Source organism: Spinacia oleracea, chromosome 3 (genome assembly GCF_020520425.1).
Source record: "Spinacia oleracea cultivar Varoflay chromosome 3, BTI_SOV_V1, whole genome shotgun sequence".
NCBI classification, from domain to species: Eukaryota; Viridiplantae; Streptophyta; class Magnoliopsida; order Caryophyllales; family Amaranthaceae; genus Spinacia; species Spinacia oleracea.
Window position 1 is genome coordinate 72,903,522 of NC_079489.1, and position 72,089 is coordinate 72,975,610.

At 40.0% G+C, this 72,089-nt stretch overlaps 2 long non-coding RNA genes across 3 annotated transcripts; both read left to right on the forward strand.

Moving 5' to 3' along the window:
• The first annotated feature begins 4,616 nt into the window (after positions 1-4,616).
• LOC130469111 (uncharacterized) lies at positions 4,617-6,142 on the forward strand. 2 transcript variants are annotated; one of them, XR_008929484.1, is made up of 3 exons: positions 4,617-4,796; positions 5,131-5,516; positions 5,722-6,142. It is a non-coding gene; the product is annotated as an uncharacterized lncRNA (long non-coding RNA). The 2 variants fall into 2 exon arrangements; XR_008929483.1 differs by lacking the exon at positions 4,617-4,796 and having other exon boundaries at positions 4,809-5,516.
• Positions 6,143-35,337: 29,195 nt separating this feature from the next.
• LOC110803162 (uncharacterized) lies at positions 35,338-42,484 on the forward strand. The gene is made up of 6 exons (XR_002537397.2): positions 35,338-35,632; positions 36,187-36,263; positions 36,819-36,905; positions 37,402-37,478; positions 37,679-37,851; positions 42,253-42,484. It is a non-coding gene; the product is annotated as an uncharacterized lncRNA (long non-coding RNA).
• Positions 42,485-72,089: the final 29,605 nt, after the last annotated feature.

The window sequence follows — 72,089 nt, forward strand, 5'->3', positions numbered from 1 at the left end:
TTGTCCTTTTTCAACTTGAAAATCCATTCGCTTCCTATGGCTTGGTAGCCATCCGACAAATCGGCCAAATCCCAAACTTGGTTTTCAGACATGGAGTCTAATTCATATTGTATGGCTTCTAGCCATTGCTTGGAGCTAGGGCTCTTCTTAGCTTGTTTGTAAGTCGTAGGTTTATCGCTTTCTAGCAATAGAATTTCATGGCTCTCAGACATTAAAATACCAACATATCTTTCCAGCTGAGACCTATACCTTTGCGATCTACGTGGGGCAACATTTCTAGTTGGTTCTTGAACCTCACCAGATACTTCTAAAGATCTCTAAGTTTCAACCTGAATATCAACTTGATTATTCTCTAGAGTTTGTTGTTCGACTCGAAATTCTTCGAGGTCTACTTTTCTCCCACTTGTCATTTTGGAAATGTGTTGTCTTTCCAAACAGATACCATCTCGATAAACAAACACCTTGTTCTCATATACCCCTTTGTTTCCTTTGGGTAGCCCACAAGGATACATTTGCCAGATTTCGGTTGAAGTTTGTCTGAAATTAATCGTTTGGCGTATACTTCATAACCCCAAATCTTAAGAAAAGACACTTTTGTAGGCTTTCCATACCATAGTTCATATGGAGTCTTTTCGATAGCTTTTGACAAAGCTCTATTCAGTGTGAGTGCAGCTGTGTTTAGTGCATGTCATCAAAATTCTATTGGAAGTTCGGCCTAACCCGTCATTGATCTAACCATGTCTAGCAAGGTTCTATTCCTCCGTTCCGACACACCATTCCATTAAGGTGTTCTAGGAGGAGTCAATTCTGAAAAGATTCCACAATCTTTCAGATGGTCATCAAATTCGTAGCTCATATATTTACCGCCTCTGTCAGACCGGAATGCTTTAATCTTCTTCCCTAGTTGATTCTCTACTTCACTTTTAAATTCCTTGAATTTGGCAAAGTATTCAGACTTGTGCTTCATTAGGTAGATATAGCCATACCTACTGAAGTCGTTAGTAAAAGTGATAAAGTAGCTGAAACCACCTCTAGTATTTGAACTCATTGGTACACAAAAATCTGTATGGATTAACCCCAATAGTTCACTTGCTCTTTCTCCAACTTTAGAGAAAGGTTGCTTTGTCATTTTGCCAAGTAAGAATGACTCGCATTCACCATAATCCTCTAAGTCAAATGGTTCTAGAATTCCTTCTATGTGAAGCTTTTCCATGCGTTTCATCTTAATATGGCCTAATCGACAATGCCACAGATAGGTGAGATCTAAATCATTTGTACGTTTTGGCCCTTTTAGTATTTATATTATAAACTTCGTTGTCGTGATCTAGCACATAAAGTCCATTGACTAACTTTGCAGATCCATAAACATTTCTTTAAAATGAAACGAGCAACTATTGTCTTTTATTTCGAAATTAAATCCCTTAGCATCCAAGAAAGAAACAGAAATAATGTTTTAGTAGTGCTTGGAACATGCAAACATTCTTCCAGTTCCAAGACTAGCCCAGAGGGCAACGACAATTGTTAAGTGCCTACATCTAATGCAGCAATCCTTGCTCTGTTTCCCACTCGTAGGTCCACTTCTCCCTTTCTAAGCCTTCTACTTCTTCTTATTCCCTGTGGATTGGAACATAAGTGTGAGCCACAACCTGTATCAAATACCCAACAAGTTGAATTAGCAAGATTACAGTCTATAACGAAAATACCTGAAGATGTAACAACGGTTCCGTTCTTCTGATCTTCCTTTAGCTTCAAACAATCTCTCTTCCAATTCCCCTTCTTCTACAGTAGAAGCATTCAGACTCAGAAGTGGGTTGGCTCACTTTCTTCTTTTCAGAATTGGCGCCATTTTTCTTAGGTGGGTTAGCTTTCTTGCTACCCTTCTTAGCATTCTTCTTCTTACCATATTTCTTGAATTTACCCCCTCGCACCATAAGGACATCTTGCTTATCATTCTTGAGCGTCTTTTCAGCGGTTTTAAGCATACCGTGAAGCTCAGTTAGCGATTTGTCCAAACTATTCATGTTGTAGTTCAGTTTGAACTGATCATACCCGCTATGAAGAGAGTGGAGGGTGGTGTCTACAACCATTTCTTGGGAGAACTGTTGATCCAGCTTACTCATATTCTCAATGAGTCCAATCATCTTGATAACATGTGGACTTACGGGCTCGCCTTTCTTGAGCTTGGTCTCAAGAATTTCGCTATGGGTATCGAATCTTTCGACTTTAGCAAGATCATGGAACATGTTCTTCAACTCACTAATGATCGTGAAAGCATCTGAGTTGATGAATGTTTTCTATAGATCCGCTCCCATAGTGGAAAGCATTAGGCACTTCACATCCTTGTTGGCTTTAATCCAACGATTGAGGGAAGCCTGGGTGACCCCTTCGCCAGCGGCTTCAGGCATCTCCTCATCCAGGACATACTCCTTCCTTTCTTGCATAAGAACTATTTGCAAGTTCCTTTGCCAGTCAAGGAAGTTTTTCCCGATCAACTTCTCCTTTTCGAGAATTGATCGAATGTTGAATTAATTGTTATTTGACATAGTAAAAACTACAATTGAAAAGAATAAAAAAGTAAATAACCATTTATACATGTTCTTAATAAAATTAAATTCAAGCAATCATGCATAATTCAAAGTTATTAAGCATTTTATTCAAGATATTTAGTTCCGGCACGTGTGAATAAAATGAATCCAAGATCCTCAAAATCATTAAAGAATCAAGCACGATACTTAATTCTAAAATATGTTTAGGTAAGCAAATCCCTTGCTAATAGTCTAGAAACTATTCTTGGTGGATAGGCACGTCTAAGAACTTATAAGGAAAACCTATCCCATTTGCCACGACATAAAAGGACTCCTTAATTATATTGTTGAGTTCAACCAAAATCAAGATGTACGCACAACTAATGTATACCTTACCCCAATAAGATCAAGAAGTGACACCTCTCTATGACGGAAAACTATCACTAACTTGATATAAAGGTGAAAAAGTAAGTGTTATCTTGGAATGACACCGTTTAACTCAATTTTAAACTTTGAAAATTAAGGCTTTTACTATGTTGGTTTGATTTTAAGTGAACTAAAATTCTTAATCATGCAACATAAGCAAACCATAATCTCATGCATAATATCAAGACATATTTAAAGCAATAAATATCTTAAAACATGCATAAGATAAAATTTGTGATCTAGTATGGGCCGACTTCATCTTGAAGTTTCAATCTTCAAACTCCGTCTTGAAAATGGATTGGAAACCCCGTTCTTGAATTTCACCATGGGAGGCTCCATTTTCACCAAATAGGATTTAAACTAATTACAACAAATTGATGGAACGCAGACCATATTTAAATAAAAACCATGGTACATTAGACCATACTCCCTCTATTTCGAAATAATGGGGACAATACACCTTTTCACGCTTGCCAATGTAAATGTTTGGTCATTAATATCTCTAATTTTGTATTCATAAAAATTATAAAAAGTTGATATTCCGAAATTACATATCGAGACGAATCAAACAAGAAACCACACGAGTCTATTTTTCCTTACCCATAAATCACAAATGATGGTCAAATTGAAATTTGTGAATAGTGTCAAAAGTAAAAATGTCTCTATTATTACGAAACGGAGGTAGTATTTTACATACAAATTTAATAGTACGCAGATCATATTTTCTATCATATTTGGGCCATACTAGTCAATTTCCGCAACCTACAAAACAATATATTTACAATATACCATTTACCCTTTCATTTATCAATGAATGGCCCACTTAGCAAGTCAGCAGAAAAATGCATCACATAATAATTGCAACAACTAATTAAGGCTCAAGAATCTACCAATTATTTGACCTTATTAGTTCTAATCGAGTTTATTAATCCTAAGGTAACAAGGACCTAATCAAGAGTTTAACCATTCATGAATACAAACTCCCACTCAAACCAAGAATTATATGCTTTACTAATTTTTTAAACATAAAAATGTCTTTTCAAGTCTAATCGGAAAACCATATACACTACTACAAAAAAGGCATAAGGAAGCATTGATAAGGAACCGATTAAGTTATTACAACGGTTTCTTAGATAAAGGAATCATATTTAAATGATATCTGGTTTCTTAGGTAAATAAATAAGTAACCAAACATGAATTTTGTCAGGTTTCTTAGCTCTAAGATACTACTTATGCCTAACACACGGTTTCCTATCTTTTATTAGTAAAAAAAAGGTAAAATTTATTAATTTTCAATATATTGTTCTTATCTTTTTACTGTATTACTTTTCATATATTGTTCCTACTCGATCGTATCTTTTATAAACCTATCGTCAGTTGTTCATTACATTTCAGTTTATAAACCTTCGCTCAAGGTTATCAAAATCGCGATTTAAATCGTTAAATCGCACGATTTTACGATTCTACTTGACCCAAAAGATCTATATCGCACCTAGAATCGAAATGAAAATAATCGCAATTAAAATCACACTAAATCGGTAAAATCGGGTAAAATCGTCAAAATCGTACGATTTTGAGCGATTTTACCGATTTAGTTTTTTTACTTAGTTTTTGCTTATAATTGGGCCAGGCCCTTAACCTAACATCCATTGTTACCCTAGCAACCCATTTTTCACTCTCCACACACTCAAGAGACTTTCTCTCATTCCTCAAAGATAACGCTTTCCTATATGTTTCTCATTAGATTTGATTTTAATCTGCATAACATTTTTTGTTCAAAAAAAAAAAACTCGATCATTTGCTGAATCCTTGATGTTTGCTACTCTGTGCAAGCCTATAATATCGGTAAGTTTTTTTTTTCTTCATATTTTATCGGAGTAATTGATTAACTTACTTTCAATTTGATGATTTCAACTTTATTTTGGAAGAATTGATATCACCGACAATTAATCGCAACTTGAATTTAACTTGTTGACATACATCTTGATCAAATTAACTTGCTGCCATTTGCAATTGCCTTTAGTTTTTTTAATTAGTTTGTTTAATTGGCTATTACAGCAGGTATACTTAATTACGGAATAGTTTGTTTGGGGAGGATTGTGACTTACTTCTTTAATTGGAAGCTCTCTTATGTAGTTAATTACTTAATTTGTCTAATTCCTTGACTTTTGATTTTTAGAAATATGTCAAGCTCTACTTCAAGCTCTAAGAAAAAGAGGACGACAAATACTGCAAGTGCTTGATCAGATAAACAACTGATCATCGCTTCATTTCTCGTGAAATGAACAACTGATCGCTTCATTTCTCATTGTTCATATTGTTAGTTTATCAGATTATTCACACACCATTGACCGAAAGTCCCAAAACTGATTTATCTTCCCCATCAAAATTTTCAAGCAACAACATTATTCTAGTTATTTTTTGATTTATATGCATACATTACTTCTGATTTTCTCCTTTCTCCCTCTTATGTGTTCTAGTTTAGATCTGGAATTTTGAAATTTGCGGAATTTCTATCTATCACCATAAGATCTCTCCTTTATCTCTTACCTCAATTGTTGTTTGGTAAGTCTCTCTCCTACTCTATTCATCAATACTAGCAAAATTAGGTTTTTTGAATGATCAAAATGTTAGTTTCAATTTAATTAATGAAATTTGCTGGGAAATTTTTGAGGAATTTGTAAATTTTCGATTTCTTCGATGTTAATTCGAACAACATGAGATAGTTCTGTAAAAAGTTTGATTTTGTTGAAAAACTTGTTTTTTGCAGTTATTTACGGGTAGTGTATAACCAACAAGTTCCAGATCTAGCCACCGGCGGAAGTGCCGGTAGCAGTACCTCAAAAACCAGACGTAACACGAGCACCGCTGCTTCCGCGTAGACGAGGTCGTACAAGAAGTCGTTGATACAAAGGTGCAACTGCTTTCCTGATGGCCCGTTGGGATTAAGATCTGCAATTTGAAATCGCGTGCTATGCTCATTAAGATCTGCAATTCGACAATTTTAGCATTGCAATTGATGATTGCAGGTCACAACTCAAAGGAAATAATATGTTTTGTTTGTGATTATGTTGAAATATCATCTTATTGTTGCTTCTTTGTTTTTCCATCCTTCAAATTAATTTCATTTTGAACTACTGGAATACTTGTATTGATTATTGTCAGATGAATGAATTTACTTTTCCATTTTATTGATTGTCTTTTAATTTCATTTGCTTTAGCCGTTATTATTGAGCTCTGTCGTGGATACAACTGTAAAACATTATTGTGCTATTTTTTTTTTAATAATAAAACAAGCAAGGAAACCTGTTATTTATAAAATTAGGTTCCATAGATAGATGCCAAAGAAATTGGACTTGGAAAATATGCGGTTTCCTAGCCTCCTTATATTATTGGTTTAGAACACATCAAAGAAACCGAATATTTTGCAAAAATGGTCTCTTCATAATATCTAAGAGACTGGACCAAAAATATGGTCTCTTAGGCTAAGAGACCTACTACCCGTACAATCTCCGGTCTCCTTGGCTTATTTCGCTCGGTCTCCTAGGCTATTTTTGTAGTAGTGATATTTAATTAAAAAATTAAAGCTCATATGTTTAATATTTTAAATCCCTTTTGATTAATTTTAGTTGATTAAATAAATTAATCGTAATTTATTAAAGGTTTTAATTTTATTAAATAATTAGTAGCCCATGTGCATGCTTGTGCCTTACTCATTGCTATGGTACCGCATGGGCGACGAGCTCCCTTGCTCGTCGTCGCATGCTCGCATCATTGCAACACCCCTTAAGGGGAACACTAGGCTTCCATTGCTTCGTGCGTGCAATTTTGTGAACATACATAAAATCAATATTTTAATATATTTCAAAATTATGACAAATCAATAAATCATATTAATTTCATCATATTTTGGGCGATTAATCGAAAATCATTAATTAAAATAATTTACGACATACTTTAGGGAATAAAATTAGGTTTCAAATATTTTAAAGATTCAAAATTTAACAAATATTAGGTGGTGTTTCGTCATAAGATCCTAATTAAATTACTAATTAATTATGAAAATCAAATCAAATTCCGAATTATTTGAATTTCAACAAATTTATTAATAATTACAAATTAGGTAGCATAATTAACGAATTTAAAAACTTAAAATTATTAATCCTATGCAGTAGGTCTTTTATTAACTCAAGATTATTAATTTTTAATATCATTAAAATTATAATTCTGCATTCGAAAAACTAAAACCTCCGAAAAGTCATAGTTAGGCTTCGAATTTGGGAATTCTGGGTTCGGCCGAAAAATGGTTCTTTTGTCAAAATTTTAAAACGCCGTTTACATGCGGATTTCACTATAAAATCATAAGATTCCGATCATTATTGACAAAAGTGCCGAAAATCCTGCGAACTTATTAATTAATAATTGCATGAATTTGCAATTAATTATACCAAATTAATTCTCCCATTTAATTCTTTGCAAATTTATAAGATAAATCCATATTAATTTAAATGATTATGCAATTAATTAGAGGCTCGTGATACTACTGTTAGGTTATGAACAATCTAATGTCATGCAGAAAAACAATAAATGCCAGAATCCAAATTAAATGCCAGAATCCAAATTAAATGCAAATAATCATGCCAGACACACTTTGTGATGCGTGTCTTCCCTAGCTGCTCCCTAACCTTACAATAACAAGTTAGAACGCCAAACGTCGTCCCACCGTAGAAAGTCCACAGTACATTCGGATCCGCCTTAGATCGTACCAACTAGGATATAATATAAGGTTTATGATTTCGGGATCTCACTTTTAGGTGATAGACAAAGTGTATTGAATTTTGATTCAATTGATGTGTTTATTCATGACCATAGGCCATGTAGTTATAGGAAATAGGAAAATACCTAGGAGCCAAAACCTAGAACGTTTTACGAAAGTTTTAGGAATATACCAAAAACCAAAACCCCTACAACCCCTAGGGCTGGCTGGCTACCTTGCTTGATTGCATAGCAAGCAAGCCGACCAGCGATGCTTGCTTTGCACGAAGCCCATGCGCGCTGGCCAAGCAACATGCAAAGCAGCGCTGGCCCGTATGCAAAGCACAACTACGCTGGCCCATGCGCACTGGCCAACAACGCTGGCCTTTGTGGCTTTCCGTGTGCGAGGGCCTTGGCCCATAAGCGATGGGCCCGTGCTTCGTGCAATGGTCTGTCGCTCATATCGTGCTTCCTATTCGTTTTTCCGGTTCCGGAATTTATTTCTGATTCGAACAAAATTTACGTTTTCGATAATATTGCCGATTCCGACAACATTTCCGATTTTGACAGTATTTCCGATTCCGATAATATTTCCGTTTCCGGTAATATTTTAGATTCCGGAAATATTTCTATTTCCGTTACGAACCATATTTTTATTTTCGGCAATATCTTCGACTTCGATAATATTTATATATTTCTGTAATGAACCATATTTCCGTTTCCGGTAATATCTTCGTTTCCGGCAAATATTCTTTCTTTGCCTTCTGACAGTTTGTTTAGCTCCCACTGAAACCAACATCCGTCATTTCCGAATATCCATAATAAGAGTATTTATTTAATACAATATTCAACTAAATACATGATCCGTTCACGTACTATTTGTGTGACCCTACGGGTTCAGCCAAGAGTAAGTTGTGGCATTAATTATATTAATTCCACTAGATCTGAAGCAGCCTCTAGCTAGGCATTCAGTTCACTTGATCTCACTGAATAATTAACTTGCTTAATTAATACTGAACCACATTTATTATACTTAGCATTAAATGCATTAAACGCAAACTTGGACCAAGGGCATTATTTCCTTTATTCAGTGATCAAACAAAACATCCACTTTTCAAATGTATTCCTAATCAAGCAACGAACGTTCTAAGACTGACTAACTTATTCCCCAAACCCATATTTCCATTTATAGTTACTTTTATTTATAGTAGCTTATGCTAAAAATACTAAACCATCCAAGATAGATTTACGGGCAGAATTGCACTCCAACTCAACCCCCAAAAAAGATTGAAAAAGGAGAATATTAGTTGTATTCCAATTAAACTCCTAAAAAGGATAGAAAAGCAATAAACAGAATTTGAGTTGCATTCCCATTAAACTCCTGAATAAGATTGAAAAGCAGAGTTTTAGTTGGGAATAACTCGAAATAAGGATGAAAAGCGTAAAAAAGAGTTCTAATCCGGAAATTAAACCGGATTAAGCAGAATAAAACGCGTGGAAAATAAAAGTGCACAAGAAAATTCTTGCGCACAGGGCCCAACGCAACAAAAAATTCGCGCCAAAATCCACGGGCAAGAAATATCTCGCGTCCTTATTTCAGTCTGACTCAAATATAGATTCTGAAGAAAATCTGACGCATAGGACTGTGCGTGAGAAATTTCTCACGCCCAAGTTTCGTGCGCGAGAATTTTCTCGCGCGTAGAAAGGTTTTAGCAGTTCTAAAACTACGAACATCTCTATCTTTCACGACACTCTTTTCCTATAAATAGAAACTCCAACCAGCCAAGTAAGGGGCAAAAAATCAGATTCTCATACTATACATAAGTTAAGCATAAGTCTAAGCTTTCCGTAAGTCCCTATAATCGTTTCGTATATTCCATAGTTCCGCCGTATTAACTCTTGTTAAGAGAACTCTGCCCGTATAAGCACTTAAACTAAGCACGGATCCTTCCTAAAGCACTTAGGAAAGTACGTTTCATAAAAAGAAAACGAGTAAAGGCAAGTGGTTATGTAGACGCCTACATTTGTCCCTAGGACCGAAGCGGTATGTTCGATGAAGAAACTATCGACTAAGCTTTCCTAAGCATGCGACGAACAAACTGTGACTGACTGACAATCCCAAAAACCATACTTCCATTTATAGTAACTGCTATTTATAGTAACTGCAATTCTTAACCGCTGCCCAGAATAGTAACCATATAAGATAAGTTTTCAAGTGATTGCATTGCATTATAATTAATCCTTGAAGAAAAGATAAAAGTTGCATTCCACCCAATATCCTTAGAAGAGATAAAACCGTGAGTGAGATATAAGATTCAGATAAAATCGGATAAAACTAGAAAAGTGGAAGTAAAACACCAGCGCTAGATAATTATATCGCAAGGCACACATGCGCCACAAATATTCTAACGCACCAAAGCCAGCACCAGAATATTATGGCGCTACAGTTTGGTTCTCACCCTATCACGAAAAAGATAAATTTTTAAACAACTGTCAATGACTCAGTGCAAATCAGATCTGGCGCTTCTTTTGCCAGCGCTAGAATATAATAGCGCTCCTGATCAGAGCGCTAGAATATTCCGGCGCTGCTAGTTGCGTTTAAGTGAACTTCTATCTCTTCCAACATCTATCTTATATCGGCCTGTTACACTATAAGTAGACCCTCTGAAATTCGGAAAACGACATAATACCCACATAATACCCTAAGCTTGATTATTGACTGAAGCTTCTCTCTGTCCCATATTTGTGAACGGCTGCCGTATTAACACACTGTTAAGCAGACTCTGCCCGTACGACCACTTAATCCAGTCCAATTACTGCCAATGTTCTGACCAAATCCCTAGCCTAAACACACGAAACTCTGCAAGAATCTCACCCCGTATTCAGTTAGTTACCAGGAAGTTCGAAAGCTAAAAGGAAAACTAGAAAAGTCAAGTGGTTAGTGTACTCCACGTATTAGTAAACGTCCCCTGAACTCTCAATCACTACTCCACTGGATGTACGTCGAGAAATCTCCATAACAGGGATCACAAGGGAACCTATGGCCGTTGTGAATCAAATATGTTTGCACTCCATGCATATCACGATAACCGGGTTTTGTCAGTTTTCTTCAATGTAGTTGTAAAACTGAATGACGACTCCTAAAGACTAGTAAAAAGAGGCTAACACCCACAGTTAGTTCCTATTTACCTAATATCATTGCCACATCCAGAGGGGAAAGTCGTTCGGGCCATTTTCTTAATGCTCGTCTTGTATTTTTCGACCCCCTCACTATGGCGACTCCACTGGGGACAATACTGAAATAATATATGCAAGTAGTGCATCGATGAAGAAGCCGTATAACAGAAATCGAACGCTACACCACAATTATTTCCTTATTAAGTTGGGATGACCTGAATATTCAATGTGACGAATGATCGCGACAAAACCGCATACATAATCTTGGCTTTGGCATGTTTCATCTCGGAAGTTGGGAATAAGGACACCTATTAGGCCGGGGGGTCCACGCACTTCGGATGTTTTCCACTCGGCACATTCGCAATGTAGCACATCCACCCAAATCAAACCGTTTATCTCCTAGGTCCATTCACGATATATGCCATTCATTCACGTACCGGATAGGCCTTGATGAAATTCGTCATGAACCTGACTACTCTAACAAGGCCCGGCTGGGGAGTTGGCGATAGATTTGGTACACTTTTGGCACCCAACCTATCATACCTTAGAGACTAGTATAAAACTAAATACGCATCTGTAACTGAATCCATGCTTGTTGTTAGTTTCGTGTAGAAATCTTATGTGCTATGTGAAACCAATCAACCAGACATCTAGTTTAAGGTCAATAACGCTGTCAAAATCCAAAAAAGCTTCAAAACATCAAAATAAACAATTAAAGCTACGAATCAAAAATGGGAATTGCAAAATTTCGCAGCCAGGGTATCAGCGCTATAAAATAGCAATGCTACCCTAGGCGGCGTTACAATTTTCCAATGGGCGCTGTTAAAGCGCCAGAATATTGTAGCGCCTTCTGCGAGGAAACGAATAAGAAAATATGGCCAGCGCCAGAAAATAACCGACGCTGACCAAGAAAGCGCTGAAAATTTCAAGCGATGCGCTGCAGCGCACTATTATATTGCAACGCATACTCTTCTTATTCCTCGCATTTAAGTTAGTAATTTAGAATCCTGAAGTTAAAGTCGAACATTCGTGCAACTAATTCAAAAGACTAAAGTACGCATCTGCTTTAAGCACTATGTAAGTCTGGCTAAAAGTGCCCCTCCTGAAACGCATATTCAAAATTTTGTCAAATGTATCTTCTTAGAATTGAGCCTAATCTGGTCGAAAAATAACTTCAATCCGGATTAGTATTACCAATCAGACTAAAGGCCAGTACGCACGAATTACATTCTTTCGTGCCAGAATGCTGAATGTTTGAGTGCACGTACGCTCAAACAAAGGGCTTAGATTAGTAAGATTCAAGCTACGGAGAAATTCGACCACTAGAGGCCAAATGCACGAAAAAACCACAAAGGGACTTGCAAGCGCAAGATATAAACAACGCACCACAAGCCTACGCCAGAAATTTAAAATGCTGCTACAACTTCTACATGCTATCGACTTAAAGTAGAAAACGATTCGTAAAGTAAATTATTGGTTCACCAATAACACTTAAGACTAGCATAACACCACTCAACCTAAAATTTCTACGTTCACCCAAGCTAAATTTTTAAAAACCGCTTTTACAAAACAAAATCGAGTTATCCTGAGTCTATATTGAAATTCTGCCAAAAAATTAGAAAAATACGTCATCCTAAAATAGTTGTCTGGCGCCGAGCTAAAGGTCAAAGATTAACGCGTCTCGAGTCTCGAACCCAATTGCTAGTCCGATTAATATTAACTCTTGTCTCCCTCCGTCATTCTCCTTTTTTAGGGTCTCCAATCTTTCAACCTCAGTTCTCTTCTGCACCAACTGGGAACATGTCTTTCGAAGATCTAGCCGCACAGGTCAAACTAAAGGTTACTGCTATGGAATAGCTTCGCATGGAAAATCAACAGTTATTGGCTACTCAGTCCCAAAACGAGCAGGATAATGAAAGGAAAATTAAGTACATGGTCCTTCACTAGACCATGGAAGCAAAATTTTCTTGGTCGATCCTAAACCTCTTTCTGGAAAATTACCAGAAAATTTCAATTCATCCGATCTTCCCAAGTTTAAGGTGACTGGTAACCCGATCGAGGAACCACCTGTTAAGCTTAATGGGAGCGATGAACCTGAAAGGCGTGGACAAGTCTATGTATCTACCAACCTTCCCTCTATCCTTAGAATCAACTTCACTTCAGTGGTTCTTTGGGCTAGACCCCAAAACCTTCCCCACTTTGGAGGACTTTACTAATATTTTCGTCCGGGAATACTCGTCTAACATCAACTTTCAAGTGATCATGCGCGAGCTAGAAGTACTTTCGCAGAAAAAGAACGAGGGTTTCACAACTTACTTCACCAGATGGAGAGAGCAGGCTGCTCAGATAATACAGAGGCCTCCTGAACCTGAGCTAGTCCAAAAGTTTATTGATAACTTGGACCCTACTTACAAAAAGCACGTTCGGTACCTCGATCTAGACTCTTTAAAAAGGGTCTACAACGTGGGCATTAAAATTGAAGATGATCTCTTCAAGAATACCTAAAATAATGCGGCAAGACCACAATACACGCCTAGAAACAATGCCTACAAGAAAGGAGAACCTTGCCAAGCGCAAAAAGTCCACGCTCTTGAAGGGAACCACCCAAGGGCTAACCGCTGGGTTAGGGACCAAAAATTCATCCCACTGGGGTCTACATTAGAGGCGGCCTACGATCGGGTCTACACTCAAGGCAAGATGGCTCCATTAGGACCAACACCAGAGCCTGCAGTCAATGGAAAATACTGGGACGACTCTGCTTACTGCAAATACCATAGAGGCAAGGGCCATGATGTTGAAAATTGCTGGTACCTCAAGAATACAATACAAGACATGCTAGAGGATAACATTTTCCCTTTACCCAATATTCACAAGCCAAGCAACGACAAGAGACCTTTGGAAACTTGCTGCATAACACTTGATTACCTTGAGTGCACAACCTTTGATCCCTTGACCCACATAACACCTCAAGGAGAACCGTTGGCCCAATCACTAACAATCAACAATTGTGGCGACATCTGCGGCATTTGGGACACCGACGATGTCTATTTGTTTCTAGCTAAGGCCACAGGCAAGAGCTACTTCACTATAAATTGGTATGCAGTACCATTCACCTACCCTTCTCTGGCAGAAACCAAGGTTTATAACTTAACTCGATCCGGAAGAATATACTAGCCGGATATCAACCCGCCACCTGTAGGATATATCCTGGTTCAGAAAACCCCAAAACCATTCGGCCTAATACAATAGCCGAAGTCATCAAGATCCCTTTCTAAAACAACTGAAGAAAAATAAGGCAGAAATAACCATCTGGGATCTAATGTGCACCTCAAAAGTGCACTGTGACAAGGTGATCAGGTCCCTCGACCACGTTTCAGTCCCCATGGACATCACATCGGATTCCCTAGTAAATCAAGTTAATGGGGACTTAGAGGATCGGGAAATAGTCTTTAACGAAAAAGACTTAACCAAATAAGGAAGTTCCCACAACAAGACCCTTTACTTAATAATCGGATACAAAGGTCAGAACATCCCTCTCGGATTGGTAGACAATGGTTCGGGAAAACGTGTCCTAGGCTTGAAAGAAGCCGATTTTCAGCCATCTAACTAAGGAATAAGGTCCTACGATAATTCCAAACGAACAGTGCATTGCAAAGTCAAACTTACCATCCAAACCGGACCCGTAGCAAGAACTACGGAATTTCAAGTAGTGGACATCAAGCCCACGTTTAACCTCCTACTGGGGCGTCCATGGCTCCATGATTTAGGAGGTGTAGCATAAATTATGCACCAAATGGTTAAGTTAAACAATAACGTAGTGATAATAGCTATCCATTCCCCATTACTTGACGCCAGTTGTTCCATGACTAAAGTCACGGGCAAAGGAGAAGACTTATATGGTTTCCAAATGGAAGAAACCGTCCAAGCCATTGAGGCATACGATTCGACGTTCTTGGATCCTCGAGCATTGCAAATCATACCAAAAATGATGCTATCCCAGGGATACTTTCTAGGGATGCCACTAAGCATAAGGGAAAAATACATGACTTATCTCCCATTACCTACATTCTCCCCACTCTTTGGTTTGGGTTATCAACCAAAAGAGGGAGAAATCACCCTACGCAAAAGACAAATGCGCACCCTTGCCGTTTACCACAACCACACACCCTAGTAGTTAGCCTAATTGGGAACTTCACATGACCATCTAAAACCTCAAACTCACCCCCCAACATTACTTGCAGAACAAAACCTTCAGCACTCCTCTCTTCCAACATCTTAATAGCATATGGTGTCAATTGATCGGGTCCAATGTTAACATCTTTATCAAATCTGGTCCCTATTTTCTTCATGCACCAAGACCTATTTCTAACATAAAATAATAGAACAACCGAAATCAGACACTTATATCCAAAACAAACTCGACTCGGACACTTGAACACAAACCCGACTCGGACACTTAACAAAAACTCGACTCGAACACTTGCACAAAAACCTAAGTAAATAAGTTCCAATTACACAAAATTAGGATAAAAGTGATTACCTTTAAGAAGTGTCATAACAGGAAGATCCCTAAAGGGTTTGGTGCATGCGTTGAATGATTCCACAAAGTTGGTGGTGTTGTGATCACAAGTGACCTAAACATCAAACTTGTGTTTGGACCACTGTTCAGGGACTTTGTCAAGATATGCCACTGCTTCAAGCATGATTTTGAGGATCTTTTCCATGGCTTTGTTGTATACATAGGGATTGTATGCATCGGCAGCAACCTAGAACAAGTCATGGAAGGTTATGCCACTGTATCCAGCTTGTCTGCAGTTCACATACAGATGCTGAGCAGACTGCTCTTGGGAAAACTTCATAAAGAGCAGCTTCAACACCCTGCATAACACAATTTTATTTAAGTGATCAGGGAATTGAACCAAAAAACTGCAAAAAAAAACCCAGAAAAGGGAGGAGTAATTACCCTCATTATATCACTAATAAAGGTCCAGTCATCCCTTTGTGTCACGGTCCGAATATTTTGACACCGGAACCGTGCGGCTTACTCTTGCCTATTGGTGGCAAGGATGCGAGCCTTGTGCGGAAAGAGTGTCTTATGACTCGTAGGGGCACGAGTAAGGGTCAGATTATGAAAATGGCGCTCTTGTCTATTGGCCACAAGATCGAGGGACGAGGGTCAACCGGGGTGCTTGTGTGCACACAGCAGGCACAAGCGGGACCGAGGACGAGAATTTATCTGTTTGTGGGACTTTGGGATGCTTTAGAGAAAGTGATGGCTCAATATCTATAAAGGCCTACAACAAAACACAAGCAATAAAGCGATGGCAACAATTGGTGAAAAGTAGGAATTCATTCATTCATACCCCTCATAGAGGTTTATTTTGAATTAGCTACAAACTACCAGTGAACACTGGATTGACAGTAACATAATAATTCTATCTAGAGCCTAGAAAACTATTAGAAAGATCCTAGAAAGCACTAGATAAGCAAAATACAAGTAATGGAAGGTTGGATTCTAACATCCTCCCCCACTTAAGCTGTCGACGACCTCGTCGACTTACAAGAATTACAATGGATAAAAGAAAAAGCTCCTACTCTAGACTCTATAGTCTTTTCTACGCCGTTGGTTGATGGCGGTGGCTGGAGTCTTCCTTGATCTTCTTGTCTTGTTTCTGGTGGAGTCTTGTTGGATTGGGTTTGGTGCTTCTTGTGAATCCAAATCTTCCTCGATTCTTGTTTCTTTCTTGGAGCAGCTTGGTCCGAACTAGCATTTTGATTCTTGTATCTGTTGCGAGGGTGTGTCTGAGATGTCGCCTTTCTGTGTGGCTCCATCACTTGCTTTGGTGGGTATCTGGTGCGAGGTTGCTTCTAGGATGTCTCCTTCTTCTAGGGCTTCATCACTCGCATTGCCGACAGATGTCGGACTTCTTCTTCTTCTTCTTCCTCTTCTTCTTGAGGTCATTCTCATTGCGCCCATTCTGTAGATGGAACCCATTCTCTGAGGCTGCACATCTTCTTCTTCTTTGAACTCGCTTGTTTCATTGACGGTCACGGCCGACAGTCTCTTTTGGAGGTTGTCAATCTCCCCTTTGTGTTTGTACTCCCACCATTTGTGTTGGCCTCGACATAGCAAGCAATTCAGCCTACTAATGTTTCCCGAGGGTGTGCCGACTTTGGATTCTCTTGTTGATTGAGATGGCGACGACCATGATTTTTGAGAGTCGCCTTCCCCACCACTTCTTGGCTTGAATCCCCTGACTGAGATGGACGGCACCTTCGAGCCACTTGTTGCGCTCTTTGTTGAGTTTAGAGTCGGGCCCTCCAAACTTATAGGCGTCCCCCTTGGTTCTTCTTCTAAGCGATGGCCCCTCCCAGCAGAGTAGTCCATTAGTCGCTCTGCAGCAGTCATGGCGGCCGAAAGGGTGTCAACTTTCGCCCTCAATACCTCACGCTGCGCCCATTCTTACAGCCCATGAACAAAGTTGAACAACCGATCTTTTTCATTCATGTCTCGGATGTCCAACATGCAAGCCGAGTATTCTTTCACATAGTCGCGTATGGAACCCTTGTGGCGAATCTCCTACATCTTCATTCTGCAACAAACTCGGTGTTCTCGGGGTAGAACTGATCTTTAAGTTCCTTCTTGAACTCTTCCCAAGTATCTATCTTGACCTTCCCATCTTCTATATCGACGTGCTTTGTGCGCCACCAAAGCTTCGCATCATCAGATAAATGCATGGTCGTAGTATCAACCTTTAGACCGTCGCTGAGCTGACAAATTCCGAAGTCCTGCTCCATGTCGAAGAGGAATTTATCAACTTCCTTTGAGTCTCTAGCACCATTGTAGTCCCGAGGGTTTGGAGGTTTGATTTTCATTGCACCACCTCCGCCTGAGTCAGTCCTTGCAGCGCGCATCAGGGTCGTGCACTTATCTTGCGCATCTTCAGCTTGCTTCTGAACAAAATTGAGTTCTTCCTGAAGTGCTTCTTTCTCTTGCATGAGCTCATCGAGCGCACTCTCGAGTCTTTCTATCTCTTTGGCTTAGCCAATCACAACTTCCTCGAGTCGGGTCCAGCTCTCTGACTTTCCTTCTAGCCAGGCTAGTCTTTCTTCGATTGATTCCATCTCTTGCTTCCTGGGGTCTTTCGGGGCCTAGGTCGAGCCTTGGCTCTGATACCGACTTTCACGGTCCGAATGTTTTGACACCGGAACCGTGCGGCGCACCCTTGCCTATTGGAGGCAAGGATGCGAGCCTTGTGCGGAAGGAGTGTCTTGTGACTCGTAGGGACACGAGTAAGCGTTTGATTGTGAAAAGGGCGCTCTTGTCTATTGGTGACGAGAGCGAGGGACGAGGGTCAACCGGGGCGCTTGTGTGCACACAGCAGGCACAAGCGGGACCAGCGACGAGAATTTATCTGTTTGTGGGACTTTGGGATGCTTTAGAGCAAGTGATGGCTCAATATCTATAAAGGCCTACAACAAAACACAAGCAATAAAGCGATGGAAACAATTGGTGAGAAGTAGGAATTCATTCATTCATACCCCTCATAGAGGTTTATTTTGAATTAGCTACAAACTATCAGTGAACACTTGATTGACAGTAACATAATAACTCTATCTAGAGCCTAGAAAACTATTAGAAAGATCATACAAAGCACTAGATAAGCAAAATGCAAGTAAAGGAAGGTTGGATTCTAACACTTTGGCATCCATGTTGAACAAATAAAGCCCTCAAACTTCTTAAGAAATATGACCATGTGTCCATCCTCTCCGTACTCACAATGCTATACGCAAATGGGAGAATCTCATTATTTCCATTAATAGCTATTGCAGTGAGAAGAATCACCCTATAGTATCCACTCAAATGTGCACCATCTATGCCTATGATAGGCCTACAACCTCTTAAGAAACCCCTAACTTGTGTAGCGAAGGAGAAAAAACAAGCCTTGATACGAGGTGTCACATTACCAGAATCAGCAGTCCAAATGACCAAGGCATATCTCCCGGGATTGGTAAACTTGATCATTTTTGCATAGGATGGTAAAAGGGAATATGATTCATCAAACCCACCATAAATTTGCTGTCTCCCGAAGCTTCTGACCTTGTACATCAACTGTTTCTTCACCTGTATCCTATAAGCTCTTCAATGCCTTTATCTGAAGTGTCTTAATCGGGAACTCTAAATTCGCTTCAATATCAGGTAATGCTCGCTGACTAGGGTTTTAATAGCCCAACTGACCCCATCCAGCGTCTGTAGACACCTACTTTTGTCCCCATTCCCGAAAGGGAAGGTTCGATGAGGAGAACGTAAATCTCCGCTTGGCAACGCATCTCCTATAAAATAACGAATCTCAAATCACCCTTTCATTTTAGCCCAACTGCTATTTATAGAAACCTGCTAAAAATGGTAACTGCCGTAAGAAGTAGTTGTTAAAAGTGGCAAGACATAAAAGATAGAAATCTGTCAGAATTAGGTGTTGCACTCCAACATAAAGTCCTAAAAGATATAGAATTGGCAAAGGAATTCTATTCCTGTTATAATTCGAAAATAAGAGTTACGTATTAATTAAATTCCTAACGAACCCAGAGTTCGTAATGGGCCCAGACGCATTCCGTCATAAGTTGATACGCACTAAGAAACTCGGATAAGTCTCAAAAGCTCCGTGATTAAGAGTCCAAATATGACAGAAGGCTCGGCTCAGACCCTATTTTCAACGCCTGGGTCTGGGCGCTGAAAATACCTGGGACGTGTTGTCTCCGAATTCTCTTTGGGTTCGGATTCTAAAGTTCTATCCTTCCACCAACTCTTTCCCTATAAATACAGCCTCATAATCGACGAAAAAAGGACACAATTCATAATCTGAGTATTGACTCCAACCCTAAGCCTAAGCCTCACGCTGCGAAATTGATCCCTCGTTCTGTCGCAATCGACCCGAAAGTCGAACAGAACCTATCCTGTCCCTTGTAGCTGATGAGTTAAGCCTAAGTACTGGAACACTGCTCAGAAACCCGAGATTCGTTAGATAAAAGGAAAAATAGCAAAGCCAAGTGGTTAGTTTTCTGAGAACCGTGACGCACCTCTCAAGGGTGCGTCGTAATGTGTCCCTTCGCATGATTTAATCGCTTTCATCACCCTTTATAAAATTGTTAAACTATTAATCTGATTGATCTATCACGCCTAATAAAGATAATATCTTGGACAAACGAACTATCATGCTAGGTACCTTAAATCAATCTAAACAAGATAATCACGATCGGTTTAGTATTATGTGTTGCATATTGCTAAAATCAATTCAGAATAGTTTAATAGTTAACGCATGTCCCTTCAATTATTTATGCTGAGCTAGTAAGGATAACCTGCCTCTGGAGTTATCGATCAGCACTCCTCTCGGTAGTTACAGTCCCCCGAACTCTCAATCTCTGCCATGCGCGTGTACGTTGAGCGATCCCCACACCAGAGATCACAAGGGAACCTATGGCCGTCGTGGTCGAACATAATTGCACTCCCTTTATGTCACGATAACCGGGTTTTGTCAGTTTTTCTCATTGTCGTTAAAAACTGAATGGCGACTCCTATATTACTAGTCGATTGGGTGTAAACTCACAGGAAATCTAACTACACTTGATCTGACGACGTCATGCCCACGAGGGACGAGGTCATGCATTAGCCTCGTGCTTTTTCGACCCCCTCACAGTGGCGACTCCACTGGGGAAGTTAATGAAATACTCGTGCTCGTAGGTAATCAAAATAGCCGAAGGGTGAAACGATCCTGCTCCTCGTTTATTTCCTTATCAAGTTGGGACGCCTGAAAATCAGCATATTAATGTGAACGGACAGAACCGCCACTAGTGGAAAAAACCCTTGTTGAGGGGGGCATTTCGGGCTTGTTGAGGCGAACATGGCCCGCTTTAACAGAGGGGGCTTCAACAGGTCAGAGATCTGTAGCCCGCCTCAAAAAGATATTTGTTGAGGCGGGCATTTGAAAGCCCCCCTCAACAGACAAGTCTCTTGAGGCGAACAACTAATTGCCCCCCTCAACAGACAAGCCTGTTGAGGCGAACATTAAATTGCCCCCCTCAACAGGCAAGCCTGTTAAGGCGAACATTAAATTGCCCCCCTCAACAGACAAGCCTGTTGAGGCAAACATTGTGTTGCCCGCCCCAACTAGCAGTCTTAAATCTTAATCAACATCACATAAGCTGGGCTACCACCACTAATATTCTGCTTTAATTTTCTTTGTTAGGTAATAGAAGAACCATAATACTCATAAAATAGACAATTGTAAACAATAAATATTCACATTAATATTGAAATAATATTGTTTAATGTAATTTTACAATATAAATTCACACAAAAATAATCTTTGAATCTACAATTCTATTTTTACAAAAGGGAGGGACAACACTTAAGCGGCAACATTTTGTTCCTTGACGCTCTTCCTCTCTTACTACTCGTGAAAAAAAGGGTCATCCTCTCTTCCTGGATTGTCCACATCTTCTTTCGCCTGCAAGGAAAAATGAATGACTACAATACCCACAACTTTCCCAGGACATTGACAATTAATAAACATTTTAGATTGAGACTCCAACATGAAGAAAGTAAATCATGCACCGAATCAACATATGAAGATTTTAAACTTGTCACTTTATGATACACCTTAACGTGTATCGAAGGTCAAACCACGTCACGTGACAAGTTGGCCTCAATGGGACACAGCACATAAGACATACTTACAAGTCTTTTCTATGAAATCTATTAAAAACGGTTGGTTTACATTTACGTGGCCATATTACAGTAACAAGGTACAGTTCTCAGCCATCAAATAGAAGAAGATCGAAAAATTTCACAAAAACGAAAAGACAACTCACTTGCCGTAGTTGTGCATTGACTTCTGAAAGGAGACCTTCATCTAAAGAGTCTTCTTGCTCTCTTTGATTTAACTCCTGGTGAAACGTACAAAGCAAGTTAAGCAACTCAATATCTTCATACTAATCTCTTGAAAAATGCAAATAGTGGAATAAAAAACATAAAACCTCAAGAAACAAGAATAGCTAGATGAACCAGTCAAAAACATACTATAGATAATGCATAGAGTAAAATAAAGAATAAACCCCAAACTCCCAGAGAAGTTCTATGCATTATGTACATTTGATTGCAGATATTATGTAAATAAGTTCCTAAATTTGAACAATTGAAAAATAAATTTTAGTCTTTTACGCAGCTGTCAACCACACAATTCTATAAGAATACATCTGTTATATATAAGAATATTGTGATTTAACAGCCACACAATTCTATAAGAAATGAAGTAGCCTCAAGCAACTGGTTGGTCAAGTACTTGCAACGAAGAACATAGATAAGAAAAAGAGTACAGTGACAGTTGAGCCATTCCTGTGTATCAATTTAGTTACATATGCAGGACTATATATCAGCTGAATTAGTTTATTACGGGAAAAAGAGAGTTTTGAAATGAACTTTTAATTTCTGCTTAAGCTCACGGATAACCTATAGTGCCTACAATTTATACACATTAAGCTAAGAACACAATTACATAAGCAAAAAGAACAAGACCATTCAAGACTAAGATAAAGCTGCAGTTCAGACTTCGGTAATCAAAAGGAAAACCTAAGGTACAGAACTTAACTAAAAGTTTGACAACAGAACAAGTCAAATTCATAAAACAAGAAAATGAAGCTTGTTCAGAGAGCATAAAATTGGGGCGGGCAAAATCTGAGGACAAAATAACCAAAGTAAATTTACGTAATGAGTACATGAAATTCGACTAGATTTGGTCGTTACATGTTAAAAGGGTAAAAAAAAAACAAAAAAAAACGAAGACAAACACTGATCTATATCTGATATACAATCACTCGCTCTCTCATTTTTAGTGCACTGATAAAAACTATCTCGAATGAACGTTATGAGTATATCCTGCATTCTGATTTTACAGCTCAACCAAATACCAAGAACCTAACTTCGAAGGGAAGAAAATCAAGGGGGAAAAAGTTCAAGGCTCAAACCTTATCCGGAAAAAACCCATCTTAACTGAATTTGTATAAGGAGATGAAATCCCTGTTATTACGGTGTGCTGAATTTCCATATATGCCGAGATATATAAACGGGGCAATGTATAACTCACAATCTTATCACTTGTTTGGCTGGACCTTTCTGGATATTTCTAGCAATTATCATCTGTTGTTCAAATGACGTTTTCTATGCAGCAATACCAAAAAGAAGAACACCATAAGATTCATGTTTAATGTTGCATGTTTAAATTCAGCCAAAAAGGATCAACTTAGGAACATCAGAGCAACTGTCACAATATCAAAATATAACCATGTCAATCACAAACAAGTTCTAATACAAGTTCACAATATCAAACCAACATTTGTTCAAGTGTTTTTAAGGTCTAACATCCAACAATTCACGAAACACTAGTGGAAAAAACATATCTTGCCCATTCAAAATCCTACATCAGCAAGGCCACACTATTTCGTGGTTTGGTGTTGAGAACATTATATACTGTAAAATGTTGGAGGCTAGGAGCTCTAATTCCTAGCTGCGGGACTTTAAGAATGTAATCAAAATTGGAAAGACTGTAAATAAAAAAATTTGCATTATCCAAACCCAAAGTCTTTAAACATTAAGAAGTTTTTCCCATGATAAAGTAAGCGAATGTGTGATACATTAGACTTAGGCTCTAGCCTATTAACAAGAGCATAAACATGCATGATACAACACCAACACTTATATGGTGACCGGTCCCCAGAACAGTTTCACCATGACACAATCCAGAGTTAAGATTTCTAAGTTAGAAATGCTAGCAACTAAAGACCAAAACACAGACAAACAGGACCAAACCAGAAGTAGTTACAAATTTTGTTTCACCACATCAATATATCCAGTACACTCTGACTTGAAATGTTCTTGTTGAGATTGAGTGAAGATTCTTAAAATGATTAACTCTAAGTACATCAATCAACTTGGATTTTCTAATCCACCATAAAATGACTAGCATAGAACTCGTAATGTGTTGTTATATTGCCACTAGACATTGTCAAGATCTCCATCTATTGCTAGCTTTTTAACACACACCAGACAAAGCGTAAGGAGAGAACAATCAAAGTACTAATAAGTTTAAAACCAACCCTGACAGCCTCAGAAAACATAATACCAAGTTGGCATTTGAATGATAATTAACAACAAGATTACAATATATAAGCTACGCAACTATATAATTTCTCAATACAGCTGAATAGCAGGATTTATCTTATAGGGTACACTAGTTGCAGGAACATTTATATGATAACGGCAAAAATTTCAATGCAATAATTTAAACACACATCTGTTATACATGACTGACAACTTACAGCCACAAGCAATCATATACGTTTTTTCCAAATATATTGGGGCCCAGTCCCCCGCCCACCCCCCTTAATTAGTTATTTTACTATAGTATTGGTAATTAACTAATTATCACATTGGGGCCAAATTGTTGGGAAAAATGAGGTAAGCCCCACTCCCGTCAGGACAAAATTCCCGATTGGGCGATTACTGCTATTTCTCTATCACTGTTCCTATATGACTCACATCTATAGCGCTTCAACTTCTCATTTGGGATTTAACATCATTCTTCATTGTGGACACATAGAACACGTCTTGATAAGTATTGAACGCGGTAAGGGGCACAGAGGCTGTCATAGTCTACTCACGTGGGTATGTACGTGTGAGGTGTTTGCTGCAGTACATGAGCTAAGGATGGTTCATTTTACCTATGCAAGAAAACAGATGTCACCAAAGTAGTTTTAGCTTCCTTAAGAAGCCTCTTCCACCATATTATCCCTTGTCATGGCATGTTAGTTCACCTTATTTTAGGTCTTTATTACACAGATAGCTAACAGAGACAGCAGATGTTTACAGCTTCTGGGTGCTTGCTTCTGTTAAAGATAGTCAAGGAATGCAAAATAACACGCAAAGAACTGAAGATTACTCTAGAAGCTTAATAGCAAGCGTGAGTTACTGAGTCCCTACTTCTCCTTACAGTCCTAAGCCTGAAAGTAACCCAATTCAATTTCAGATACTAAGATGTCGACTTATTATATTAATATGAATAACGAAGAAATTCAGTATCCAAATTAGAAGCGTAAAAGAGGAAAATTATTGAAATAAACCTTAATTGCGATTATTGCAAATATCGAAACCCCTAACTTAATAAATTTCAAATACAGATCTTCACATTATGCATCGAGGCATCAAAAATTATATTTAACCTAAAAACAACATCACATCATATATCTACACTATATACCGAAATGCGGCATCAAAAGTTCAAATTGAACGAATTCAACACTCATAACATCAATTTTTCGCAATAACAACGTAAAATTAAGAAAAAAGAAAGCAGAAACGATAGATCTAGAGAGAAGAAAAGAGGTTATACCTGAATACCATGTCGAGACAGTAAAGCTACCAGCAAGAATGTTCGACCTGGATATCAGCTTGACCGGTGTGGATTTAAATTCCTTCATTTTCGCTTGAAATTTTTAGATCTAACACGAAGATAAAATGTTGAAAGAGGAGAGAAAAAAAGAACGAAATCGAGGGCGTTTATGAAGACACCTTCTTTGAAATTGTAGAGAATGAGGGAGAGGGAGAGGGAGAGGGAGAGAAGATATACCTCCCATGGAAAGGGGCGGATGGTTTGAGGAGTTTTGAACCGGGAGAGAGGAGAGGAGAGGAGAGGAGAGAGAGAAATGACTCTTTCACGCTAACAGAAGAAATGAGGAGGAGAGAGAATTAAAAGTTGGAGTATATGCGATTATTATCTGTTGAAGCGAACATTTAATGCCCCCTTCAACAATTGCTATTGAAGCGAACAAAAAAAATGTTCGCTTCAACAACCCTTTATGATGTTTGACCCGCGTTGACCGATTGGTTATTGAAGCGTATTTCTCTATGCCCCCTTCAACAAGGGGGCTGCAATAAAGGTTTTTTCTACTAGTGCGCATAACGAATCTCGGCTCCCTTGGCATGTTTCATCTCGGGAGTTGGGACTAAGGATACCCATCGCCTACCGGGGGGTGCATACGCTTCGAATGTTGTCCACTCGGCACTTGTCGCTAGTAGTACACCTGTCCCAAACCCAATCGCTCGCCCACTAAGGTCCCTCTCATCGGTGCATGCCCCCTTGGCTTACATCGTGATTGGCCTCTTGGGACGAAATTCGTCTGTTGAATGCACTACCTCGATCGGGGCATGTGTTGGATCTACAATAGAAGCGGTACCAAGCCAGGTGCAAATATTACCCATAGAAGCCTTTCATAAACTACGTGACATATTATTTCTGCTTCATGTTGTAATGTTAGTTATGTGTAGCGAATTACATGATTATATTGTGATTGTGTGTGACAAATAACGCTAGAAAACCAACGACCCTAAAAAAGTTGCCCAAACACTCATAAAACACCGATTGGCCAAAGAGTTATACCACGATACGTGTTCCGCAACCCCGGGCTATCGCCACAAAAAAAGCGAAGCCTAGGATGGCGTGTGACGGATCCCACAACGCTGCACAACGCGTAAAGGACGTTATTAGGCAAGCACGCGAAGTTAAGTCGCATGTACAAAAAATAATACGCGAACAGAATACGAGTACCAGTCAGGGACGCATTTTCAGCGCCCCTGGCTGGGCGCCAAACATTTTCACGCCCTGCGCTGGGCGCTGAAGTTGCTGCTTGGCCTTTTGGCCAGGCACCGCAGCCTCGGAGCCCGCGCACGAAATATACGTAGCAATAAAAAATTCGTAACAAATTTGCTACGAGGACGTTGAAAAAGCACTCGATTCTAAGAACGACTTATAAAATAAACGACTCTTTATGTCGTCATTAGGCCTCCTATGACGGTGATGTTCGGCACCAAAACCGAGCAAGCTAATTAAAATAACTTTGAATGTCACACGGGCAAGTGTTCCAAAAATCTAAAGAATGACCAAAAGAAAAGCCAAAATATACCAACAAGAGTGAGAATAGAAAACCGATAGGAAGAGTCAAAAGTCTAGACTAAGTAATGCTTAACTTTGGGCCTAAACTTTAGCTTGTCTTATGCATAGGGCTGGTTCTGCCACTTGGCGTCGATCTGAAAATCAAAGGTTAGTACGTCTCGAAGATACATCACCAACACAAAGTTTACCAACTCCAAGCTCCATCCGTCACTCCCCCTTTCAAGGATCTCCGATTCCCCAACCTCGATTCGCACCCTCAAAATGTCCATGAAAGAGCTGCGGGCCCAAATGACCCTACTTATGAATCAACTGAAAATGGAAAACGAATTCTTAGCGGCTGCGCAAGCCAAACATGACCTCGATAACGAGAAAAAGATCGAAAAAATGGTTCTGCAGCAAACTATGGGGAGCAAGTATTTCTCCCTCGATCCTGAACCTTTTCCCGGCAAACTACCGGAAAAGTTTAGTTCATCCGACTTACCGAAGTTCAAAGCCACGTACAATCCCCGTGATCATCTCTTGAGCTTTGTGAATGCCATGAACTTGAAAGGTGTGGATAAGTCCATGTATCTGCCTGCCTTTCCTTTGTCCTTGGAACCTGTGCCACTCAAATGATACTACCACCAGGACCCTAAGCTCTTCCCCACTTGGGAGGACTTTGTCAATGTCTTCATCAAGCAATACTAGTCGAACATGGATTTTCAAGCCACCATGCGCGAGCTGGAAGTCCTCTTCCAAAAGAAAAATGAAGGTTTCACGACCTACTTCGCTAGATGGAGGGACCAAGCGGCCCAATTAATCAATAGGCCTCCTGAAACTGAATTGGTCCAAAAGTTCATTGACAACCTAGACCCAGCTTATAAACATCATCTTAGATACTTAGGCCTTGACACTTTCAAAAGGGTTTACGATGTAGGAATAAAGATCGAGGATGACCTCGCAAAAACAGTACAAAGAAAGCCTGCATACAAAAGTAATACCTACAACAGGGACCACACACCTCAAGCCCAAGAGGTCCACGCCGTAGAAGAAACCCAAACCCGAAGGAGCCCCGGGAGATGGACCTGAGACTGAAAGTTTGCCCCACTCGGGTCAAATCTAGTACAAGCCTTCCAAAGACTAACCAAACAAGGAAAACTAAGGCCCATAGGCCCCACACCCGACCCTCCATTCAAAAATAAATACTAGTTCGAGGGCGCCCGCTGCGAGTTCCATCAAGGAAATGGGCATGATACTGAAAACTGCTGGAATCTAAAAAACACGATCCAGGATATGATAGAAGATGAAATAATACCCCTCCCTAACGTTGGCAAACCCAACAACAATAAGAGCCCACTCGCCTCTTGTCACATCTCTCTCGATCAACCAGAAAATATGAGCTTTGACCCTACGGTGTATATTACGCCCCAAGGTGCACCACTCGCCATGGTCCCCATGGATCAAATCAAGAGAGAAGTGTGCGGTGTGTGGGATGATGATGCTGAAGATATCTACCTGGCCCTAGTATCGGGCCAGGACCTCTTTACTGAAACTTGGCCCGGACACTCTCCCATTGACACCACCCCTCAAGAGCCCGAAGTTGACAATCTCACTCGGTCCGGAAGGGTATACCAACAGGATATTCTCCCACCTCCCGTGGACGGCATCCCAGTCAGACAGACTCCTGAAAACGTGCGGCACACCACCGTCGCAAAAGTCATCGAAAATCCTCTCTTGAAGCAACTAATAAGAACCAAAGCCGAGATTACCATCTGGGATCTCATGTGCACTTCAAAGGAACATTGAAAAAAACTTATTCGCTCACTTGACCTCATCTCAGTCCCTACGGACATCACACCTGACTCGTTGGTTAGCCACGTCACGAGAGATGTTGAGGAAAAAGCAATAGTTTTTACTGACAAAGACTTACCTAAAGAAGGAGGTGCCCACAATAAGGCTCTCTATCTAGTGGTTGGATGCAAAGGACAAAACATCCCCCTAGCACTCGTAGATAACGGTTCGGCGGTAAATGTTTGCCCATTGCGAACCGCCCATTGCTTGGGGCTAGGATATGATGACTTCCAAACCTCCACGCAAGGGGTGCGAGCCTATGATAACTCTCGAAGGCCTGTGTTGGAAAAAATCAACCTCACAATACAAACCGGGCCTGTGGCACGCACCACGGAGTTTCAGATAATTGACATCAAGCCCACTTTCAACCTCCTCTTAGGGCGCCCTTGGCTCCATGACTTAGGAGGTGTGGCTTCTACCTTGCACCAGATGGTTAAACTTAACCATAACGGGGTAATTCTGGAAATACGCGCCCCTCCTCTTGACGTCAGTTGTACTATGGTCGGAACGACCGATGCTGCAGAAGACCTTTACGGTTTTCAGGTGGATGAAGTCATCCAGGTCATTGAGGACTACAACTTAGCATTTCTAGATCCGCGAGCGTCCCGGGTGATCCCTAAAATGTTGCTAGCTCAAGGCTATTTCCCGGGAATTCCATTGGGCATAAGGAAGAAGGACAACATGTTCCATCCCCCACCCAACAAAACTACTCCCTTTGGTCTAGGCTATACACCAACGGAGGAAGATATTGCTGACCACTTGTCTAGGCTACGCCTTAAGCCAGCCAAGACAAAACAAACCACCCTTCTTCCCCATACCAAAGAACCCTGAACGGTATGTTTGTCCGAGAAGGAGAAGAATACCCATGCTGCGACTTTCCTGAGCCCTTTGTTCAGAATGGCCTGCTAAAACCCGGATTTGAGATTTTCCATGACTGTCATACTATGGATGAGGCACCCCACCTCACCAAGACCGAAGCAGCTGAAATATTAGACAACCAAGCTCTATGGACATTGTTTAACGAATCGAGGCCTATGGAGGACGAGACTGTAATAACCACCCTAGCCCTGCAAGATGAAGGTTTCAATCCAACCCGGTTAATCACCCCCATATCAACACCAGAAGAGACCGAGAACGGATGGGTGAAGACATATCAGTGGCTAAATGCAAAGGGAATAGAGTTCAGGATGAGTACAGGCGAAGGACCAAAGTTCTACAAGACTAAACCCAAGGCTTGAGCCGTAGAGAGCACTTTATCAAAACGCCTAGTAGTTCTTTAGACAATAGAAATAATAAAACTCTAGAGATGGTCCTAGGACCCCTTAAAATATAGGTTAATTTATTTTCAGTGTGTTTTCCTTACTTTCCAAATCAATAAAGGCGTAAGATTTCTCCTAAAAATTTCTCTAACACTAAATAAGCACTAATCATATTCGCAAAAACAAAATCGAAAAATAATAAGGAAGCGGCCCACTTTAGGCCCAATAGCAAGGCCCACTCGGCCTTGAATCGTGTCATCAAAACCGATCCACAAAATAAACCGTACCTCCAAAACATAAAAGTCAATCCGTGCAATCATAAAAGTCAACCCATGAAACCCAAAAAAAAATCATCAAAAAAGAAAAAAAAAATCAAACAATGCAAAATTTTTCTCAACAAAAAAAAAAAAAAATTCATAATACATGAACCCATCATTCCCACCATTAACACCGCGCACCTCAACCCACCCAAAAGCCTACACAAAGATCTTCACATCTTTCACACCCTAACTCCGTTTTCAAAACCGTTTTGAGTCACGAATAGATAAAATTAATCCGGACGAAAATGCATCTCACGCTAACAGTCCAAAAAGCTTCCGAAATAGTGTCAAAATTGATTTCTGACGAATGAAAAAGTAAGAACAAAAAGAAATAAAAGCAAGACACATGTGAAAGAAAAGAAGCAACACGCCCGAAAACCACCCCAGAAATCATTTTCAGCGCCCAGAGCTGGGCGCCGAAATCATTAGCGCCCCAGTCTGGGCGTTGAAACTCTCTGCTTGCCAAAGTTTACCCAGAAGTGCTCGTCATTTTATCCGCACATACACGGAAAAATAACAAACACTTGGGGGGGTACAGCACGTGTTCACATATACATGCCAAAAGAAAAAATGATGCACAAAATACATAATTAAAAAATATAGCCTATTTATGGGTGTACTCAAATAATGTGCAAAACACATGTACTCAAAGAAAAAAAAAAAAAAATTGGCAAAGCAACAGGTCAAAGTAAACATCGCCAATTCTACCGTTTCAAATAATATGTTTCCATCCCAGAACATACTTATCGAATCCGGCATCTTGAAATTTATTCTAGCTAGAACTACGCGCGACCTGATTCTAAGTTAAAGTTATTTAACAAGGATACGTAGGCAATCCCATTTATGGATTCGGTCCAATCAAAAAATATATAATGTGCATAAGTGTTGGAAATGAGCGAATAAAAAAGAGAAGCAAAGCGAGAACAAGAAAGCAAAGAAAACAGAAGAATAAAATCACGCCTTTATTAATATTTAAAAATAATAAGAAGGAAAACAAAAGTGCTAAGAAATGAAAAACAAACACAACTGAAGTAAATAAAGGGCATCTACACCCTAGCAAGAACTACACTACTCGAGTTCTTCCAGATCATCAAATAGAGTGTTGTAGAGGGCAATGTTCGCAGGGTCCACCCCCACAGGCTTCTGCGCTACCCCTATGTCGATCTCCATAAGAACGGGCTCCTTGACACTAACTTCAAAGGATGCCAAGGCCCCAGAAACATTTTCAGTTTGAAGAGCTATAGCCCGCTCAGCCTCAAGGGCACAAATAATGGGAGGGGAAGGATTATCAACATCAGTTGGATTAGCCACTGGTTCTACTTGGGGCTGAACTTTCCTAACCCATACATTATTCCGGCGATGATCTCCGCGAGAGCTTCCATTTCTTTTGGGAACAGCAGACCCCTTCATGTTAGGTACCTTTTTAGGCCTAGAACTGGAACCGGGAGGAATTTCCTTTCGCTTTCGATCAGGACGAGCTTTCACAGTCTTAATGCCATTTTCACGAGAGCTAGCAGGGTTACGGTTTTCATACTTAGCCCTACCTCGAGGTATCAAAAGTTCAGCCGGCTCTTCATTTCGAGCCTTAGTTCCCACAGCCTTATCATCGGAACTCATCCACAGCTTATAATTCTCGGAAAGACCCACAAAACCATCTGTAGTCACGGTCCAACGCGGGAGGCCACCATAATACTTAGCCCACGCTTGAACCCGTGCTCGTGAAAAAACCGCTACTTTAGGTGGTACCGTATCAGCAAATGGGATAGTCTGCCTTAAGCCGTATTGTCGCGTGACTCGGTAAGGAAAAATGTAAACAGGCCGAGATAACCCCAACAAAGAAACATGAACTACCGTCTCGGAACCCCCCGTCATATTAGTCAAGCCCCACCACGGTACCACCCACTTAATAGAGCATATGCCATGAGCGAAATAGGAGGCCCATTCGGCCTCGTCCTGGCCTTGGTGCAAATACTTTCGGTTGCCTAAAGCTATAGGGCGATAATGTTTAGGATCGGCAGGAGCTTCTAGAAGCGTAAGTCGTTCCATGAGCCAAGTCTGCATAAAAAAGGGTGCGATCAGAAAAATAATAAGGCCTGGGACGCATTGTCAACGCCCAGGACCAGGCGCTAGAAATACCGACGCCCAGCCCTGGGCGCTGAAAATCAGCTCCAGGCAGAGGCAAAAAAAAAAAAATAATAATAATCATATGCGCGCAAATAAACGATCGATTACCTGCAGCAATAGGGGGCTCCCCTTAAAATTTTCGGACTTGGCATCCTTCTTTAACTCATCCGCACCCAACAAGGTCTCAGCATCAATCAACGGCATAATAGAATAGCAACTCTCCATCTGACTGATCAGGGGAATCAACCTTATGTCGCCAAACTCACCATTGTTATTCGATAGTAAATAGTGGTTCAACAAGCAGAATACAAGTGCCTGGATATTCAATTTATGTTCAGTCATATTCTTACTAGGCCTAAAGTGATGTTTTGCAAGTTTCGCCAAATTAACCTTATCACCCATAATGATCTCAGCAAGCATTTCATCATCTAGTCCTAGGAAAGCCCCTATAGTTGTTTTACCCTCTTGAACAGTGCCAGGAGTAGCATTGGTAGGATAACCCAGGATTGCGGCAAATTCATCTGGCAAAGGGCATACCTCATTACCCCGAAAAACAAAAGCATGGTGATCAGAATCCCAAAAGGTTAGGGCGGCATACAGAAAGTTATAATCAATGTTAATTTGTTGTCAGCCTAAAAGTGCCTCTAAGTGGTATCCTTTCAACAAAACCTTTTCTGTGGGATTAAGGGCTCTAAGCCAGCGCCTAACAACTCGTTGGAGGGAGAAAGGAGGAATCGACATGGCAAGAGTAAAAAATAAAGCTAGATAATTGAGAGAAGAAGTTGGCAGTGGTGGAAAAGAAAAACGTACTTAACCCCTATATATACACGAAATCATCCTGATCCCATTCGGAAACGCGCTGAGAAATCTCGAAAAATAAAAAAGGGCTGCTAAGGCAGCATTTTCAGCGCCCGAGGCTGGGCGCCGGAATATCTAACGCCTGGCACGGGGCGTTGAAAAGCAGGGTGTTAGTAGACACGGGGCCCTGTTGTAATCAAGATCAAGCCTAAAGAACTTTTAGAGCCCAAATAGTGAAAGCAAGTGTTGAAACTTAGACTCGCCTCCAAAAATATGTGTACATTTTCCAAAGCAATAAAAAAAACATATAATAATCAAGGTCATTCTTCGGAACAAAAAAAAAATCATTACATCGTTGGTTTCTCAAATTAAGAGCATTTATTTGTCAGAAAGATCAAACCGGGCCAAAGTAAGCTCGATGTACTAATCATTGAAAAATGAAGCAAACTTTGTCGCCCGGAAAATGAAGTCGCACTCCACGATTTCATCAAAGTAGCATACCACTACCAAGGTCGCTCGCACTTACGAGCATGATCCCAAACACGATCAAGGGCGTTATAAAATACGCACTCTTCTTGGCAAAGAGCAACCATCAAGTACAAATGCTTGGGGGATCGAAAGAAAGAAAATACACAATACAAGTTTGAAACGACGCTTCCAGGCTGCGTCTCGTGCTTGGACAAATTCAAAAACGAACTCGACCTCAAAGCAAAGGTCTCCGTTAACATTCGCATATGGTCCCACCAGTCATTTCGCAAGGACCAAAGTAGTGGCATAACTAGGCCAGGTCTCAACGGTGACATACATCCTATGGGCCGTAAAGACTTGTTCAAAGCCATGAAAGGCAGACGGCCGCGAAACGATGGTCCGTTTAGACACGTTGCCAACCCACATTCAGGTTACAACTAAACCCAAGCATTTCTCGAGAGAACTCGCTCTTACAAGAATGAATAAAAAAAATTTCAAAAGAAATTCCAAGGATAAATGAAATAGATTCTGGCCCGCCTCGATCAGGCAGGATCGCGTCAGAACCATGCGAGTCCCCAATAAAAAAAAAAAATTCAGGTTCGCCCACCTTCAGCGGGCGGGGTCTGTGTCATTAAAACGCGCAGGTCCTCAGTGTTCAAAAAAATATATTCAAAAAAAACAAAACAACAAAAACAGGCTCGCCCACCTTCAGCGGGCGGGGTCTGCGCCACTAACCGCGCAGGTGCTTACTTGTCGCAGCAATAACCTCTCTCCGTTTATCCTTTTCCAAAAATCAAAGGATGGTTTATCTTTTTCCAAAAATCAAAAGGATGGTTTATCTTTTTCCAAAAATCAAAAGATGGTTTATCTTTTTCCAAATATCAAAAGATGGTTTATCTTCTTCCAAAAATCAAAAGATTGTTTCCCTTTTCCAAAAATCAAAGGATTGGTTTTCCGCTTTTCCAAAAAAGAGCGATGTGCTGGATTTTCCTTCGTTTTACGTCCCATAAAAACAAAGGGGGTTTTCTCGTTTAGCTAACCCTGAAATGAGAATCTTTTAAAAAAAATTTACCTCGTGATCGGGCTTGGCCGGGCCTGGTTACACTTTATAGCTTTGATTTCGAAAACGTCTGTAGATACTTCCAATGACAAAGTGAGGGAGTTTCTATACATCTGTAGGTACTTCCAATGACAAAGTGAGGGTGTTCCTATACTTAACAAATTCCAATGACACGTGAGGAATATGTTAACACTTCAAGTGATGACCCTTAAGTAAAATGTTATCACTCGGGGGCTCGTGAGACCTTCGCAAAACGGGTCACATACACCATGGCTTGTATGACGCACTCCGTCTGATACTTTGACCATCGTCTTACTCCAAGACTCAGTCAAAGTGGGGGCTAACTGTAGACACCTACTTTTTTCCCCAATCCCGAAAGGGAACACTAGAGGAAAAATCGTCATGTACTTTTCTTCAAGTGCGGGCCATTTAATAAATTGGCAGCACTTGAGATCACACACAAAAAAAAAAAAATTCATTTTCACAAGTGCGGGCACATTTTAGAAAATTGGCAGCACTTGAGTTCAAGTGCGGACTCATTTATTAAAAACCCGCACAAAATAATTCCTAATTTTTTTTTCTGGTTTCCCGCTTCTCTGCCCTTAGCGTATTCTCTGCTTCACCAATTCAATCCCATCTTCCCCTCTCTTCCCCTCTCTCGTTCCTCTCTGGTTCTTCTCTCTGGGCAAGACTAGAACCACAACACTCACTGCACACACCTCACTGTTGCCCCCCCGCGTCGCCGGTGCTGTTCCCTCACCCATCGCCGACGATGTTCCCCTCCTCCACCGCGTTGCAGCTTCTCCTCCACCTCGTCGCAGCTTCTCCTCCACGGCGTCGCAGCTGCTCCTCCACGGCGTCGCAGCTGCTCCTCCTCCACCTCCACCTTGTATTCTTTTTAATACCCTTCTTAATCAATTATAACCTAAGTACTTAATTAATTTCGTTTATTTATTCAATTTCTGAAAGTGAGTGAGTTAGTCTTGTTCAATTTCTGAAAGTAAGTGAGAATTAGTAAAGAAAGAAGTGTTGAAATAAAAAAACTAATTGTTATTAGCAGTTGTTAGAATTATTGAGTGAGAATTAGTGAGTTAGTCTTGTTTTTTTTTTTTTGATAAATAAGTTGAGTTAGTCTTGTTTAATTGAGTAAGAATTAGTGAGAATTGGTGAGTGAGAATTATAATATATGGAGTAGAAATTTTGGATAAGTTTTTTTATTGAAGTTTTAGATAAAACATTTGATATGCGTTATTAAAAGTTTCTGAATTCATAATAGAACAACCAGTGATTTATCCTTCAGCTCTTATTCCATTGTTGTAGTGTCAATGCATATAAATAATTGATCTCCGTAATAATTTGTTTACATAGTAGACTATTGAGGTTTGAGTCAAACCGATTAACCTTGAGGACTGAGTATCATTTTTCCTTTCGTATTTTACATAGGTGGCGTGGTTATGTTTACCAGATCTCTTCTTCCATACAAACGTCAAGGAATTCGTGTGAATGTACTATGCCCAGAAGTAAGATGCTTATATTCAATGCTTCATATTTAACAATGTCATAGAAGACATTAACATACAATGTTGTTCTACCTTCGAAAATTACAGTGGCTTACTAGTTTAGGTCTTAATACCAACAGTTCGGGTTCCAAATGTGCATCAAGCCCTTCCTTTATTGTAATTTTTTTGAAGGGGGGGGGGGGGGGGGTTATGGTTTTTAGAAATGGAGTCTAGCTTCTTCCATTTCCTTAAGCTTAACTATTCTCTATGAGTGATAGGATTTAAGTTGATCACGAGTAGAGTGTGTTATTCTGCGTTAATTTGTCAATTGATGTTACGTTGCAAGAATTCAAGGGAATGGATAAAATTATAGAATGGGAACAGAGATAAACTAAGGCTAGGAATGCAGATAACCAGATAATCACAAGTATTTCATTTTTGTTTTATTGTATGTGGTGTGTTGTCACACAACATAACTTACAGGTTTTAGCTCTGTGCAGCTCCCAGTACAACCAGTAACAGCTTCTTATAATCATCCTTAGAAATTGCAGATGTTAATGTCTTCTGTATGTGCAGTTTGTAGAAACTAATTTGGGGTCAAAGGCGGATTCCAAATTTATAGACTCGCTGGGGGCTTCATACCTATGGAACTAGTGGTAAAAGGTAAATGTCATTTTACATATTTCCTCTTTTTAGCCAGAAATTATCTTTTCCCCTTTTGGTCAGAGTACATAAATGATAAATGTATGTATATCTTCCGTGATAGCCATTGAGCCGGGGTCATCTATTTATATCTTCGGTGAAGCATTAATCGTTTAACAACTTGATAGTAATTGCTGAACCAGATTTTTGTTCATGATAAGAATTGCATTCTCAAACAAATTAGCAGTTCAGCAGATCAGAACAACAATTATGAAACTGATATGCTCCTGCTTCTGATCTGATGCTGCAGATCTGTTGCGAGCAGATCAGAAGCATCAGAAGATCAGAACATCAGTTGTGAAACTGATCTGCAGCATCAGATCAGAAGCAACAGCAGGTCAGATCAGCAGTTATGTATCTGATCTGTTCCTCTTCTGATCTGCTACTTCTAATCTGTTGTTCGAGCTTCCCATTTAGATAAAGCCTTCATGTTGACTGTCTTTTTGTTTTCATGCAGTTCTTATAACTTGTGGAATTGGAGGTCATGACAGCATTCAAACCATTGGAGTTCTTCGGATCATCTTTTGATGCTTTGTATCCTTTGTGTCATACTGAAATGAGAAACAATGAGTTCATAATACTTCTTGGAAACCAAGCAATGTCTCTCTTGTTTATTTACAAACAACTATTTATAAACATGTGCGACATTGCTATGTTTTGAATGATGCAAGTATAGATATTCATGTAAATAAAGTGCTTAAAATTGTGACAAGAATCCTTAGCCTACATCTCAGATATATTTCTGTTCTCACAACACTGAAAACAAACAAGCTGCAGGAAGTTTCGTAATGCTTGACATTCTGGTTGGTGGCCAGCAAAATGTCCTGTTACTTATATCAATGACGTCTCCTTTCTTCCTCCCTTCAGTGTGCACATCAGTTTCAGTGGCTTCAGTCTACTATTCAAGGTACACGTATTCTTTCTATTTAATTTCAATGATTGTTTTATGACTTTATCTTATAACCGGTCTTCACTTAGAACTAAATTTCAAAATGGGTGAGAATGAGTCTTTGAAACATATAACTAAGTGTATTAAACATGGAAATACTTTAAAATACTCATTTAAGTTCATTAGTTGAAAGTTAGGACCGAAATTAGCCATTTTAGTCAAAACGTGACCGATAATGAACTAACGAAGCTTAAATGTGCATAACTTCACCAAAATGGTGAGAATGAGTCTTTGAAACATAAAACTAAGTGTATTAAACATGGAAAGACTTTAAAATACTCATTTAAGTACATTAGTTGAAAGTTGGGACCGAAATTAGCCATTTTAGTCAAAACGTGACCGATAATGAACTAACGAAGCTTAAATGTGCATAACTTTACCAAAATGGGTGAGAATAAGTATTTGAAACATAAATAAGTGTATTAAACATGGAAATACTTTAAAATACTCATTTAAGTTCATTAGTTGAAAGTTAGGACCGAAATTAGCCATTTTAGTCAAAACGTGACCGATAATGAACTAACGAAGCTTAAATGTGCATAACTTCACCAAAATTGTGAGAATGAGTCTTTGAAACATAAAACTAAGTGTAATAAACATGGAAAGACTTTAAAATACTCATTTAAGTTCAATAGTCGAAAGTTCGGACCGAAATTAGCCATTTTAGTTAAAACGTGACCGATAATAAACTAACGATGCCTAAATGTGCATAACTTCACCAAAATGGTGAGAGTGAGTCTTTGAAACATAAAACTAAGTGTATTAAACATGTAAAGACTTTAAAATACTCATTTAAGTTCATTAGTAGAAAGTTAGGACCGAAATTAGCCATTTTAGTCAAAACGTGACCGATAATGAACTAACGAAGTTTAAATGTGCATAACTTTACCAAAATGGTGAGAATGAGTCTTTGAAACATAACTAAGTGTATTAAACATAGAAATACTTTAAAATACTCATTTAAGTTCATTAGTTGAAAGTTGGGACCGAAATTAGCCATTTTAGTCAAAACGTGACCGATAATGAACTCACGAAACTTAAATGTGCATAACTTCACCAAAATGGTGAGAATGAGTCTTTGAAACATAAAACTAAGTTAATTAAACATGGAAAGACTTTAACATACTCATTTAAGTTCATTAGTTGAAAGTTGGGACCGAAATTAGCCATTTTAGTTAAAACTTGACCAATAATGAACTAACAAAGCTTAAATGTGCATAACTTCACCAAATTGGTGAGATTGGGTCATTGAAACATAAAACTAAGTGTATTAAACATGGAAAGACTTTAAAATACTCATTTAAGTTCATTAGTTGAAAGATAGGACCGAAATTAGCCATTTTTGTCAAAACGTGACCGATAATAAACTAACGATGCTTAAATGTGCATAATTTCACCAAATGGGTGAGAGTGATTATTTGAAACATAAAACTAAGTTTATTAAACATAGAAAGACTTTTAAATACTCATTTACGTTCATTAGATGAAAGTTGGGACCGAAATTAGCCATTCTAGTCAAAATGTGACCGATAATGAACTAACGAGGCTTAATTGTGCATAACTTCACCAAAATGGGTGATAATGAGTCTTTTAAACATAAAATAAGTGTATGAAACGTGGAAAAACTTTAAAATACTCATATAAGTTCATTAGTTGAAAGTTGGGACCGAAATTAGCCATTTTAGTCAAAATGAGGCCGATAATGATCAAATGAGTCTTAAATGTGCATAACTTCACCAAAATGGTTGATAATTAGTGTTTGAGATATAAAACTATGTGTATCAAACATGTAAAACTTTAAAATACTCATATAAGTTCATTAGTTGAAAATTGGGACCGAAATTAGCCATTTTAGTGTAAAATGTGACCGATAATGAACTAACGAGGCTTAAATGTGCATAACTTCACCAAAATGAGTGAGAACGAGTGTTTGAAGCATAAGACTAAGTTTATTAAACATGGAAAAGTTTTAAAATACTCATTTAAGTTTATTAGATGAAAGTTGGGACCGAAATTAGCCATTTTAGTCAAAATGTGGCCGATAATAATCAAATGAGTCTTAAATGTGCTTAACTTCACCAAAATGGGTGATAATGAGTCTTTGAAACATAAAATAAGTGTATGAAACGTGGAAAAACTTTAAAATACTCATATAAGTTCATTAGTTGAAAATTGGGACCGAAATTAGCCATTTTAGTCAAAATGTGACCGGTAATGAACTAAACGAGGCTTAAATGTGCATAACTTTACCAAAATGGGTGAGAATGAGTCTTTGAAACATAAAACTAAGTGTATTAAACATGGAAAGACTTTAAAATACTTATTTAAGTTCATTAGTTGAAAGTTGGGACCGAAATTAGCCCTTTTAGTCAAAATGTGATCGATAATGAAGTAACGAGGCTTAAATGTGCATAACTTCACCAAATTGGTGAGAGTGAGTCTTTGAAACATAAAACTAAGTGTAATAAACATGGAAAGACTTTAAAATACTCATTTAAGTTCAATAGTCGAAAGTTCGGACCGAAATTAGCCATTTTAGTTAAAACGTGACCGATAATAAACTAACGATGCTTAAATGTGCATAACTTCACCAAAATGGTGAGAGTGAGTCTTTGAAACATAAAACTAAGTGTATTAAACATGTAAAGACTTTAAAATACTCATTTAAGTTCATTAGTAGAAAGTTAGGACCGAAATTAGCCATTTTAGTCAAAACGTGACCGATAATGAACTCACGAAACTTAAATGTGCATAACTTCACCAAAATGGTGAGAATGAGTCTTTGAAACATAAAACTAAGTTAATTAAACATGGAAAGACTTTAACATACTCATTTAAGTTCATTAGTTGAAAGTTGGGACCGAAATTAGCCATTTTAGTTAAAACTTGACCAATAATGAACTAACAAAGCTTAAATGTGCATAACTTCACCAAATTGGTGAGATTAAGTCATTGAAACATAAAACTAAGTGTATTAAACATGGAAAGACTTTAAAATACTCATTTAAGTTCATTAGTTGAAAGATAGGACCGAAATTACCCATTTTTGTCAAAACGTGACCGATAATAAACTTACGATGCTTAAATGTGCATAATTTCACCAAATGGGTGAGAGTGATTATTTGAAACATAAAACTAAGTTTATTAAACATAGAAAGACTTTTAAATACTCATTTAAGTTCATTAGATGAAAGTTGGGACCGAAATTAGCCATTCTAGTCAAAATGTGACCGATAATGAACTAACGAGGCTTAATTGTGCATAACTTCACCAAAATGGGTGATAATGAGTCTTTTAAACATAAAATAAGTGTATGAAATGTGGAAAAACTTTAAAATACTCATATAAGTTCATTAGTTGAAAGTTGAGACCGAAATTAGCCATTTTAGTCAAAATGAGGCCGATAATGATCAAATGAGTCTTAAATGTGCATAACTTCACCAAAATGGTTGATAATTAGTGTTTGAGATATAAAACTATGTGTATCAAAAATGGAAAAACTTTAAAATACTCATATAAGTTCATTAGTTGAAAGTTGGGACCGAAATTAGCCATTTTAGTGTAAAATGTGACCGATAATGAACTAACGAGGCTTAAATGTGCATAACTTCACCAAAATGAGTGAGAAAGAGTGTTTGAAGCATAAGACTAAGTGTATTAAACATGGAAAAGTTTTAAAATACTCATTTAAGTTTATTAGATGAAAGTTGGGACCGAAATTAGCCATTTTAGTCAAAATGTGGCCGATAATAATCAAATGAGTCTTAAATGTGCATAACTTCACCAAAATGGGTGATAATGAGTCTTTGAAACATAAATTAAATGTATGAAACGTGGAAAAACTTTAAAATACTCATATAAGTTCATTAGTTGAAAATTGGGACCGAAATTAGCCATTTTAGTCAAAATGTGACCGGTAATGAACTAACGAGGCTTAAATGTGCATAACTTTACCAAAATGGGTGAGAATGAGTCTTTGAAACATAAAACTAAGTGTATTAAACATGGAAAGACTTTAAAATACTTATTTAAGTTCATTAGTTGAAAGTTGGGACCGAAATTTGCCATTTTAGTCAAAATGTGACCGATAATGAACTAACGAGGCTTAAATGTGCATAACTTCACCAAATTGGTGAGAGTGAGTCTTTGAAACATAAAACTAAGTGTATTAAACATGGAACGACTTTAAAATACTCATTTAAGTTCATTAGTTGAAAATTGGTACCGAAATTAACCAATTTTATTATTTTACGGTTCATTATTTATTATGAATACATTAAGTCTTAATTTATTGTACGATCCAATATTTATAATATAACTAAAGTGTATATATATTTTTTGATGGTCGATCTTTTTAAGGTATTTAATAATTCGAGGGAGCGGCCCTTCACCTTTGAGGAGATAGATGAAGTTCGAGAAATGTTGGCAAACTTCATTACCAGTGATTGTCTTTGATATTTTCTTGTATTGAATCTTAAATTATGGATTCTAGCTAGTTTTTCATATGATTGTAATGTAAGCGACTTTTATATTTACATTTATATACTATTTAATTTAATTATCTATATAATTGGATACTTTTTATATGACATATGGAGGTTAATCAGTGGCGTGGTCCAATTGTAATATGTAGCAGGGAAATCGGTTATACAACAAATCGGATCAAGTGCGGCTCATTTATAGGCCAAGTGCGGCTCATTTTTATTCTTGTGCTGCCCATTTCTAGGTCAAGTGCGGACTCATTTTCAATATTGGCAGCACCAAATATGTCAAGTGCGGGCTCATTTTTAAAATTGGCAGCACTTAATATATCAAGTGCGGGCTCATATTCTAAAATTGGCAGCACAAAATATGTCAAGTGCGGGCTCATTTTCCAAATTGGCAGCACTTGAAACAGCAAGTGCTGCCAATATTTTGGCAGAACTTGAGAAACATCAAGTGCGGGCAGGCCATGTGCTGCACATGTAAAAGCCCGCACTAAACCCCTTAAAATGAGCCCGCACTTGAGGTTTTTTCCTCTAGTGGAAGGTTGGATGATGAGAACGTAAATCTCCGCTTGGCAACGCATCTCCTATAAAATAACGAATCTCAAATCACCCTTTCATTTTAGCCCAACTGCTATTTATAGAAACCTGCTAAAAATGGTAACTGCCGTAAGAAGTAGTTGTTAAAAGTGGCAAGACATAAAAGATAGAAATCTGTCAGAATTAGGTGTTGCACTCCAACATAAAGTCCTAAAAGATATAGAATTGGCAAAGGAATTCTATTCCTATTATAATTCGAAAATAAGAGTTACGTATTAATTAAATTCCTAACGAACCCAGAGTTCATGACGGGCCCAGACGCATTCCGTCATAAGTTGATACGCACTAAGAAACTCGGATAAGTCTCAAAAGCTCCGTGATTAAGAGTCCAAATCTGACAAAAGGCTCGGCTCAGACCCTATTTTCAACGCCTGGGTCTGGGCGCCGAAATCTTCGGCGCCCAGCCCTGGGCGCTGAAAATACCTGGGACGTGTTGTCTCCGAATTCTCTATGGGGTCGGATTCTAAAGTTCTATCCTTCCACCAACTCTTTCCCTATAAATACAGCCTCATAATCGACGAAAAAAGGACACAATTCATAATCTGAGTATTGACTCCAACCCTAAGCCTAAGCCTCACGCTGCGAAATTGATCCCGCGTTTTGTCGCAATCGACCCGAAAGTCGAACAGAATGTATCCTGTCCCTTGTAGCTGATGAGTTAAGCCTAAATACTGGAACACTGCTCAGAAACCCGAGATTCGTTGGATAAAAGGAAAAATAGCAAAGCCAAGTGGTTAGTTTTCTAAGAACCGTGACGCACCTCTCAAGGGTGCGTCGTAATGTGTCCCTTCGCATGATTTAATCGCTTTCATCACCCTTTATAAAATTGTTAAACTATTAATCTGATTGATCTATCACGCCTAATAAAGATAATATCTTGGACAAACGAACTATCATGCTAGGTACCTTAAATCAATCTAAACAAGATAATCACGATCGGTTTAATATTATGTGTTGCATATTGCTAAAATCAATTCAGAATAGTTTAATAGTTAACGCATGTCCATTCAATTATTTATCCTGAGCTAGTAAGGATAACCTGCCTCTGGAGTTATCGATGAGCACTCCTCTCGGTAGTTACAGTCCCCCGAACTCTCAATCTCTGCCTTGCGGGTGTACGTTGAGCGATCCCCATACCAGGGATCACAAGGGAACCTATGGCCGTCGTGGTCGAACATAATTAGACTCCCTTTATGTCACGATAACCGGGTTTTGTCAGTTTTTCTCATTGTCGTTAAAAACTGAATGGCGACTCCTATATTACTAGTCGATTGGGTGTAAACTCACAGGAAATCTAACTACACTTGATCTGACGACGTCACGCCCACGAGGGACGAGGTCATGCATTAGCCTCGTGCTTTTTCGACCCCCTCACAGCGTCACACAAGCATGAATCCTCCAATTGCATGACTCAACCAGACACACTGCAGTGAATTTGGTTGTATCAACCTTCTCTACACTCATAGCAAACCCCTCCTGAACACAGAAGTCACTGAAAACCTCCATGAAATGTGCCTTGCTTTGGAAAATCATCCAAAGTTGTAACTTGATAGTCCCATATGGCATGTCTCCCACAACTTTCCTATTTGATTACAAGTTATCCATCTTATTACTCCCATGCAAATGATCCTCAAAGGTCCTCCTAGAAATGAACTCCCTAAGAACATCTAGTTCTTCTTCATCTTCAATTTCTTCATCAATGAAACCATTGGAGTTGAAATCATCACTGCCACTGTCACTTTGACTCTCCACAAAGTCTTCATAATCACTCACATCATCATCCCACTACTCTTCTTCCTCATCATTGTATGCAGTGGGTATTTTCACCCTAGAACCATCAGACCTTGCCCCCCTCTTCCTAGGAACAAACATACCCGTCTTCTTATCATGACTTCTTGAAATTCTGAATCCCCTCGCTTTGTTTAACTCGGCCCTGTTAGGTTGCTGTGGTGTCTGATTTGGTTTATGTGGTGTCTGATCTGGTTGCTGAGGGTGTTTGTTGAGGTGTCTACTGAGGTGTTTGCGGATGTGGTTGTTGAGGCATCTGCTGTTATGTTTGTTGTGGTTGTGTTTGTGGTGATGTTGGTGGTGATGGAGATCTTGGTGGTGGTGATGGAGATCTTGGTGGTGGTGATGGATCTCTTGGTGGTCGTGATGGAGCAGTTGGTGGTGGTGAGGCAGCATGTTGTGGTTCTGTTTGTGTACTAGGTGGTTGGGAACTTCCCGGGGACAAGCAATCAACATTTTCTGAAGTGAAAACTCGTACGAACTCTACAATTAAGTCCTCAACAGAATACACAGGCACCTCAACTGCCACTGTGTTTTCCATTTGCTCCTCCAATTCCCTTTGAATCTCAACCTCCCTTTCTAACCTTATCCTTTCCTCTTCTCTCTCCCTCTCAAACTCCTCAGCTTTCCTTCTAAGTTCTGCAGCCTCCCTTTCCTTCCTATCCTTCATTATCTTAACTGCAGTTCCAAATTGGAGCGAATTTCCTTTTCATCTTCCTTTTGTATCCATATTTCCATAGTATCCTTAAGCAAAAATAACCCCCACATTCCCATCAAACTAACATCATTTAGCAATTCCACTCTATTCTTCGTGTTAGGATTTACATAAAACAACCAAAACACCTCGGGAATCAAAACATCTTGCTTAATAGAATAATCAAACAAATTATCAACCAAATCCATGTAGTTGGTTTCATCAGTATCAATTACCCTCACATCAAAACTACAATCATTGTAATGACATAACAACCAAATTGCACCCATCCTATACAAACAGTAAACGCAACATAAAACTTCAAGTTCATGAACTAAAGGATAAGGAAAACAACAAAACACAACCACATACTATGTTCTACCATTAACACCCCAAAATTCAACTTAACCCATATCATGGAAAAATCCCGATTTAAAAAAAACCCTAACCCTAATCAAAGAAAAATTTGCAAAAAAAAGACCTTACCTTGACACAATTTTGACAAACGCCCAGCCACCAATTTCAGTGCTTTGTTCCTTGCACCAACTTTTGTAGAGCTCGCGAAAATACCAGAATTTTGGACCAAATTGTCGAGCTTTGTGTGGGGATTAACTTCAGCTAACTCTTGCGAGTTGGTTTACACAAATCCCTGCGAATTTATCACTTTATCTCTCTAAGGTTTGTTCTTCAAGTTCACTCTAAGGTGTAAGAAAACAGACAAATGTCGAGGAAGGAAGTAGGGAAGTTAGGTTTTGTATATATTTTTTTTTTTTCCTTTCTTATTTTTTTTTAATTTTTTTTTTCTGTTATGGCGCCATAAGGGGGAAGTAAGGGAAAAATGGTAAAAACTAAAGGAGGGTTAACGTTCGTCAGCCAAAAGGGCATTTATTGTAATTATTGCTTACGCCAGGGGTATTTGGTGTTATTATTGCAAACCTTGGGGTCATTTCATGAAAAATCCGTTAGAATAATATCAAGACCATCCAATAAATTTGGACATATAGGATGAGTACTTGATAAGTGGAAGTGAAGATGAACTATAGTTTTGATGCTACATGCATAGCCTAAGAAAAAGTTGGATCTTGTTGTTAGGTAAAACCGCAAACATACAAGGGCCATTAGGCGTCGCGATTAAAGGGTGCTAACATAGGTTCAAACCCATACGTGATGCATAGGAAACACAATCATTGATTAGTTTCCAAGTTCTTAGTGGAAAGATGAATTTCTCACATCTGTGTGAACCAGTTTGAGTATTCCAAAATAAAGGATCATTTGCAATTCTACATTATTGAAATAAATTCATTATTTCCTAAGAATCAATAAAAGGGGGAATTTTTATATTGGGAGTTCTTCAATGGACTCGGGAAGATTAAAATTGTGTTACCTGGATGGTTTTCTATTTTGAATATAAGAATCATTCTAAAAGCGATGAAAGACTAGATCATTCTATAAACATGTTCAAAGATCTTGTCATCATACATCGAAAGGCTTTCGATAGAAAAGATTCTAAGAATTACAAAGTATGATAACTAAACCTCTACAACAAATGAGACACAACACTCATATGCAGAAACGGAATCAAGTTTGTATTCCATGAATGTTTGAAGTATTGGGTGAAAGGCCCATATCTTAAGAAAATAAATGTTTTAATTTTGGGTTAAAGACCTATAAATTGGAAAGCATTTTGTTTTAAAATTTATCATTTATGAAATTATATTTCATACGAAGTATTTCATTTAATTATGGTTTAGTAATAAATTATGAAGTCTAAATGGTTCAAAATCATTCAAATGGGATATCAAGATTGGAGTCATTGATAAATAAACACCCATAAGTGAACTTGAATATTGAATCACAAAAGGATACCTAATCCAGGTCATTAAACGGTTGGACGAACAATGACTAATGAAGATTAGGTTGCAAGTTGATTTATGGTTCAGTTTCTTGAACTATATGGGACTTGGATGTCATAATTCATTTTCTTAGATACTTATTAGAATTCGTATTGAATTGACCATGAAAACACTTTAAGAGATTAAAGTTATGTCATAAGTCGTTCTCATAAATGGTAATTGGAACTTATTCCTCAAAGCACGAGTAATTATGATGACACTATAAAAGTAGTATTCAAGCTAGCTATGAATCAAAGTAAGTTGTTAATAAGTTATGAGAAGGGATTGTCCTCCTATCTTTGATAGGATATGGTGTTGTTGTTGTACAAGGCCTCTCGAAGAGTTAGATACTGTAAAAATGCATGTCCGTACTCAGAATGGTTAAGGCTTAACCCTCTGTAACAGTTTATCAGTTGAACTCAGTAATTCGAGAAACACTTTTGGACCTAATAAGGATGGCTTGGATCATACCTTATGTCCAGTAAGTAACACTAAGAGACAAAGGAATGGGAATGGACACTTGTTTAAAGGACAAGAGGGAGACTGAAGGAAATGTGTCCTTCACCCAAGGTGCATTGGGCTTTTCCTGCGCAGCTTAGGTGGGGAGAAAATCTGGGTCAAACCCCTGACTTTGACCCTTAAGTCATTTTATTTTACTTTGGAAGGGTGGAGAGACCGAGCTTTAAGATATAGTGAATGAAATGCCAATGTTCAGATTAATTACGGAATAATTTATTCAGTAAGATCAAGTGATCGGAACAGGTATCTCTCGCATTGCTTCCGATCATTGAGTTTAAATAACAGTTACGTATTAATTAAATTCCTAACGAACCCAGAGTTCATGACGGGCCCAGACGCATTCCGTCATAAGTTGATACGCACTAAGAAACTCGGATAAGTCTCAAAAGCTCCGTGATTAAGAGTCCAAATCTGACAAAAGGCTCGGCTCAGACCCTATTTTCAACGCCTGGGTCTGGGCGCCGAAATCTTCGGCGCCCAGCCCTGGGCGCTGAAAATACCTGGGACGTGTTGTCTCCGAATTCTCTATGGGGTCGGATTCTAAAGTTCTATCCTTCCACCAACTCTTTCCCTATAAATACAGCCTCATAATCGACGAAAAAAGGACACAATTCATAATCTGAGTATTGACTCCAACCCTAAGCCTAAGCCTCACGCTGCGAAATTGATCCCGCGTTTTGTCGCAATCGACCCGAAAGTCGAACAGAATGTATCCTGTCCCTTGTAGCTGATGAGTTAAGCCTAAATACTGGAACACTGCTCAGAAACCCGAGATTCGTTGGATAAAAGGAAAAATAGCAAAGCCAAGTGGTTAGTTTTCTAAGAACCGTGACGCACCTCTCAAGGGTGCGTCGTAATGTGTCCCTTCGCATGATTTAATCGCTTTCATCACCCTTTATAAAATTGTTAAACTATTAATCTGATTGATCTATCACGCCTAATAAAGATAATATCTTGGACAAACGAACTATCATGCTAGGTACCTTAAATCAATCTAAACAAGATAATCACGATCGGTTTAATATTATGTGTTGCATATTGCTAAAATCAATTCAGAATAGTTTAATAGTTAACGCATGTCCATTCAATTATTTATCCTGAGCTAGTAAGGATAACCTGCCTCTGGAGTTATCGATGAGCACTCCTCTCGGTAGTTACAGTCCCCCGAACTCTCAATCTCTGCCTTGCGGGTGTACGTTGAGCGATCCCCATACCAGGGATCACAAGGGAACCTATGGCCGTCGTGGTCGAACATAATTAGACTCCCTTTATGTCACGATAACCGGGTTTTGTCAGTTTTTCTCATTGTCGTTAAAAACTGAATGGCGACTCCTATATTACTAGTCGATTGGGTGTAAACTCACAGGAAATCTAACTACACTTGATCTGACGACGTCACGCCCACGAGGGACGAGGTCATGCATTAGCCTCGTGCTTTTTCGACCCCCTCACAGCGTCACACAAGCATGAATCCTCCAATTGCATGACTCAACCAGACACACTGCAGTGAATTTGGTTGTATCAACCTTCTCTACACTCATAGCAAACCCCTCCTGAACACAGAAGTCACTGAAAACCTCCATGAAATGTGCCTTGCTTTGGAAAATCATCCAAAGTTGTAACTTGATAGTCCCATATGGCATGTCTCCCACAACTTTCCTATTTGATTACAAGTTATCCATCTTATTACTCCCATGCAAATGATCCTCAAAGGTCCTCCTAGAAATGAACTCCCTAAGAACATCTAGTTCTTCTTCATCTTCAATTTCTTCATCAATAAAACCATTGGAGTTGAAATCATCACTGCCACTATCACTTTGACTCTCCACAAAGTCTTCATAATCACTCACATCATCATCCCACTACTCTTCTTCCTCATCATTGTATGCATTGGGTATTTTCACCCTAGAACCATCAGACCTTGCCCCCCTCTTCCTAGGAACAAACATACCCGTCTTCTTATCATGACTTCTTGAAATTCTGAATCCCCTCGCTTTGTTTAACTCGGCCCTGTTAGGTTGCTGTGGTGTCTGATTTGGTTTATGTGGTGTCTGATCTGGTTGCTGAGGGTGTTTGTTGAGGTGTCTACTGAGGTGTTTGCGGATGTGGTTGTTGAGGCATCTGCTGTTATGTTTGTTGTGGTTGTGTTTGTGGTGATGTTGGTGGTGATGGAGATCTTGGTGGTGGTGATGGAGATCTTGGTGGTGGTGATGGATCTCTTGGTGGTCGTGATGGAGCAGTTGGTGGTGGTGAGGCAGCATGTTGTGGTTCTGTTTGTGTACTAGGTGGTTGGGAACTTCCCGGGGAGAAGCAATCAACATTTTCTGAAGTGAAAACTCGTACGAACTCTACAATTAAGTCCTCAACAGAATACACAGGCACCTCAACTGCCACTGTGTTTTCCAATTGCTCCTCCAATTCCCTTTGAATCTCAGCCTTCCTTTCTAACCTTATCCTTTCCTCTTCTCTCTCCCTCTCAAACTCCTCAGCTTTCCTTCTAAGTTCTGCAGCCTCCCTTTCCTTCCTATCCTTCATTATCTTAACTGCAGTCCCAAATTGGAGCGAATTTCCTTTTCATCTTCCTTTTGTATCCATATTTCCATAGTATCCTTAAGCAAAAATAACCCCTACATTCCCATCAAACTAACATCATTTAGCAATTCCACTCTATTCTTCGTGTTAGGATTTACATAAAACAACCAAAACACCTCGGGAATCAAAACATCTTGCTTAATAGAATAATCAAACAAATTATCAACCAAATCCATCCAGTTGGTTTCATCAGTATCAATTACCCTCACATCAAAACTACAATCATTGTAATGACATAACAACCAAATTGCACCCATCCTATACAAACAGTAAACGCAACATAAAACTTCAAGTTCATGAACTAAAGGATAAGGAAAACAACAAAACACAACCACATACTATGTTCTACCATTAACACCCCAAAATTCAACTTAACCCATATCATGGAAAAATCCCGATTTAAAAAAAACCCTAACCCTAATCAAAGAAAAATTTGCAAAAAAAAGACCTTACCTTGACACAATTTTGACAAACGCCCAGCCACCAATTTCAGTGCTTTGTTCCTTGCACCAACTTTTGTAGAGCTCGCGAAAATACCAGAATTTTGGACCAAATTGTCGAGCTTTGTGTGGGGATTAACTTCAGCTAACTCTTGCGAGTTGGTTTACACAAATCCCTGCGAATTTATCACTTTATCTCTCTAAGGTTTGTTCTTCAAGTTCACTCTAAGGTGTAAGAAAACAGACAAATGTCGAGGAAGGAAGTAGGGAAGTTAGGTTTTGTATATATTTTTTTTTTGTTTCCTTTCTTATTTTTTTTTTAATTTTTTTTTTCTGTTATGGCGCCATAAGGGGGAAGTAAGGGAAAAATGGTAAAAACTAAAGGAGGGTTAACGTTCGTCAGCCAAAAGGGCATTTATTGTAATTATTGCTTACGTCAGGGGTATTTGGTGTTATTATTGCAAACCTTGGGGTCATTTCATGAAAAATCCGTTAGAATAATATCAAGACCATCCAATAAATTTGGACATATAGGATGAGTACTTGATAAGTGGAAGTGAAGATGAACTATAGTTTTGATGCTACATGCATAGCCTAAGAAAAAGTTGGATCTTGTTGTTAGGTAAAACCGCAAACATACAAGGGCCATTAGGCGTCGCGATTAAAGGGTGCTAACATAGGTTCAAACCCATACGTGATGCATAGGAAACACAATCATTGATTAGTTTCCAAGTTCTTAGTGGAAAGATGAATTTCTCACATCTGTGTGAACCAGTTTGAGTATTCCAAAATAAAGGATCATTTGCAATTCTACATTATTGAAATAAATTCATTATTTGCTAAGAATCAATAAAAGGGGGAATTTTTATATTGGGAGTTCTTCAATGGACTCGGGAAGATTAAAATTGTGTTACCTGGATGGTTTTCTATTTTGAATATAAGAATCATTCTAAAAGCGATGAAAGACTAGATCATTCTATAAACATGTTCAAAGATCTTGTCATCATACATCGAAAGGCTTTCGATAGAAAAGATTCTAAAAATTACAAAGTATGATAACTAAACCTCTACAACAAATGAGACACAACACTCATATGCAGAAACGGAATCAAGTTTGTATTCCATGAATGTTTGAAGTATTGGGTGAAAGGCCCATATCTTAAGAAAATAAATGTTTTAATTTTGGGTTAAAGACCTATAAATTGGAAAGCATTTTGTTTTAAAATTTATCATTTATGAAATTATATTTCATACGAAGTATTTCATTTAATTATGGTTTAGTAATAAATTATGAAGTCTAAATGGTTCAAAATCATTCAAATGGGATATCAAGATTAGAGTCATTGATAAATAAACACCTATAAGTGAACTTGAATATTGAATCACAAAAGGATACCTAATCCAGGTCATTAAACGGTTGGACGAACAATGACTAATGAAGATTAGGTTGCAAGTTGATTTATGGTTCAGTTTCTTGAACTATACGAGACTTGGATGTCATAATTCATTTTCTTAGGTACTTATTAGAATTCGTATTGAATTGACCATGAAAACACTTTAAGAGATTAAAGTTATGTCATAAGTCGTTCTCATAAATGGTAATTGGAACTTATTCCTCAAAACACGAGTAATTATGATGACACTATAAAAGTAGTATTCAAGCTAGCTATGAATCAAAGTAAGTTTTTAATAAGTTATGAGAAGGGATTGTCCTCCTATCTTTGATAGGATATGGTTTTGTTGTTGTACAAGGCCTCTCGAAGAGTTAGATACTGTAAAAATGCATGTCCGTACTCAGAATGGTTAAGGCTTAACCCTCTGTAACAGTTTATCAGTTGAACTCAGTAATTCGAGAAACACTTTTGGACCTAATAAGGATGGCTTGGATCATACCTTATGTCCAGTAAGTAACACTAAGAGACAAAGGAATGGGAATGGACACTTGTTTAAAGGACAAGAGGGGGACTGAAGGAAATGTGTCCTTCACCCAATGTGCATTGGGCTTTTCCTGCGCAGCTTAGGTGGGGAGAAAATCTGGGTCAAACCCCTGACTTTGACCCTTAAGTCATTTTATTTTACTTTGGAACGGTGGAGAGACCGAGCTTTAAGAAATAGTGAATGAAATGCCAATGTTCAGATTAATTACGGAATAATTTATTCAGTAAGATCAAGTGATCGGAACAGGTATCTCTCGCATTGCTTCCGATCATTGAGTTTAAATTCTTATTAGGCCCACAATTTACTCTTGAATGAACCTATAAGGTCACACCAATTATATAAAATAGATTGCCGGATTAAATGAATCAGTTGTTCATTTATGGCTATTCGGGAATTTAGTTCGGAAAAGGGTAAATATACGATCAGACGTTGGATGGTAATCGTATATCGTATTTTGTATATTCGTAGGCCGGGCCGGACGAATAATGGTATTGTACGACATTGGATGGCCAAGTACTATACGATGAGTAATAGCTGTAAGGCATTGGAACAACCAACGTTGCCGCACACGAACCAACCGCGCAAGGCCCAGGGGCGTTGCAGCGCTGCAAAAACGAGAAAAGTAGAAGGACCATGGCTAGCGTTGCACATGCGCTCGCGGACAACAAACAAAGCAGTAGCAGCGCACTGGCCTAGGCGCGGCCCACGGCTGTGCGCGAATGCTTGTGTGCATGTGGGTCTAAGTGGCCGGTCAAGGCTTATAGCCTTTGGCCGGTTACGTGCAACTTGTTCCATGGTTTTATTAAACCTAAACCTAAGTGTGTTTTTAAAACTACGAATCATACAAAACCCTAGAGTAAACTAATAACCCTAATCTTTAGTTTGCCTCTAAAGTGAGATTTTCCAAACAGCCAAAAATCTTTTGGTCTTGGGTTGTTGCGGCACTTGGGTATGGTGCAGGTTATTAAGTTTATTATACATTTCTACTCTTTCAGCCAGAGAGGCAACTGTGCGGGGTTGTCAAGGTCTATCTTGCTTATGTATTTGTCAAATTGGACCAAAGTTGACTTCTGGCCTATTAGTTCTTGTGTTGTTGATATTGGTTTGTTATTGCTGTAAGTTTGCTAGTCAAGTGATGCCTATTAGCTCAATTGGTAGAGCCTTGTGCAACTGCACAATGATGTAGGTTCGAATCCTACATAGGCAACTTTTAGTTTATGATATTAATTCTCTTATTTTATAATTCTTTCCTTTTTGATGAGTATCTATTTACTTTTATGAGTTCTTTATTTACATTTATATTATGTAAATATATATATTTAAGTAACCATATTAACTATCTTTACTTTTGAATCAAATAGATGATGAAAGTAAAATAATTTGTGTTTACTATTCAAAGAATTTCATTAACTTACAATGTTAATTATCTTTACTTTTGTAGTTTTTGCTTTACTTTTAAAAGAACATTAAAGCACTTTTCTAATTTCTATTTTAATTTAGTGAAACAATAAAATCTTACACATTCACAATCTTTGATAAAACATAGTTTTCCATTGTCAATTCATCCACATCGCGATTAACTTTTGAGATTTTCATATTTACTTTTATGATTTTTTTATTTACTTATGAGTTTTTTTAAATACTTTTGAGTTTTTCTTATCTACTTATCGGGTCACACAAATAGTACGTGAACGGATCAAGTATTTAAGTGAATTAAACACTCCATTTATGGATACTCGGAATCCACAGATCTCGGTTCCAGTGGGAGCTGAAATCGTCAAAAGGCAAATTATGAATACTCCGGAAACGATGATATTGCCGAAAACGGAAATATGGATCGTATCGGAAATATAAATATTATCCAAGTCGTAGATGTTGCCGGAAACGGAAACATGGTACGTATCGGAATATATTATCCGGAAATGGAAATATTGCCGGAATAGGAAATATTGCCGGAAACGGAAATATTATCGGAATCGACAAATAATTTCGGAATCGAAAATATTAAATATTTGTTCGAAACGGAAAATAATTCCGGAATCGGAAATATTAAATATTGTTCGAATCGGAAATGAAATCCGGAATCGTAAAATTGATTGGAAGCGCATCGTACGAAATAAACATCGGACGAGCTTGCTAGACGCAAGGCCCAGCACAAAGCTAGGCCTGCACCTAGCAAAGCCTGCGCGCAGCAAGGCAAGCAAGCAAGCTCGCCAAGCACCGCAAGGCCCAGCCAAGCAACACGCAAGGCCAGGCCCAGCAAGGCCAGAAGGCTGGCACGCCCAAGCGTGGGCTGCAGCGCTGCTGGGCTGAGCTCTCCGCGCGCGCGCTCCCAGCGCCCTTTGTAGGCTGTGCGTGTGTGTGTGTTGAGTTCGTGCATGCATCAAATCCTTAAGCGTTTAGGATTAGTTCGATTAATTATTATTCTCCTAAAACTACTAGAGTTAGTTGTTGAATTAAACACTAACTTAATAGATTTAATTAGTATCTAATTCTAATAAGATTAGGTTAATTAAATCCTAGTAGGTTTCTAGTTCCGATGATCCTACCCTATAAATAGGTGATGGCAATCATAATTTATAATACATCAAAAGTATTCATATAGTTTTAAGCTAAAAACTAAAGTTAATAATTTGCCACAAATTATAATCGAATAACATAAAACCTTAGGCTAAATTCTAGTTAATTGAATCTAAGGCGGATCCGAACGTGATGTGGACTATCTACGGAGGGACTACACTTGGAGTCCTAAACTTGTTCTTGTTCGGTTTGGGAGCAGCTAGGGAGGGCACGCTACAAATGTATGCATCCTAAATTATGCTAATTGTTATGTGGTAATTAATTTAGATTCCTGGCTTTATGGTTTTTCCGCATGAAATATATATGTTTTATATTTGTCATAACCTAACAGTGGTATCACGAGCCTCTAATTAATTTCATAATCAATTATAGTTAACATGGTTAAATTTTATAAATTTGCAATGAATTAAAGGGGTGATTAATTTCGATTTTTGTAATTAATTGCAAATTCGTGCGATTATTTAATTATATGTTCGCAGAATTTTCGGTAGTTTAGTCAATAATGGTCGGAATCGTATAAGTTTATAGTGAGTTTCGCATGTAAATGGCGTTTTAAAATTTTGACTAAAATCATAGATTTGATGCCGAATCCAGAATTCCCAAATTCGAAGCCTAACTATGACTTTTCGGAGGTTTTAGTTTTTCGAACACAAAATTTGTAATTTTTAAGATGTTAAATTAAATATTTGCGATTCTTGTTTGTAAATCTTGAATCTATGATTGACCTATTGTATATGTTTAACAATTTTAATGCCTACGCTTGTTAATTATACAACCTAATTTGTAATTGTAATTAATTTGTTGAAATTTGAATAATTTAGAATTTGATTTGATTTTCATAATTGATGTGGGCCTAATAGCTTCCTCCTTAAGGCCCAAAGAAGTCATAATATCCAATCAAGCCAGCTTAACTGACCCATGGCTCAAGCCTAGGAAGTAGGCTTGGACTTTGGGGTTCACACAACATAAAGGCATGACCCTAATTGGGAAAGCCCATTATCTCTGGCCCAGTTTATAAAAGGCCCATGATTGACGCCCAAAGGACGCGTGTCCCAAATCCCCAGGAGGGCACGCATCCCACAGATAGGGTTGAGGGATCACTTCCCGAGAAAACCCTAGCCCTATAAAAGGCTCAGATCCCAAGGTAAGGGGCAATTAATTCATTCCCACCAACCTCAAACTATTTTTGCTCTGCCTTCTCTCTACAAATTACTTCTGTCTCTAGCTTATACTTACTTAAGCATCGGAGGGAATATTCCTACGGGAATATTCTTGTTTTGCAGGTTGCCAAAAATTCGTGCCAGCTCATACTTGATACCTCCAAGGAACGCGTCACACGTCATCACCGTAAAAGATTCCACAACAATAATTAATTAGCAATTTAATTAGAAATCCATGATTGAAAACCACCATCAAATTTGTTAAATTTGGAAAGTTTTAAAATTTTATGACCTAGATTTAAATACATGAAAATAAATTTGATCGAAAATTAATTTGAATAATAAATTTTCGATTTTTCGCCCTAAATTTATGATATTAATATGATTTATTAATTCGTGTATAAACTTAAATTATAAAGTTTTGATTTTTATAAAATCCGCTCACGAATCTTGCACTCACAAAGCAATGGACGTTAAGTGTTACCCTTAAGGGGTGTTGTATAGTGCGGACATGCGATGACGAGCAAGGGAGCTCGTCGCCCATGCGGTACGTATGCAGCGAGCAAGTGCGTGGCACGAGAGTGCAAGGCAGCAGCCTGCCTTGCGTCGAGTGCTGCGACGAGTGGGCGAATGGGGCGAGATGCAGGGCACCAAGCAAGCAAGCAATCTGCGCGCGCGGGCAGCGAGGGATGCCTCGCCCAGCGAGCGCTGCCTCGCCACAGCGAGCAAGCTGCTGTTGCGCGTAGGCGTGGCTGCTCGTGCCTTGCTATGCGATCAGTCGAGTCGGGCGTTGCTGCTACGTGGACTTGACAGGGCATGGGCGCGAGCCCATGGCCTCGTCTTGACCCGATTGGTTCGTTTAAATTTAATTTTTATTTTCAGTTGGAAAAACGATTTTTATTAAATTTAAAATTCATAATTTAATTTTTCTCGGAATTTAATTTTGAATAATTTAATTATTATAAATTTTATTTATACTAATTATTTTACTAAAATTAAAACCTTGATTAAATTTAAATTAATTAATTTAATAAACTGAAAATAAATTAAAGGATTTAAATAATAAATTTATATGAGATTTAAATTTTAATTAAATTTTTATATTTCAGATTGGACTAGGAAATACAATTTTATGTTTAAAATTAGTAAAGCTTGTAAATTTCTAGGTTTTAGTGGGAGCGTTTTAGTCATAAACTCTTTATTAGGTCTACATTCGTTTAAGGTTAAAACAACTCGATTAGAATTAATAAGGATTGAATAATTTGTAGATTATTGGAAGCCTTGATTAATTGCTGCAAATATTTATGTGATGCATAATATGTTCTACTAACCAGCTATGTGGGTCATTCATTGATAAATGATTGGGTGAATGGTATATTGTAAATGTACTGTTTTGCAGGTTATGGAAAGTGACTAGTATGGCCCAAATAGGATAGAAAATATGGTCTGCGTACCATTAATTTGAATGTAATATTGGTCTAAAGTACCAAACTTTTATTGCTTTAAATATGGTATGCGTACCATCAAATAATTGTAATTAATTTAAAGTATAGCTTATCCTATTTGAAGAAAATGGCGCCTCCCATGGTGAAATTCAAGACGGAGTTTCCAATCCATTTTCAAGACGGAGTTTGAAGTTGAAGCTTCAAGATGAAGTCGGGCCATACTAGATCACATTTATATCATTATGCATGCTTTAAGTTATTTATTTCTTTAAATATGTCTTAATTATGCATGAGATTGTGGCTTGATTATGTTACGTGATTAAGGATTTTAGTTCACTTAAAATCTAACCAACATAGTAAGAGCCTTAAGTTCCAAACTTTAAAAGTCTTCGAGGCGAACAACAAACATAAACGGACATTTCCGAGTCTTTTAGAAGTTCTTCAGAAAATCCGAACACTTATTCATTAAGGACTTTAGAAGTGGCTTTAAAGAATAGACATCTCTTAGAAGACTTTACAAGTGCTTCAAGGAGAAAAGAATATTCAAAGGACTTTCAGGTGGTTGTTGATATTCTATTGTTTGATGTTCTATACCCAAGTAGGCATAGAGTTCAAGTCGCTGAAACTATAAGATTCTTCTATTAGATAGTGAAGAAAACATAGTGTTCATGTCACTGAAACTATGAGATTCTTCTATTAGATAGTGAAGAAACCTACAACTTGCAGTCAAACTATTATCATGAAGATAAATGGGTTTGTGACTTGTAAGAAAGCTATGACGAAACCTAGATTCCCTAAAATGGTTAGAGGCCATATATAGACTCAAATGTTTTAGACGGTTAAAGGCCACAAAACATAATCAATGTTTTGATGACAAAATTGAAATTTTGTTGATTTGCAAGAATAAGTTAACACCTATTGGTTGCAAATTGGTTTTAAGGATAAAAACCATCAAACATGGAATTGTGTTCACACACAAAGCTAGATTAATTGCTAAAGGTTACAAGAAAATTCACGATGTGGATTGTGTTGAAACCTCATGCAAAATCTTAATGCTCAAGTCTATAAATCAAGCAATGATTGCATATTGGTACATATGGCAATTGGATGACAAAACGTATTCCTCAATCAAATGTTGGGAGAAACTATGTACATGGCATGTCATATGATTTGTGGATCCAAATAATGATTGAAATGAATGCTAGCTCATGAAATCTAAGTATGGATTTAGGCAAGCAATTGGGAACTGGAACTGTATTTTAGTGAAGCTAATAAGTATTTTAGTTTCATAAATGTACATGATTATTATAAATATATAAGAAGTTTAGTTGGAGTACGTAAAACTTAATTGGTTCTATGTGTATCACACACATATCTCTCTATTGTGAAATGACATTTAAATGGTAATGACTTAGATTTGAAATTATTCATCAATGATGGACCAAGGCGAAACTTAGTACATACTGGGTTTTAAAGATCTATTTACAAAGATCTTATGTTATTTGTTGTGGGATCTTTTACGGTGCTGACGTGGCACGCGCTCCTCGGAGGTATCAAGTATGACCAGCTGGCACGAACTTCTGGCAACCTGCAAAACAAGAATATTCCCGTAGGATGCTTAAGTAAGTATAAGCTAGAGAGATAAGTAATTTGTAGAGAGAAGGCAGAGCAAAGGTAAGTTTGTTGTTGGTGGGCAAGAATTGAATGCCCTTTTACCTTGGGATCTGAGCTATTTATAGTACTAGGGTTTCTTGGGGACTGCACCCTCAACCCTAGATGTGGGATGCGTGCCCCTTGGGGATTTAGGACACGTGGCCTTCGGCCTGCAATGATGGACCTTCCATATTTGGACTGGCTTTCAAAGAGAAAGGGCTTTGCCAAATGGGGCTTTGTCTTTATTCTGGTGGGGTACCAGGATTTTGGGCCTTCTTTCCAGGTCTGAGCCCATCTGACCAGTATGAGTCGTAGGCTGCCTCTTTGGGCTTTGTGGGAGATATATTCAAGCCCACATCATTTGCCCCTCATGTGGAGTGAAAACAGACGTTAGTTTTCACTGCTCTTGGAGTGTCCAACGAGGTGATGACGCGTGGCAGGGGTAATCATTTCTTACCCCTCTATAAATAAGTGGCCAATTTGAGTGATTTTCCCCCTCATTTTCAGTGATCATTTGAGAGCAATAGGAGAAGGCGATTTCCGGCGTCTTACATCCACCGAAATCCACCGTAGCACCGCCACGATCTTTAAAGTCGTGTTCTTGCAGTTCTTCATCCAAGTTCTTTCACAAACTCTCTTTTGATTTATCAAGTAAATGCTTTCTTTGGAAAAATATGTTTGTTGATTTTGATTCCTCCGAATTCTCTTCTTAGTAATGCATGGGTCTCGTCAAACTGAGGGTGTCATCTTGTCCCTTTGACGTCTTCTTTTTTCAAGTTTGTCCCTGCTCTGAGACAAGTCTTGGCTTGTTGCAGGATTTAATGGCACGAATAGAAGACGATGAGCAGTTCGAAGGAGAATCCTCTTCTCCTATAGAGGTCGTCCCTGAAAGCACCTTCATCCCAGCGCCATCTTCCCCCTTCAGACGTGGCTGAACTTTCTCACCCTCGAGGGGAAGGCCTATGGGGAGTCTCTGAATCTATGTTCGGAGTACAAATTGTGTATGCCAGCTGGCATGGACTGCACCAGCTTTGGACTGGTGAAAGGAGAGTTCTCCGTTTATGGCTCGTTTCTGAAGCTGGGTATGAGATTCCCCCCTCACCCCTTTGTGGTGGAGTTGCTGGACGGCTTTAATATTGGCCTGAACCAAATGTCCCCGAACTCCTGGGCGTGTGTGTTTGGCTATATTGCTCGCTGCGAGCTTGCAGGCATCACCCCTTCTCTTCCGGCGTTCCTAAGAATCGCCTCTATGTCCCAAGTTTCGAGTACCTCCGCGGGCTGGTTGATTCTTACATACAAGGGGGCCTACCGGACGGTGATGGGAAGGCGTCTAAGTGGCATCACTAGAGGAAGAAGTGGGTGGTTATCAAAACCACCAATCTGGAGATGTGTGAGAGGATGAGACGCTGGAACGTCAAGCCCAACTTGGTTGGGAAAGGCGCTTCTTTACCTCCTGTCTCCGCCGAGCTCTGGGAACGGATCTCGTCGCTGTTCAAGGTCAAGCCGCTCGTCATCAAGGACAAGACGGCCTACATACCCGAGGGGTGGTTGCCTCATCTGGATCAATTTAGCAATCCCATTTTCCTCTCGGGTGTAGGCTTGTGTCCGTATATGCCGAGAGGTAATGTATCTATACTTCCAACTCTTCATTGTTTAATCAAAACCGCACTAATGTCTTTGTTTTGTTTTTTTTTTTTAGACGAGGCCATGGGTAAGCTGGACGATGCCTCCAAAGGCCAAATGGATATGTCATCTTGGTTGGCGAAGGTACTCGACGCCAGTACCTTCAAAGCTTGGAAGCGTCAGCAAGCAGCCGAGCAAGCCATTTTTGAGCAAATGGCTCCCCCTCCTGCTGAGGAGAAGGTATTGATCAAATCTTCCGATGTGATTCCCTTTGTTGTTTACAACTTATGTTTTCATTTCTTCAGAAGACGAGGAAGGCGACCACGGACACGGCTCCTACTTCTAAACGCAGGGCTGGCGGCACAGGAAAACCCGTCTTCAAGTCAGCGACGTCGAAGGCTTCGAAGGGGTTTGCCGTCCCCAAGGCTGCATCCGCTTCTCCTAGCTTGGAGAAAACTAGAGGGACAGCTGATCCTCTTGCGGGGATTCCTGAAGTCTTCCGCCGCAACATCCCTCTGAGGACGGCGGAGAGAGCTAGGAATTCTGGGGGTAAGTTTTACTCCAACATCGTAACCACCTGCCGTTCCTCGTCTAGCAGTTGTCTAGTTCCCCCCAGGGATTCTAAGGCCGTTGTTTTTCCCATTGAAATTCCCGACCCTTAGAAAGACATAGATGTTGAATTGGATCAGATCCCTTCTTCAGGCGGGTTCAATTCTCATGACCGTAGGAAGATAATGACGCTGATGCGCAATGCTATTCCTCCCCAATATGCTGAAACTCTTCCTGAGGCGGCCGAGAATATGCTTGCCGCCATGCAGTCCTCGGCGCTGGACGTAAGTTTCGTTGTACCTTTATTTTTACATACTCGTTTATTTTTGTTTGACTTTTACTATTTTTGCGCAGATGTTCATTCTGCTGGACTCGCTGAAAAAGTGGCGCACTGCTTTGGTGCATGAAGAAGCTCGTCACCGTCTTCTGGCCAGTCAGTGTGGTGACCAGCATTTTGCTGCACTGGAGACGCTTCGCTTCGACAGGCGGGAACAGATTGACGCTGTGACTACCGCCCTGGCCTCCCAAAATGCTGAGAACACAGCTCGTCTCCTGCATATTGATCAGAACTTTTCTGAAATGGAGGATCTTTCCAAGAAGATCAAGGAGAAAGAGGCTGAGTTTTCTCGTCTGGAGACTCAGTTTAAAGAGTTGGAGGTTCAGCTGGAGGCGGCTAACAAGGAAGTCGCTTCGTCACAGAGCGTTCTCGACCAGTCGGCCATGCTAGGTGAGAAATCGATCCGAAGGGGTATGGAGCTTGCATGGAATGCTGAATTTGCAAGTGAACGTCCCTTCAGCTGGTTTGAGAAGTTTCTCACCTATCAGATTGAGGTGGAGAAGGCTCAAAAGGAAGGACGCACCCCTCCTGAGTTCGTGCCCAGCGAGGATGAGGAATGAGTTCCTACGTGTCTTTGTATTTATTAATGTATTTATTACGTCCGACGCCCTCAATTCGAGACGTCAGATGTCTGCCCTGGTCTTTTTGCCAAGGTCTTTTGCTACTTTATATAGCTGTGTTAGGAATGTGCAACCCCTGTGTTCTAGGTGATCAGCCTAGTGAGGGTGCTAATCTGGGCCACTTCTTAGGCCTTTAAACGACTAGTCTTTTGGGAGAGCATTAGTTTTCATTTCTCCGAGAGATTTGATAACATTCTTTTCATAAGGATTTCCCAGCAAGACCGGCTTGCAGTGGATTTTTCATTTAATGTTTAGAATGCATATAATCTAGATAAGTGTCAATCTAGAAAAAGTACTTCTTGAGGTTATCCGCATTCCATGTACGCAAAATCGGACGTCCCTGCATATCTTGGATCCGGTTTGTTCAGTCTCGAACCTCCTCGTAAATCTCATACGGACCTTCCCAAGTAGGGGTGAGTTTCCCTTGTTCCTTGGCGCGTCCGACGGCTTCCATTTTCCTAAGTACAAAATCTCCAACTTTAAGTATTATTTTAGAAACCCTTTTGTTGTACTCCCTCGTCATTCGGATTTTGTATAGCTGCTGTCGTAGAGCCGCATTCCCTCTGGTTTCTGGTAAGAAATCCAAGGCCGCCTTCATCATTTCCCAATTGGCATCTTCATTAAACAACATGACGCGCAGGGTGGGTTCGCACATTTCAATGGGTAGGACGGCTTCGGCCCCATAAGCTAACAAGAATGGTGTTTCTCCTGTTGAATTTTTTGCCGTGGTCCATATAGACCATAAAACATTGGGTAACTCGTCGGCCCATAAACCCTTTGCCTCATCAAGCTTCTTCTTCATCCCTTCAGAGATAATCTTGTTGAATGCCTCTACTTGTCCGTTAGCTTGGGGGCTTCCTACTGATACAAAACATGCTGTGATACCATGGTCGGCCAACCAATCTTCTAATTTGGGCGTCTTGAATTGTGGCCCATTGTCGAAGACGATAGACTGAGGCACGCCAAATCTTGTGATTATGTTTTTCCAGATGAATGCTCTTACATCCTGTGCTTTAGTGTTCTTTAAAGCCTCAGCTTCTACCCATTTAGTGAAGTAGTCGACGGCTACTATTACGTAACGCAGTCCTCCTGGTGCCGTCGTATAGGGGCCTAATAAGTCCATCCCCCATTTGGCAAAAGGTATAGGGCTGGTGATTGGCGTCAGTTTCTGTGCTGGTCGTCGAATTAGGTGAGCAGATCGTTGGCAACATTTGGCGCCGTCTGTGGGGAGGTACAGTGTCATGGCCGAACTACACTCTGACAGAGACCATGCTGGTGAAGAAGAAGAGAGACGGCACATTGAAGAGACCAATCGAATTACAAATGTAGGGAACACACCAGGACGAATGGAAGCTGAGGTGGTGGTAGAAGAAGAACCAATAACCGAGGCGTCTCCGCCAGGCGGCCATCTAAGCCCTATCGTCCGAGACGTCGTGTTAGATGAGAATCTAGATTTGCCAGTATCGGTGGGCTCCCTACGCGAGATTTTAACAGGATTCCAACAGCAAATGAATCAGACCTTTCGACAACAGATGAGCACTACACTGCAAGATGAAATTCGGAAAAACATGCTGATCTACTGCGCTGGGAGGACGGCTCCGCAGAGGCCCCTCAGTCTAGGCGTCAATCGGATAAGCAGAATGCCGCTCAGGTCCAACGTCTGGAGAGCTGGAGAAGGTTCTCGTCCACAAGCAAGCAGGGGAGTTAGCCCTGTGCCTGAGCACTCGGAAGATGGCCGTGACCCACCCACCTTCTTACCTCGAAGGGACCCGGTCATACGACCATCATCTAGGGGAAGTCCCCCAGCCATCTTGCGACCAGCTTCAAGGCGTCAAGAACACTATGAGGCTGAATCTGAACTATCAGACACCGGGTCCACCCCTGTGATGGAAGACCCGCCATTTTATCCCACTACACGTGGACCTACCCAGATGACGCCCCATAGGGTAAGCATGCGCCCCCGCCTGCTATCAAACCGCCGTGAACCAACTTATCATATTCAGCAAGGACTAAACAACCTGACGTTAAGGCACATGAGTACCCCTTTTTCTGACGAGATCATGAACGCCCCGAAGGAACCAAAAGTAAAAACCCCTACCATTGAAGCTAATGACGGGACCACCGATCCCGACATGCATCTTGTCGCATACCACCACCACATGTACGTTCAGGGAACCAATGAAGCCACTTGGTGCAAGTACTTCCCAGCCACACTCAAGGGAGTAGCGTCTAAATGGTTTGAACGGCTGCCCCCAGGATCAATTGCCTCTTTTAGCGAATTAAAGACTTTGTTCTCTACAAGGTTCATGGCACACAAGGAAGAAAGGAAAACTAGCATGCATTTAGGACGGATCCAGCAAGGGAATGACGAGTCCCTAAGAAGCTACGTGAAGCGTTTCAATCTGGAGGCGGGACAGATCCCAAACTTGCCCGATGGTGTCTCTTTTGATAATTTTATCAGAGGATTGAAGAAGGGCTCCTTCAAGTTTGACCTAGTTAAGAAGAGTGTAAGGACTATGGCAGAGGTCCTAGCCGAGGCTGAAGCATTTATCCATGCAACGGAAATATGCAGCGCGTCAAAGGAAGGGAGGATTGGAGAAACAACAGACTCCTCCGGGAAGAAGGATAAGGTGGACCGAAAACCTCCACGGGTAAATGGCACATGGGCTCTCTAAAAAGAGCACGATACCAACTTTCCTGGGCACAAGAGAGAACGACCGCAAGAACGGGAATATTTTGAGTACAACACAGACCTTCTCACCGTACTAAAAGACGTGGGGGCAAGGTGCGACCTTGATCGACCCTTCCCCATGAAGTCTCCTGCTGAGACTCGAGATCCCAAATTATATTGCCAGTTCCATGAAGATATAGGACATGAAACCAAGAATTGTAGAAGCTTGAAGAGGGCTTTAGATGGTCTAGCCTCCAAAGGACATCTCAAGAACTACTTACAGAAGAATGCTCATGGCTTTGGAAAAAACCAATACAAAAGGAACAAGTCCCCTGCCTCGCCGACTAAGGGACAACACAGCGACGGAGGATTTGTAGCCGTCATATCTGGAGGACCGGCCGCTGGAGGACCTACCATGAGAGGACAGAAGGATTATGCTCGCCGCTTAGGACAAGTGCTGCTGTCAGCCAAAGCGCCCATGGATCCATTCCCAAAGATTGAAATATGTGAGTCAGACGGCGGACGGATAGCCACGCCGCACGATGATCCCCTTGTGGTTGAATTCAAGATAGCTAACATGAGAGTTAAACGCATACTAATAGACACGGGAAGCTCGTCCGACATAATGAGTCTAGAATGCCTCAATCGCCTAGCACATGATCTCAAAACCATCGAAAGAATTCACTATCCCATCATTGGTTTTGGAGGGAGTATCATTCATCCTGTTGGCGTCATCACTCTGCCAGTTCGAATTGGAGATAGGAAGAATGGACTTCTTAATTGTAAAAGACCTGACTGCATACAATGTCATCTTGGGACGACCCACCTTAAACAAGATCAAGGCTGTAGTCGTCACCCATCTGATGCTTCTGAAGTTCGTGTGCGATGATGGAGTTATAGGCACCATACATGGAGATCAACAACAGGCTAGGGATTGTTACCTGATGACCCTCAACCCGTCAGCATGGAAGAAAGATTCTGCTGAAGTCAGAGGAAAACGAAAGCATGAAGATGAACCCCAGGTCACCAAAGAAATTGGACCCGTCCAAATAGAAGCGGTCAAAATTGAAGAAAGTGTCTAAGAGTAGAACATCATTAGGGTAACCATTGTACTCAGAGCCAACAAAACTGCCTAGCTATTATACTCAAAGCCCACAAAACGGCCTGTAAATACCCGCCTAAGAAGCGGTGAATGTAGCAAGCAATTTAGTAAATTAACTCTTATCTAACGAATACAAGTCTCAGTTAAAAGAAACTCACCAGAAAACAATTCCTAAAGTGGCGTCCCTATCCGCTAAATAAACAATACCCAGTGCTAATAAACACGAGGGGTTTGGATGTACCCCGTGCTAATAAACACAAAGGGTTTAGACATCCAGCATGACGCCTTTTCTTTGAAAAGCGCCCAAAAAAGGAAAGACTCAAACAAGAGCAAAACAATCAGACCTAAGACCTCCTCCTTGGATGGCGTCTAAAAAGGCTAATCGTTTGACGGCCTGAGAAGTGGCCTAGATTAGCGCCTCAAATTAGGCTCGCAAAACATTCAGACATAAGACCTCCTCCTTGGATGGCGTCTAAAAAGACTAATCGTTTGACGGCCTGAGAAGTGGCCTAGATTAGCGCCTCAAATTAGGCTGATCACCTAAAACACTGAGGTTTCTGTCCAACAATTGGACCCAAAGAAAAATTCCTAAGAAATCAGTAACGAACTAATAGAATTAAAATACAGTGCACAACGACACAAACTGTTTATACATAGCGCCCAAAGCGCAAACAAACCAAATCAAATAAATGCCAGAAGGCACCAAAGTTATTACAAACGCCCACGGCGTCATCTAAACCAACTGCAAGAAAAAACTGCTCAAGGATGAGGGGCAATAGAACTCCCGTCCTGGACGTCTTGGCCTTCAGGGGAGTCACCTAGTCTTCTTCTATGTCTTCCTCCCCGTCACTAACGAACTCGGGAGGTTCTAAGCCTAAGCGCCTAGCCGTCGAAACAGCTATCTGGTGGGAGATACAGCGTTTGAACCAGGAAAAATCCTTCCCGTCCATAGACTGATCCCACGCCTTTTGGGCACTCTCCAAGATGGACTCCTCGCCCAACTTAAAAGAGCTTACAGCCTCCTTGCGCAAGGCCTCGATCTTCCCCTGCATGGCCTTGAGCTGACCTTCCAGAACGTTCACCTTGGAAGAGATATCAGTCACCCGTTCTAAGACGGAAGAGTACTCCTTTCTCAGCACGGCAAGCCGCCCCTCATGTTCCAGCAGCTTCTCTTCATATTTCTCAGCGTCCTCCTCGGCCTTCTTCAGATCTTCCGTCTTCAGAGCGATCTTCTTATCCGCGTCCAAGTTTATCAACCTGGCCGTCTTCTCAGCATATTGCTCATGATTCTCGATCTGGTCCTTGTGCTTGAGCATCTCATTGTGCATATCAAAGCGGTAGTTCCTACTCTCGGCACAGCGAATGAAAAGCTGCCAAAGACAATATAAAATTAAAAATAGCGTACACATATAATCATAACCACAGAAATCCAGGGGTAAGTATCTCACATCAAGGACGAGAGACTGAATGGACCCAAAGAATCCCAAGTCAATCCCGAGGAGTGACCTCACGTATTCCTCAAGGATGGCTGCATACACATCGGCAAGGATCTTATCCTTCGCCTCTGAGCTAAAATCGGCAGAAGGAGGGATGCTCGCCACCTCGGCCCGACGCATACGCTTGAACATCTCAACTGAACCAAACACCAAGATTAACAAACATCGTGCAAATCCCAACCTGATATAACAGATTTAAAGTACAGAGACGCTAACCAATTGGCGAGGCTGCAGCAGGAGTAGAGGCATTATCAGTACAAGGAGCCTTAGTCTCCTTGCCTTTACCCTTGTCCTCTCTGGACAAGGTGGTGGCATCAGCCGCCGCAGTCTGATCGACTGCTACTTCGTCAGCATCTGCTCCGGCAGTACCATCCATTTCGGTGCCCACCTGGGAAGGAACCTCCTTTTGCTCAGGAGGAAGAATGGGCGCCTGGATAGGAGGAACCTCCCCCTCTGCCAGGGGAGCGGACGGTTTGGGTACCGACGGCTTGGTGACAGCGTCGGCCGGACCCATCTTCTTAAAGAAGGGTCGTTTTGGCTTAGGATCCTCCGTCGAGGATGTCAGACGCTTCTTCGTAGCCGGTAAGGTGGGTTCCTAAAGATAAAGGAAATCAGCGACCAAATTATGACCAGAAATGAACAGAGACAATATATATATATATATATATATATATATATATATATATATATATATATATATATATATATATATATATATATATATATATATATATATATATTATATATATATATATATATATATATATATATATATATATATATATATATATATATATATATATATATTACCTTGGCGACGTCGCCAGAGGCACCCTCACTGGACGTCTTGGAGGAGTCCTTCTTCTTGGCCTCCACGGCCTTGAGAATGTCCTCGGTATATACCTCGGACAGCCAAGCGGGTACTTCCACTACACCCTTGTCTTCGGGAGATAAGCTATCCATGGCAGAACCTACAAAGCCAAGGGTTAGTAAAAAAAAAAAAAAAAAAAAGAGATGGAAGAAAAATGTTTGAAAATCTACTGGGGAACTACCTCTATTCAAATAGGAACAAAGACCAACGGCCGAAAGAAAGACTATATTGGTGAACTGGCCGACATGGGGAAGCCAAATATTAGGCACCCAGGCATGGCTTTTTGACGACAGCCGATACATCTCAGCCTGGAACATGGGCTTCACTAGTCCCCACTCTCTGGACGAGAGGCGAGGGTAGGCGTCAGCTCTAGACAAATAGCGGGGCCGACGGTTCCACCGAGAAAGTCGTCTGGAAAGAGAGTGGTCTTCCATTCGGACAACAGACCACTTCTTCCTCCACCAAACCCAACTAGAGGTCTTACCCACCACCGTCTTATATCCTCGATGGCTGTAGAGGGTGAACCACCCCTGGGGAGAACGAGAAGAAGGGGCAATGACTACGAGACAAAGGAAAGCAGGAAAGGAATGGGTGACGCCACTCAAAGCACACTTGGCGATAAAACCAAAAATATTTGCCCATGAGTTGGGCGTCAATTGAGAAAGGCCAATGTCATACCCCTCAAAAACGTCCATCACAAAGGGGTGCAATGGAAATCTATGGCCCAACCTAAAGGCAGCAGTATAAACGGCTACCTCTCCTTGGGAGAGTTGGTCCACGGAGTCATGAGGTCGAGGGCTCCTAAGACTAAAACCTGGGGGAAAGAGCAGAAAGCGCTCAAAGTCACATCCCTGCTCCCTCAGGTACTGCAGCCATTTCATGCTGGGAAAGATATCCGACGGAAACAGATTGACGTCTTCCTTCCCCCGGACCATAGGAGGAAGATTTTTTGCAAACTCCTTGTCTGAGGAGCTAGAGGAGTCATCTTCAAAATCCTCGCGTGGAACGCGGGGACGGGAAGCCACATTCTTCCTTCTCCTAGGAGAATGTGCCGTTCTAATGGCCCCGTCTCCTGTATTATGGGAGGAACGGACTCCACTCCTACTTCCTTGGGACGGGTTCGAAAAAGGAACCCTATCGTCCCCCTCTCGCGGTGCAGCCCATGCACGCACGTTAGCTGTCTGTCTAATTCGAGCCATACCGTCCTGCATAAGGGTCAGGACGTCTGACTTTAGCAAAAGAATGAAAGGGATAGGTGTCATAACCCCCAAGACGCCTCCACATAATACTATAAACAATAAACAAGAGAGGTCCCACAAGCATACAAACAACAAGGTGTTGATAGAAAACTTACCAGAAAATGATCAAACTGATGAGAAGTCTTGGCAAATCCTCTAAACCCTCAAGAACACTGGACAGCAAATCCAAGAACACTAAAGTGCAAGCACCAGCAGATCTTTGGCAGGACGAAATTTACTTTCTCTCTCTAAAGAAAAAATCGCTCTGAAGTAACAAAAGAAAAATGAAAAAGGAATTGAAGCTTTTAAAGGAAAATCTAAGCTCTGAAAAGCCCTCACACGTGGTGCTCCATCCGATCAAGCAGCCTACCCCACAGTGACAAGGGGCATCCTCCTTGAGGGGCAAATGATGTGGCCTAAAAGAATGCCACCTGACTGCACTATCAAAGCCCAGAAGAAAGAGCCCAAAAGCTTGCCTACGGACATTTCTCAAACTTCACAGGGCCCAGGCCCAAGCGATTAAGAGGTCCACATTGGTCCTAAACAAGCCTCCAGAACCAATGCAGGACACGTGTCCCAATCTTACGTAAACACTCAATCATGCAGGACCAGTTCCCGAGAAACCCTAGCACTATAAATAGTGCAGATCCCTAGGTAAAAGGGCATTCAATTCTTGCCCACCAACAACAAACTTACCTTTGCTCTTCCTTCTCTCTACAAATTACTTATCTCTCTAGCTTATACTTACTTAAGCATCGGAGGGAATATTCCTACGGGAATATTCTTGTTTACGGGAATATTCCTACGTAAGCGACAAATGTTGTGGGATCTTTTACGGTGCTGACGTGGCACGCGCTCCACGCGCTCCAAATCCCGTAGGAATATTCCCGTAAACAAGAATATTCTCGTAGGAATATTCTCTCCGATGCTTAAGTAAGTATAAGCTAGAGAGATAAGTAATTTGTAGAGAGAAGGCAGAGCAAAGGTAAGTTTGTTGTTGGTGGGCAAGAATTGAATGCCCTTTTACCTTGGGATCTGAGCTATTTATAGTGCTAGGGTTTCTTGGGGACTGCACCCTCAACCCTAGATGTGGGATGCGTGCCCCTTGGGGATTTAGGACACGTGGCCTTCGGCCTGCAATGATGGACCTTCCATATTTGGAGTGGCTTTCAAAGAGAATGGGATTTGTCAAATGGGGCTCTGTCTTTATTCTGGTGGGGTACCAGGATTTTGGGCCTTCTTTCTAGGTCTGAGCTCATCTGACGAGTATGAGTCGTAGGCTGCCTCTTTGGGCTTTGTGGGAGATATATTCAAGCCCACATCATTTGCCCCTCATGAGGAGTGAAAACAGACGTTAGTTTTCACTGCTCTTGGAGTGTCCAACGAGGTGATGACGCGTGGCAGGGGTAATCATTTCTTACCCCTCTATAAATAAGTGGCCAATTTGAGTGATTTCCCCCCTCATTTCCAGTGATCAATTGAGAGCAATAGGAGAAGGCGATTTCCGGCGTCTTACATCCACCGAAATCCACCGTAGCACCGCCACGATCTTCAAAGTCGTGTTCTTGCAGTTCTTCATCCAAGTTCTTTCACAAACTCTCTTTTGATTTATCAGGTAAATTCTTTCTTTGGAAAAATGTCACTAGTGGAAAAAGGCTTATTTGCATCCCCGCATTTGCCACGCCATTCTAAACATGTGACGCAAATGACAAATTTTAGCATAAAATTTAGTCATTTGCGTCGCAGCTTTGTTAAACTGCGACGCAATTAACTCAATCAAGTGCGTCGCAGATTTACTAATCTGCGACGCAAATGACTCTGGGGGGCATCCTAGAGTCATTTGCGTCGCAGTTTAGTAATTCTGCGACGCAAATGATGTTTTGAATTTTTTCTAAAATTTAATT